The sequence below is a fragment of the Jaculus jaculus genome, chromosome 1, assembly GCF_020740685.1.
Source record: "Jaculus jaculus isolate mJacJac1 chromosome 1, mJacJac1.mat.Y.cur, whole genome shotgun sequence".
Classification (NCBI taxonomy): Eukaryota; Metazoa; Chordata; class Mammalia; order Rodentia; family Dipodidae; genus Jaculus; species Jaculus jaculus.
In genome coordinates, this window is record NC_059102.1 from 305,954,209 (window position 1) to 306,026,297 (window position 72,089).

At 39.1% G+C, this 72,089-nt stretch overlaps 1 non-coding gene across 1 annotated transcript; it reads right to left on the bottom strand.

Moving 5' to 3' along the window:
* Nucleotides 1–23,468: 23,468 nt before the first annotated feature.
* LOC123458398 lies at nucleotides 23,469–23,601 on the bottom strand. The gene has a single exon (XR_006635656.1). It is a non-coding gene; the product is annotated as a U8 small nucleolar RNA (small nucleolar RNA).
* Nucleotides 23,602–72,089: the final 48,488 nt, after the last annotated feature.

Sequence of the window (72,089 nt, forward strand, 5' to 3'; positions counted from 1 at the left end):
CATGGTGGTGTATGGTTGTTGCTGGAATACATTCTGAACCAGTTTGTGCTGCTGTTTAGAGTCACACCCTTATAGTGTTCTTTCTTTTCACTCTTCAGTTCTGCTTTTCACCTCTCTGTTACTCCTCTTCCTCTCTTAGATTGTTCTTCCTACTCCTTCTCCTGAAAGAGGGGTCTATACAATATATATTTTCTCCTGTATCCATGAGGAAAACAAGGTCTCCAGAAGATTTCTGAAACTGTATGTTAAACCCTATATATACTGTTTATGTTCCATCAAATATCCACCTGGAAAAGTTTAATTTATAAATTTGACACAGTAAGTGATTAATATCTGTAGCTATTAATATAAAGGAACAATTATAATAACAGTTAGTCCTAAGTCTCTCCAACCACTCATCCCATTACCCCCAAACCTCTGCCATTGCCCTAATTCAGTCACTTTCCTTTGCAGTTATTATGCCCATCTTATAACTATCCTTCTGTCTCCCTTTTTCTGTTGCTTTCCTTTCTTGTGCTCATCAACTTTCTAATGTTCACCTATTATGATGCAATCTTCACCTCAAACATTTTTGGGGGCATGAATATTTTTAATGGTCTCTCTTTGCATAGAGAATAAATTCAAGCTCCTTACTCAACCCTTCAAGTTCACATTGTAGCCTACACTTGACATCTTAACCCTATTTACTAGTACTTCCCCATGTCCTAATCCTATATTCCAAACAAATAAAACGAGCTGTTCTCTCCTTCTCACCCATTTAGACCTGATTGAAATGCTTCCCAAAGTGCCCCTGACTTTCTTAATGGAACCGAACTCCCGCATGTGTGGGAACATGAACAGTTTCTCTTGACACTCCCTGAGGGGCCTGAATGTTTTCTCTCCACTTTCTCTCAGCTCTTGTTTACCCAGTGGGCCCTCATCGGCTGCTGACTGAGGAGAAGCGCATCTATATCTGGTTTATCTTTGGTCCCTCGTAGTGCTTACCAGAAAGCCTTGCAGAGAGTTGAAACTAAATGAACATTTGTTTATTTAACTAATGAGAGCCACATGGGAGAGAAATGTACGTTAACTAGAAATACAGATATTTAGACGCAGGTCATTCGTTAGCACTTCTCTTACTCCGTGGTTAATGTTTTTCATGTGTGGCTTATTGCGGAGCCACTTCTTTCCCCCTTTGCTGTACTTCTCTTAATTCCAGTCACTTCTGGTGAAGGGATCTTGCTTTTGTCTGAGTGCATTGTAGGGAAGAAGTATACTTCTCGGAGGCCAGGTAAAAGCACAGCCTGAAAACCAGCGTTGTCGTGCTGGTGAATGATCGCATGGCATGCTCAGTTGCACTCTTCCAATGCTTATGCTCAGGTGGGAAGGGGAATATCACAGGGGATTTTACCCCAAAATAGTGTTTGCAATTTAGTTACTGTCAGAGATTGGCATAAATCTACATCCTCTTGTTATATTGTCTATTAATTGCAAATTCACAAATAATTTCAGATTTCAAAGGGGAAAAAAATCTCTGCAGTATAATCCAGCATTTAAAACTACAAAAAAAGTAATTAAATTAGTTGAATTGGGCCAGATTTAAGGGTAAGATGGCCCTTTATCATGAATGAAAGATAAACTTAGAGCTAACACTAACATTGGGTTATGTTTAACCATGATTTCATTATAACACTAAAAAATGGAAATCTGGTAAGTGAAGTTATTGGTTAGGGAAGCTTAGTTAGTCTAGAGGACTGAGAAGAGAAGCAGATTCCTCGCTGCCCCGGTCCAGTGCTCCTCACACTATTTTAAGAGCATATAGTTGAGTAAAACAGCTGCCTCAAATGGTTTCCCTCATTTTAAACTATGATGGTAAGAATAATTCCTGATCATATAATTTCTTGTGTGTACCAGGCTCTGAAATATATAACATACATACATAATCACTTTATAATTCTTCCTATAACTGCCTTTTGAGATGTTATTAATTCCATTTCACAGCTGTCAGTGCTGGGAATCCATCTCCCACCTCAGGAGTTCACAGTATAGTGCAGGAGAAAGAAGTTGTAAGTTTAATTTCACCTCCTGCCTCCAGGTTTATTAAGATGATTCCTGCTGATCAAAATTTCATTGCTGTAGGCAAGGGAGGACAAGCAAAAGCAGTGGCTTTCTTCCCATTCCTCACCCTTCCTTTTACTGCTTTTGACATATTTCATGAGCCCTATAGATTCTCTTTACCCTTTAGAAGGAGTTTTCATGTTCTTGATATTTACCATTTAGTATTTACCACACAAACACCGTAACCTGTCACAAGTTAGCAAATTTTGGAAATACATTTGTCACTAGACTCAGGATTTCATTCAGGCAGAGGATAGATGACACAGCGTCATTTCAGAAGACAGTTGGTGAAGACTAAGTATCAGGCGGACTCTCTAGTGTTTGTGGTTATTTTCTCTCCCTCACACTGGCATTCATCGTCCGGGATACCATTCAGATTTTCCCTCATCATGACACTAAAGCGGGCACAATCATATTCCCCAGTACCTTTCAGGGGAAATTGGGATTACTGATTGGGTTCCACCTCTGCAGTGTGCCAGGATAGGCACAGTTGGAATGGCTTTGTATGGCTGTTCTGTGTAGGATGCTAATGTCATGAAGGATGCATGTCAGGAATTTCAAATGTTGTCTAAAAACTTTATAACTATTCAAGCCTGTGTTTGCAGCATCCCTATTCCTACTATAGTCTGTCACTCCTCTACTTGTTATCTAGCAGAATGGTGAGATGGCTTGGGAGAAGTCCAAACAATAATGACTCTGATCACTGTCTTAAAAATTAATTTAGTGGCTTGAGAGATGGCTTAGTGGTTAAGCGCTTGCCTGTGAAGCCTAAGGACCCAGGTTTGAGGCTTGATTCCCCCGGGATCCATGTAACCCAGATACACAAGGGGGTGCACGCATCTGGAGTTCATTTGCAGTGGCTGGAGGCCCTGGAACACCCATTCTCTCTCTCTCTCCCTCTTTCTCTCTCTGTCAGCTTGTCACTCTCAAATAAATAAAATAAAAATAAACAAATCTAATTTCATAGCTGTTTGAATTTAGATACCTTACTTAATGTCTAAAAACCTTTATTTCTTTTAAATTAAGTAGGTATCACCTTGAACAATTTTTTTTGATGATTAAATTGGATAACAGGTGCCAACCAGAGCACATGTCACACAGCCCCATATCTTAATAAGTACTAGCAATTATTATTACATCATGATATCATCCTCCACCTGACAACTGAGACTATGTACAAAGACACGAGGTAGTATAAAACATGGGAACAGACAGAAAACAAAGATCTATCTAAGGGCAATGCCATAGCTATAGTTGCAGAAGGATATTATAACCCAGTTATCATGAGTCTTATCCTTAGTTGCCTACAAATCTTTGGTATATGAACAAAGCTTCAGTTGCCCACATTTCACAATCAAAATGTAGGCATTAAAACAAGGATAGGAGCTAGAAAGGTGGCCTAGAGGCTAAGAGCACTTCCTATACAAGTATGAGGACTTGAACTGGACTGAGACACTGCTCAAGTATTATTCCCAAGATCCACATGACTAGCTAGGTATGGGTACATGCCTCTGTAACCCCAGTTCCTTAAGAATCCTGGAACCTTGGGGAAAAACAGCAAGTTCTGGAATTAGTGAGATGCTCTTGCTCTGGCAGAGAGGTGATAAAGCAGAACACCCAATGTTCCACTCTGGCCAGTGCAGGTGAGTGCCTACACCACACACACAACACACCCTACCATACACAAACACACACACACCATATCACACATGCAAGCAGCAAACAAACAAACAAGCAAGAAACCAAAGATAAAAGGCACATTTGGCTATCTTTGCATCAGCCTGTTTTACGTATGGGCAGCTGAGAAATAGGAGACAGGGAGAAGAGTTAGAATGGATTCCTTCACTTACACTTTACTCTTTACAGGCATTGAAACTGACCAATCAGAGGATACTTTAGTCTGGGAAACTGACAGACAGTAGCTTATCCATGAGTACAAAGAATTGGAAATAAGTTTGCTCTTCAAAGATGAGTGTAGATAAACTTGAAAGAAAATGCAGTTTTAATACAATGACCTTAGTACCAAGTGGATAAAATGCACATCCTCTTTTGTTAGAATGCTATGCTCTTACCTGATGGAAGTACACTTACATGTCATTTAGTGCAATAAATATTTGATACTGCCAACCTAGGGCTCATGGTAGTGATTTTCAAGGCAAGCTTTGTCTTAAATGACTGTGTTCTCTGCTAGGGGAGAAATCTGTAACTAAATTTCTACATATTCCTTTCCATTTCTTACCAAGAACTTAAATATGAGCTAATTTGGTCTTCATAGTTATGTTATGTCATAAGTAACCAGTTGATATCATGAAAGTACCTTCTGTCTGGGCCATAATTAAATCACAGTAAGTCTATACTTCTGTTCCTCAGACTGCCTCTCCCCAGTGTTAGCAAGACTATGGGAAGGAAAGTAAACAATAGGCACTATAAAATACCTGGGTTTCTTTAGTAGCTATGTGTTTGAAGTGGGAAGTCAGAAATGGGGAAAAGAGGAAAACACACTACCTCTCCTGTCACTTATCAGTATGTTTTAACACCCCTCAAAAAACTATGGTTTTAATTTCTAAGACTGACACCCAGTTAATGTACTGAGCAAATATCAATTAGTTATAGCATATGAATGGTAGGGAAACAGTAATTACCAAAACAGGAAAAATTCTCTGCTCAACAAAAGTATACTATAAGATCAGAGGTTTAAGGTAGGGGTGGGGTGGGAGTTGAGGGGGAAAGGAAGGACTGGGCATGTAGGCTGTAATATATACTCTGTGTCTGATATTGATTGATATGGGAAAGCCCTGGAATTTTCTGCACAGAAGGGTGACATTATCTAACATATTAGTAGTTAGTATTGATTTAGTCTCTTTTTATAATTAAAAGTACTGTGGTTTAAAAGTAGAAGCAATTTCCCTAATATTTCCCATCTATTTCATGGAAAATCAGCACCTCAAGCTCCCTGCCTGGTTTCAAAGTCAACCTCTTTTACAATACTACTTTGACTTCATTCTGTGACGATAGTGTAAGTGTTTGCAATGGGTGAACCAGTGTATTTGTGTCTGTCTAAGAGAATATCTGAAATTCACAGAGAAATGCATGGATGTTCAAAAAGGTGACAACCTGGTAGGTACTAAGATAAGTCCTAAAGTAGCTTATTTCAAGCAGGAAAGAACCAAGTTATTCCTCTTACCCTGGACTGTACAATAGTGATGAGCATTTGCAAAACTCTTTATAGATAACAAATCATTTTCACATATAACTTAATCCTTGAGTAACTCCTGAAGGAATGTAGTTCAGAAAGGCCAACCAAGTCTCCCCTGTCATAATTACTAAGATATGAGGAAGGACAGATCTTTGATCTTTTATTTATTTGTAATGAGAGAGAGAGAGAGAGAGAGAAGAGAGAGACAGAGAGAATGGGCACACCAGGGACCCCAGCCACTACAAGTGAATTTCAGATGCATGTGCTTCTTTGTGCATATGGCTTTTCATGCATAATGGGGAACTGAACTCAGGCCATTAGGCTTTGCAGGAAACTACCTTTATTGCTGAGCTATTTCTCCAGCCCTGATTTCTTGAGTATGTCTAAACCACCCATCACTTCAGTATTCATTGAGGATGTCCTGCAAGTCAACATCATGAGAGACTGGGAACACACAGTAGAATACAACTTAGTTATAACTTCAAAGGCCTCCAGCCCATTGGGATTTATTTTTAAAAACAACAGAGTATTGTATTGCCATAGAATGTTGGAAGCTTTTATTCTCAGCACAGCCACAGTGTTCCCATAGGATATTTGTGAACGAGATCCTGCTTAATGGAACTACTAAGGCATCAATAGTTGGACTGACTCCTTACTATACTCCATTCTTCAATTTTAGTAGGTGTGTGTGTGTGTGTGTGTGTGTGTGTGTATGTGTGTGTGAAAATTAAAATAAAAATATGTTTCCATTGAAGCCAAAAGGAAATGGTGGCTGTATAGCAAGTTATGATTTCCATTTTCCCATAGTTACCTCAAGTAGTTACCTCCTTCTCTCATCATCAAGACACCAGGTCATTCTACTTCCCAAAGTTCCTCTCAGAAACTAGGAGTAGGCTCAAAGAAGGAAGCATATATTCTTGATGAGGTGAGAAAAGAAAGACACTTACATTCTGAAAGAACAGAAAAAAAAAATAAAAGGATAAACCCAGCATTTTATGGGTTCTAATATTTTTAAAAAATCTTGTAGAGAAAAATGATTTTCTTAAAAATCCTTTCTGAGCTGGGCGTGGTGGCACAGGCCTTCACTACCAGCACTTGAGAGGCAGAGGTAGGAGGATAGCTGTGAGTTCCAGGCTACCCTGAGACTAAATAGTTAATTCCAGGTCAGCCTGAGCCAGAGTGAGACCCTACCTAGAAACCCATCCCCCCCAAAAAAATCCTTTCTGAAAAGCAGCCAGACAGCACTGGTCAAGTATAGCTTGGAGGCAAGCTTCCATGACTATTTTGGGATGTTCATAAGGGTGCACCACAGGGAAAGCACAGCTGGGCAGGAGAAAGCCAAGAGTCTCATCAGCAAAGATCTCATTTTGACTGCTTTGCACAGAAACAAAGGTGTGGAGGCCCTTTGTTCTCCCTCAGGGATGTGTTGAATATTCAAAGCACTAATTTTGGAACACTGGTGCCTACAAGTTGGAAACAAGCTCTCTTAGAACTTGATTGGACTGGCAGAGAGCCTCTCTGGGCCTCCACATGATGCCATTCCAAGACCCCACAACACTTCAGCAGAAAATCAAAAGGACACAACGTCCAAACCAGAAAATAGCCCAATGGCCTGCACCCTCTGGGCTCCCAGATGCTTTTTTAACAGTGTACAGAGTTACTGCTAGCCATCTGTTGGACTCTCTAGTAAGGTAGAAATTTATCAATTACTTGTAAATTTTCTAAATTAGTGGATTATAGGTTTTTAAAGTATACCCTAATGACTTTCTGATATCTGTTGTAATGTCTCCCCTTTTAATTTCTAATTTTATTCATTTTGGTCTTTTAAAATTTTCCATTGTTTATTTCGCTAATGATTAGCAGATATTATTTATTGTTTTAAGCCCAATTTTGTTTCATTGAATTTTTTGCACATGTATGTGCATGATGTGTGTTCATGTGTGTGTAGGCACATGTATGTGTGTAGAAGTGTGTGTATGTTTGTGTGTGCATGTAGGCCAGAGGTGGGTATTGGATTTTCAATAGCTCTTCACTATATTCTTTGAAACAGCATCTTTCACTGAACCTACAGCTCACTGATTCAACTAGACTAGCTAGCTAATGAGTCCCAAGGATTCCTTGTCTCTTCTTACTCAACACTAGGGTAATAGGGATGAACTACTATGACCAGAAGTTTTGTTGGTTCTGAGGAGGGGTTCAAACTCAGGCCCTAATGTTTGTGTGGCAAACATTTTAGTAACTGAGCCACTTCCCTAATCCCTATTTTATTAATTCTTTATACTTAGATTTCCATATTATTAATTTCTGTCCTGGTATTATTTCTTTGTGTCTATTGCTTTTGAGCTTGGCTTGTCCTTATTTTCCTATGTCCCTAAGGTTTATTTTTATTAATTACGTGTCTCAGATTTTTAAAATATAGATACTTTAAAAGTTCCTTCTTGCCTCTTTCAATGAATCATTAATCATTCAATAGCATGTTGTTTAAACTACCTGGATTTTTTTTGTGTATGTGTGTTTTAGTGGTCCTGTTTGAGCTGATTTCTAGAGTTATTCCACTGTGGTTAGATAGAATATAAGACTTCAGTTTTCCTTTATTCTTTTTAGGCTTACTGTATGCTACTATATATATATATTGAGGTAGGGTCTCAATCTAGTCCAGGCTGTCCTGAACTCACTATGTAGTCTCAGGGTGGCCTTGAACTCACGGTGATCCACCTACCTCTGCCTCCCAAGTGCTGGGATTAAAGGCGTGCACCACCGCCCGGCTGCTACTGTATATTTTACAGAAAGTTCCATGATCTGCTGAGAAAAATAAATAATCCACAGTTCAGATGGAATGTTTTGTAGATATATACTTGGTCCATTTGATCTATATACTTTAACTCAAATGGCCATTTTTATGAAATTGATTGCACTCAGGTTTGGAAGGTGTAGGTTACTCAGTATGAGCTTCTTCATCTCGTCTGACTAGTTTTGGTTTGTTTATTTTATACCTACTAATTATCTAGTTTCGCTTTCTTAAATATCTTCTTTTTTGAGGGGAAACTTCAACATGGCAGAGCAAACATGGTAGGAGTAGAAAGCAGGCTCACATCGTCACGTATCAGCAGGAAGGCAAGAGACCGAGATCCTATGAACACACAGACGGCCTCGACTATTAATAAGCCTTAAAGACTGTACCTAGTGCCACATCCTCCAGCAGGACTACGCCTCCCAAAGGCTTCACTAGCTAGGAATTTAGTACAATGATGAGAGAGGTCACAGTGCTGATAGTAATCACTGTGGATCACCACCGTGGCGCCTCCAGCCCAGAGAGCACAGTGCAAGTGCAAGACAGGCAGTGACCTGTCCATGGACCTCGTGGGAGCAGAGCCAACTGCACCTGGAACTCGGTATCCTGCTGAGAGGGGCAGACAGGCACCCAGACGTCAGGGCATGAAGACGGTCATGGGTTCCAAGATGCAGCTGCCATGCGTGAGCCCTGCCCCTGCCACAGTGTTCACAGAGGCTAAGGATGGCAGCAACCTGAGCTACAGTCCCAGCAAGCGCCTTGGTTCCCCAAGTAAATGGCTCAGAGGTGCCACAGGGGCAGACTTGGGTGGCATGCGCGTGGAGCTCTTACCTGGCCGTGATAGGTGGCATCTGGGTGTTAGGGAAGTGGAAGAAGGGCCATCCTGCTTCTGGACTCCCCTGAAGAGAGAACCAGTGTCGCCTCTTCCCAGGATTCATCTGATAAAACGAGAAAAGCAAAGGTCAAGGGAGCCACCCCGCACAATGGCACAATGGACGCAAACAGCCAGAGGAAGAAAAAGTACAAGGGATGAATGAGGAAATGAAGTACGGGCTCCGCCGTTAGCATAAGGGGAGGGAAGATAGAAATTGGAGACCCGATAAATCCCCAATCTCAGAGCCTGCTCACGTAAATTCCCCGCTCTGGGACCCCTCACATTCCAATGGGAGCTTTTTCTTATAACAAAACCAGTTACCTACACTTTCTTCCCATCTCTGAGTTTTTCTTGAGGCTATAGATGACACTCCATATTCAAGAGTTGGCTGATTAAATTGACATTGAGTCTTAAGTACGGGAGAAATAAGTGTCAAGGGAGAGAGCTGGAAAGGAACATGACGGGTGAGTGTGGTTCCTCTGCCTGAAGATTGATTCCGGACTTGACTTTTGATATTCCTGGGCTTCCAGATGTCAGTCATAACCCCGAGTAATCCTTTGCAAGGCTGAGTCATAATTTCTGGTCCCATCAGTGGGAAGTTCTTTATATATCTAGTTCCCTGTGTTTGTCATACTCCTTCGGGGGTCAGGTTGCTGGCACTGGCCATGCTCCTAAGCTATCCTTATTATCTAACTCATGGTTGAAACTTGTGTCTGTGTCCTGGCTCCAAGTAGGTGTCCATGTTGTTGAGTTCTACATGGTTTTGATATGAAGCCTCTTCCTTGCAGTCTCGAAGTGTTCTATGAGCAGGGTGTCAGCAAACACACCTGTACCACTTACTCTAATTTTTCCACATGTGTGGTTACTGGAAGGTCTAGTGTGGCTGAGCCACAATCTCAGCAGGGGTCTTTTAATGAAATTTCACCATGGCTGTAGTTAAAAGTGCTGAGAGAGTTTCCTGGGTCCTCTCCTCTTTCCAAATGCAATTTTTTTTTTAAATTTATTTATTTGAGAGCGACAGACACAGAAAGAAAGACAGATAGAGGGAGAGAGAGAGAATGGGCGCGCCAGGGCTTCCAGCCTCTGCAAACGAACTCCAGACGCGTGCGCCTCCTTGTGCATCTGGCTAACGTGGGACCTGGGGAACCGAGCCTCGAACCGGGGTTCCTAGGCTTCACAGGCAAGCACTTAACCGCTAAGCCATCTCTCCAGCCCCCAAATGCAATTTTTATCGCCCTCCTACCTCCTTTTCTGCTTTTTAAAATGTCTGTTAGTGAAAGTGCAGTTGTACAGTTTTTCAGGACTTTCTCAACCTGTAGCTCTGGTGATTTTCTCTCACGCAGGGAGGAAAGCTGTCCAAACCATGCTAATCCATCAGGAATGGACACCGGACTTTTTCCTGTTCTGCTTTGTGAATTATCTTATTTTGCATTGCTTTTGATTTTGTTTTTTTGCCTTTACTGATAGCTGTTGTCCAAGTATCCCTCATTTATTCCCCAAACATTTTTAGCAGACCATGTCTGCATGCAGCTTACCATTTTCTGATTTCCAATTCTCCTTTAAATGAGTTCCTTTAAAATGAGTTAAATATTACCATTCAGGAATAAACTTTGATCACACATTTACTTTTGCTTTTAAGGAATTAATTGTTCAGATCAAGGAAATGAAGTTCTAATTACAGAAAGGTCAGAAGCTCATACTTTGGCCAACAAGACTAGGCTGAACTGCATAGGCATAAAAAGCAGACCTGCACATTCAGAAGAAATGGCTGAGCATGAACAGTATGAAACCACATAAAAAGAAGAAGGAAATAGTAGGAAAAAAAAAGCTTCTTTGTCTTCAGGTGTTTTTCTTAAAGTTTTGTTTCCTCATTTGGATGCAGTGCTGGTTAATGATGGATTGGCTGAAGCTCAGTTGGTGAGATTCCAATGTTCTCCATCTGAGACTGAGGTTTCACTGCTCTTTTTCCATATTGTAAGACTCCTGATTGAATTTATTTAGCTTTTAAAATTAGCATTGTTTTCATTTTTCATATTTACTTCACTTTGAAATAAAATATTTCTGTCTACCCTTTGTATAGTGTTTCCAAATGTTATATGTTATATAACCATAGTACAATTATCAAAACCAAAAAACAAAATGAGTACAATATTATTAACTAATCTCAGACGTACTTAATTCAAACTTCACTGGTTTCCTCACGAATACCCATTTTGGGCTCCAAAATTCACTGACTTGTCATGTTTTCTCAATTTCCTCCAAGCTGGGACTACTTCTCAGTCTTTCTTTCATGACCCTGAAATTTCAGCAAGTTCTTCAGTTTTGTTTGTCTGATGCTGTCTTCAAAAATTCAGAGCACTCGATTTTAGCAAGGATACCACAGAAATGGTTTGCTCCCTTTACAGCATAAAGTATGAACAAACTGGTTACTGATATGCATCCTGCTGGAAAAGGTGTTAACTTTCATCTGTGGCTAAAATAGTTACTTCTAAGTTTCTAAAGTGTGAAGCCACTATTTTTCTCCTTGTTAGGAATAAGCACCTTGTGGGAGATACTTTGAGAAAACTTAAAGATCTTATTCTTGTATATTTGGTCTAAAAATTTGTGTATATATAATTCTTTCCTACAATAATTATCCATGTGGTATTTGGGAAATAATGACTTTGTAGAGCCTTGATTCTTTTATATAATTCTTCCCTCTCCTTTCCCCTCCTGTTTTCTTCTCTTTCCTATTCCCCATCATGTTCCTTCCATTTTCCCTTTCTTCCTTTCTCTTTTATTTAGTCCTGTTGCCCCTTCCCTCTTCTCCATTCCTCTCCTTCTTCCTTCTTCCATCCTTACCTCTTTCTCTTTTTCCCTTCTTTCATTTTTTCTATTTTTCCCTTCATGATTGTTTTAGCTTGTCCCATATTAGACATTGGGAGCTCCTTTGAGTTAGCTCCTATATCTTTCCCACACAACTCTATATCATTTTTAAGCATTTCTCTTATTTATATTTTTCTAAATTACTGACCCAATGAAATATTCTAGACTCTTCTTGTACTTTGTCTATTCCAACTGTGCATTCCTCTACTCCTCCAAGTAACTCTGGTTTCCTTGTAGTGTTATTGAGAAACTCAAACCATGGTGCTTAGTTATATTCACTAATGCCACTGTGTTTAAGCCATCTCAGCAGAGAAGTAGGAGATGCATGCATACATATAAACATGTGCATGTACCTATTTTGAATAATTATCATCATCTGTTAAAGATCACAAGGTCACACTAATAGTTTCACTTCTATTTTAACAGCAGAATGTTCTATTTTTCCAGTTTTCTCCTTTCTCTGCTAAGGGGAGATTTTGCTATCCTTATGCACAAAGTATCTTCCTGTTCAATACTGCAAAATACATAAAGCTGTCTCAAAACTTTAAACCCATATCATATTCAAAACAAGTTTATTAACTCGAGGCTATGAATTCTGAATTCTCCTCACATTTAGCTTCTCAGTATATAGATGCTCCTTGACTTACAGTGCAGTTATAATCTCATTAACCCACCATAAATTGCAAATGTCATCAAGTCAAAATGCATTAAATACATCCAATCTTCTGAACATCGAAGTTCAGCCACACAATTCTCAGTAAAGGATCAATTACTGACTTTCATGATTGAACATCCACTCAAAATCACACAACTGTATTGTATCACAGTACCTTCTACCACTAGTACATCAAAATCAAAATTCAAGTACAGTTTCTACCGACAGAGTATAGCTGCATGTTGTAAAGCTATAATCTATCTTAAATTGAAAGATGATATAAGCAAATCCTATTTTCCAAAGTTATATACAACAATTGCCTTATTCCCTAATCCCTTCTATGTGGTTTGGCTATTTATTTATTTTATAGTTTGGTAGATACATTACTATTTGTGTTTACCTTTACTCTGAGGTTGATTCAATTATTTGGGACCATATTAATTTTCTGTTGCTGTGACAAAATACCTGAGATAAATCAATTCTTAAGAAGAAAAGTTTTGCTTTGGCTCGCAGTTTCAGAAGTTTCAGTCCTTGATCACTTGACAGCATAATGCATCCTAGCAGGAGTAAAGGCAGGAGAAGCCTGTTCACTTCATGGTGGCTTTCTCTCTCTCTCTCTCTTGCTCTCACTCTCGCTCTCGCTCTCTCCCCCCCCCCCCCACACAAACATGAGTGGAGCTTAGGGTCATAATATCACGTGCAAGGGCACAGCCCCTGTGACATAACTTCCTTTGATCAGGCTTCACCTCCCAATGGTTTCATCATCTCCTAATAAGGTCATAGTCTGGTGACCAAGCTTTTATTACATGGTCTTTTGGAAACCATCCAAGATCCACACTATAGTAGGATATATGTGAAGTATCATCATGGTTCTAAAAGCCAAATCAAACAAAAGTATATTCCCAGAAAAATTGAGCTGAAAGCTTACATTTAGTATTTATTTATTCATTTGTTTGGTTTTGTTCCCTGGTATTTCAACCAAATTAGTGCTTAACATTCTTTTTAAGTCATCATCCCAGATAGTTCATAGAATGAAACACTAGATATAGGTAAAGTTCAATATAAGGATATCCATGAAAATTTATATATGAACAGACATAATTTTCTCCTTCAAGTTCTTTTTTCCTCAACTGTTTCTACACCAGAAAATGTTTCCATGTTTCCACATCACATGTATCACAGCCAATGTCAGTACATAGATAAACAGATGGCACTAAGGAGTATGTAGAACTATTTGCCAAATCTTGATCCACCCAAGACCATGTATATATGAACATGAGGACACACGGTGACAATAGTGGCCAGTTGGGAGATCATTTCTCCTGGCTGACATTGTAGGCCCTCTTCAAAGTTTTTGGCCATGTTGAACATTCCCCCCATTTTCTGGCTTTACTAACACACTATGTATATGATATCTTTCTCCTTTTTCTTCCACTAATATTTTAAATTCTTGTTCTCCATCAGAAAATGTCTTCTACAATTTTCTGCCACAAATTCTGAGAAAAATATAAAAATAATGGAAGATCAAAGATCAAAACTTTGTCTTCTTAATAAATATCTATTCATATTCTTTCCTTTCCCTCCAAACTATGGCTGAAAATTTTCTAAAAATAACCAGAACAAGTGGTTCAAAACAAATAATATGCTATTTAGAGAGCAGCAAACTTCCACGATCTTGATCACAGACAAAGCTTTACTAAAAGTCAATGAGAAAATAAAAACAGGGAGACAAACTGTGCAAGTGGAAATCAACAGTCCATTCTTTCTCTAGAGTTAAACTTCCAAGTCTTCCAGGTAGGAAGTCTCAAAAATGCATGAAACTTATCTTTTAAGGAAATAAAGTCAGGGCTAGAGAAATGGTGCTAAGGTTAAGGTGTTTGCCTGCAAAGCCTAATGACCTGGGTTTGATTCCCCAGTACCCATGTAAAGCCAGATGCATAAAGTGGTACATTCAACTGGAGTTCATTTGCAGAGGCTAGAGGCCCTTTTTCACCCGTATTCTGTCTCCTTGCAAATCAATAAAAATACAATATTTAGAAAATAAGAATTACTTTAATATATCTCTAAGATTCTTGCAGTATTTTAAAGTTTGAACACTGTAAAATGTGTTATTTAATGTTACATTGATCTACTATGATGCGGAAAGGAAATTTCACCCAAGTTTTCTTTGTGATAATAATGTTATTTTCACAATGTCAATACATAAGTCATTTGCCTCCCACTCGCTGCCATCAATACCATAGTTGTTTAATTCTAAATCTGTACTTTCAGTCAAGTTACTAATTTTAACCAGTCTCTGTTTGGTTGGTACCCTGTTTCTGACATCTTGGTTAGTTTGATTTTTCTAGGGAGTATGCTTGAAGACAAGCTACATAGCTATGTTTTTAGACTTCTTATAATGTTGAAATCAGGTGTCTGTGACCAGGACTATGCTTTGTCTACCAATGACATACTGTGATTTTACTTTCATCCCCTGAAGGTTTTGGAGCCACTGCTCCTCCATCTTCTACAATTGACAGCTACAATGATCAAGACTGGCTGCAGATAGATTTCCCTTTGTAATTGAGTTTCATATCTGCCTTGCTTAGGACCTAGATCATTTGACACTCCCCTTCAAGTTCAATAATTTTAGTAAGATGTTTTCTCATCTTCACATTCTATACTAGTTTCTCCTGATACAGTTTGTCCTTAGGTCCAATCCATCTTGTTCACTTTGTGTTATCTCAGATCACTTTTCATTTCAGTCTTTCTGCAGTAACTCTTCTGTAAACTGAGATGTGCACTTGTACAACTCTGAAAATACAGGGGAGTTAACTTTGTCCAAGGAGGCACCTATAACCAGGGGGTCATAGGCAAGGCCCATGAATGAATGCTTCTCACTTCCCCCTTAAGCAGAAGATCCCACAGCAGCTCCCAACTTGGGATACCCCATTTCCTGGAGATACTTCCTACAAAATATGCCTTAACATAATACTTTGTCTCAAGTTCCGCTTTATGAAAGAAAACATTCCTAAAAATATCCTGGCATTATGAGTCGTTATCTTTTGTTTATGTTCCTCCAACCCTGAAATTTTTCTCTACTACAAATGTGTTGGGCACTTCCAGGCATAGGCTGGAGGCTTCCAGAGAGGGGCCTGAGTGTCCAGGCATGGCTATGGGCTCCCAGGCCACAGGAGGCCTCTCCCTCTCCGAGCCCAGCACACCTGAACTTAGGCTTTGCCCATAGCCCTGTGATCTTTGGCCAGTTGCCTAGTAAAGTCCTTATCAGCCAGCACCCTTAACAGAGTCCTGAGACCCCAGATCACCTAACATATCACCCCCCACCATTGCCTATGTGCTAGAATGAATGTCCCCATATGCTAGTAGAAATGAACTCCAATCCTCTTAGGGTCCTCTCCTCCACCCTCAGATGCTTATAAACCCATTTCACTTACAATAAACTTAGAGAGCTGTTCAACTATCTCCCAGGAGTGTTTCTCTCTCACTTTGTGCACTCACCCACCCAAGTTGCCTGGGCGCCTTCGGGGGGGCAGGGGGAACAATGGCCAGGCCCCAGAGGACACAGGAACCCATACAAATGTCTTCCTGTATTCACTTTTATTCCCATTGTATTTCCTTTTCTGAGGCTTCTCTACGTACTTCTCTGTGTATCAAACAGATTTTTACAGAAAGAAGGATAAGTTGGAGGAGGAATGCGGGAGCTTGGAGGAGAAAAGTGGGGGAGAGAGATCCTCAGGGGGAAAAAAAAACCTCTGGAGGTATCAAATTACCTGATACAAATATATGATAAAGCCATAACAAAACCAGCATGGTACTGGCATAAAAGAAAAGGAAACATACACCAATGGAACAGAACTGAAGTCTCAGACCTTAGATCAAGTAACTACAGCTACTTGATCTTTAACAAAGGTGCCAATAGTAAGACTGAAGAAAATAGTGCATCTTCAAAAATTGGTGTTGGTAAAATTGGATGATCATATGTAGAAAAATGAAACTAGACCCCCTCCATCTATCCATACACAAAAATCAAGTCCAAATGGATTAAGGACCTCAATATAAGACCTGAAACTCTTCTCCTACTGGAAGAAAAAAAAGGAACCACTCCATGATATAGGAGTGGGAAAAGACTTCCTGAACAAAAACCCAGTAACCCAGGAAATCAAACAATCACTCAACCAATGGGATGTCATGAAACTAAAAAGATTTTGCACAGACAAACATACCAGAATTAGAGTCAATACATTACCTACTGAATAGGAGGAAATCTTTGCCACCTACACCACTGACAGAAGCCTAATATCTAGAATCTCCAAAGAACTCAAAAAAACTAAATAATAAAAAAATGAAACAACTCACTCCAAAAATGGGTCAGGGAAGACAACAGGGAGTTCTCAGAGGAAGAATTACAAATAGCTAACACACACTTAAGACAATGATCAACATCCCTAACCATTAGGGAAATGCAAATTAAAACAACCATGAGAATCTATCTTACTCTAGCAAGGATGGAAATCATTAAAAAAATATAACAATGACAAATGTTGGTAAGGATGTGGGGAAAGAGGAACCCTCATCCTCATGGTTGGTGGTATTATAAACTTGTACAACCCCTATGGAAATCAATTTGGAGATTTCTGAAAAGGATGAACATAGAGCTAATAATAGACCCAGTTATTCCCTTATTGGGCATTTATCCTAAATGCTGTATGCATACAGAGATATTTGCTCAACCATGTCTATAGTTGGTCAATTCATTATAGCTAAGAATTGGAAGTAACCCAGGTACGCATCGTTAGATGAATGGATAACAAAGTTGTGGTACATTGACACAATGCTCATCAGTAAGAAAAAATGATAGAATGAAATTTGTAGAAAAAATGGGCAGTCTTGTAACAGATCACACTCAGCAAACTCACATAATCACATAAAGACAAACACCACTTGCTGTCACTCACCTGTGGTTCCTAACTTGGACCTGCTTGAATTGCTGACATACCTGATAGGCAACCCAAGGCCCAGACAATAAAATGGAAGGGTTTGGGGTGAGGGGAAGAGGAGAGGAGAGGAGGAAGACAAACACAAAACTAAATCCAAAATGAGCTGTTACCATAGAAACTATCATACTTGGAGATAGCCTAAAAGGTATAACCCTCAAAAGGAGTAAGGGGGCAAGCATCTGAAAAGCAGGTCCCTGGAGAGGGTGGGATGAAGCCTAAGCTTAAAAGAATTTTTTTTATGTCTCTGGCCTGCAACTCCCAGTACCAGAAATCAGCTGCTACCCACATTGAGCTGTTGATCAGAGAGACCTGCAAGGTCCTCAAATCAAGACAGATTTCTGTCAAAGCACTTGGTTACCCACCTGAGGCAAAATCCTTGGTTACCCACCAAGGCTGTGTGCCACTACTGCACTGACATGTACAGTCTGTCAAGGTGTTTGCTTCTGAGTAACTTAGACCTCTGATTGCTTAGACCGCTGTTGACTACTTTCTCCCAGTAGCTCATGTAGCACTTTCCAGCACTGGACTGGCTGTCTTGGGACTGGGTATTTTTTCTGAATTCCAGCCAGGTCTCTCCGTGCTTTGTGTCAGCAGCATATGGTGTCTCCAGCAATAGGGTCTTACCTTTTGGTTAAGAGATCTGCTCAGTGCAAAGGAATCCATATCTGAAATTGGGAACCAGAGCAGAATCCTATGGAGACAAAGATTATGTTTTCCAGTGGAAGGCCTCACTAGTCTTTGGCTAAAAGAGGGGTTACATACATCAAATTCTCCCACAGTTAATACTTCTCCTAATTAAACTATGCTAATCTCACTGTCCACTGGAGAATCTGTTTTTTCTAAAGGTAACAAGACCAGAGGAGATAAACTACCCCTCACACTTCAGCGAAGCCACAGCTAAAACCACAGAGGAATTGGAAAGATGAGAAAGAGTGCTGCTTCCATGATGAACCTGATAATCAGCACCAGAGGTAGGGACCAGGCCCTGAGGATACTCAATACCTACTAAAGCAGAGATCCAGAGTCTCCTAAGAGCTTATCTCTGAAGTAGACTTAAAACTCGCCCACCACAGCTCAGGGGATTTTGCAGAAGAGGGGCCAGAAAGATTTTGTAAGAGCCATATGGTGAGACATCATGCCCAGAAGTATTCCCTCTCCCCCAAAATAACTGACTGCTGCTCCCACAATGCATAACCCACAACCCCAAAAGGAATACCTGCAACCCCACTGAGGAGGGTCCCCAACAGAATGGGGGCAGGAACAAGGGAAAAGAGGTACCAACACACGATGTATCCATATGAAATATGTTGTTAAGAATATTACTAATACTAATAAAACATTTTAAAACTTGTTGAAAACACCATATTGAAACCTAATTCACTAGTCTAGTTTTGCTCTTTTTCTTAGATTATATACTCTTGGATTCCTTGTTTTCCCTAACTTCTTTTTCAAATTTCATATGCTCACAATTTATGTAGGTGTGATTAATTTCATAATGTATGCATTCCACCTGGCTTTCGCTTTTGCCATGTTCTTAGGCCCTGCTGATTGTTTTATCCATGTTCATTCTCTGCATTACCTTGTTTCTATGAATTGACCATTTAAAATGGATCAGTAATTCTTTGGAGAGTGGGACTAAGGGTGGAGAAGATAAAGGAAGTAGTTTGTGTGCTAGAGTCCATATTATTTTTCTTTCTTAGGGGTCATTTTAGCTCAGGTTTCAACATTCAGAATGGTTCACTGAAAGCTCCTATGTCCTGCCTGTGTGAAATAGCCATGGTATCTAATTTTCCCCACTTACACATTAAAAATAAAAATCTCCCTGGCAGTGTTTCAGCCAAGAGGGTGTATTATAGATAGTATATACCTCTCAGGTTATTTTGGCATCAAAAGTAACAATCCTTAATTTTCTAGGGCTGAGAAGCTGAGATTTTCTTGAATTGACTAGTGTCATAGAGGACTTTCTGCTTGCCACATTATAGTCCCTAAGCAGTTCTATCGGTTACCTATGGACTTGTTACAAGTGCAAATTTTCATGCCCTTCCTGCCCAATGCTGAATGAGAAAGGTGGAAGTCAGAAATCTGGGCCTTAAGAAAACTTACTCATGACATTGAAATGGATCAAAGTTTGAGAGCCATTTTTTTTCTTTTTACAAGTATTTCTCTTCCAAATCAAGGACCAAGATTTGTGTCAATCCTCAGCTTCCTGCTTCATTTTGATCCAAGGTCCATAAAATTTGGGATTTAGGATGGTACATTAGGGTGATAGCTCTTTGACCTAGGAAGATGGAAGGAGATATTTTTCCTTCTAGCTACCTGGGAAATGATGGGTCCAGACCTCAGGCCACAGTTCCATCTTACCCCAAATCTGCATCTCATTAGCTGATGACCTCAGACAAGCCACTTAACCTCTCCTGGCTCCTCTGGGCCATGTAAATGCCACATCACTGAGCAACAAAAGTGCCCCCTGTGTTTCCTCATTAGCTGAAGTTGAAGTGCCTTGAGTGAAAAGGTTTCTGTTTCCCCTCCTGTGAGATGTCATCATTGGGGAGTGCTCTCTGTCATAGCTTTGAAGCTCAAACTATTGCTGTCTTAATTTATGAAAATTCATCCATGTTCAGGAACAGTGACAATTTTCTCCAGGTCACGGTAATTAGGTCAAATTTCAAGTCTTCTTCCAAAGCAATGCAGCAAGGAAAAGCCTGCTTTCCATTTGGCTTTTGCTCTGCTTCTCTGAGTGTTAGAAAGTGCAGGAGGAATGCATCTGAACCCTGCTGTCACAGGGCAAGAAGGGGTGCAAGACACTCTGAAACCTGCATGCTGTTTCTACCTTAGCAGTACTTATCCCATTTTCAGCTGAGGTCATCACACTTCTACTTCTTTGACCAAATGTCTGCTGTAAACACTCTTGTGTAGTTTGTGGTGAATAATGTGCGTTGGAAGTGTGCACAAACAGAACATTCTTGCCTCATTATTTCAGGAGACTCCTGCTCCAATATTCAAATGGGTTTATCCAGTCCTCTTGTTCTTCCACTTCTTCTTCCTCATTGTCATCGTCCTCCTCCTTCTCTTCCTTCTTCTTCTTCTTTTTTTGTTTTTTTTTGGTGGTTGACTAATTATTTAGGAAAGAACTCAGTGAAGTGTATCTGTTGGCCAAACTATGACTGTGTGACCAGTTTGTAATCAGGCTTAGAAACAGAGAGTAAACATTAGGAAAATTAGACAGTAATGTGATGGTGACATTGATTTTTCAAAACGTTCTATTCTTTACCTGGTTTCTGAAGTTTAAATTTTTAATGGCATCTTTACTTTATAAGGCAAAAAATCTCTATGAAAACACAATTCAATATTCATATTTTATGCTGAGATATAATAATATAATATCCATGCACCTGTAAATGAACTGCTGAGACCAATGTGAATGTGTGAATGTGATTAAGCTTAGAAGATGACTTGCATGTTGCCCAGGTTATTTTCTTATGCTGGAAAAGACTGGTTATATAATTTTGAGGGTGTAATACAGTGAAAATGTATATTTGTTATTCAAAATCATTCATATTTTTAAAATGTCAGGGGCAATATATCTAACCAAGAATCATGTAGAAAGGACTCTTTTCTAAGTACATAGCCCTTTGCAAATACACAGGTCACAAACCCATGAAGCTGGGCCTACTTGTGTTCTAGGACCCATTTTAATATGATATTTTAAAGCTGATTATTTGTGAACTGCAAATTTATCAAAATCTGAGCAAATATAAGTATGTATACTGACAACCTTCTGTATTTATATCCAATTTAAATTTAAATCAAACCTGTTTCAATTTAGTTTAGCAGTACTAGTTAAAATAAGAAAGCAAATTTATCTTTCTTATTTTTAACTCTCAATGAAGACCGTTCAAATTCCACCGGGTTCTTTGTAGAGAGAAATCACTTCTCTTCTAAATGTGGCAGTGGCAATACAACTGATGACATTGGAAGATTTTTTTTTTTTTTAAGATTGAACATCCAAATAATTTACATTCGTTTAACATAGAGCAGTGGTCCTCAAGGACTGAGTTTCATGTCGTAGTCATAAATGAGGTCCAAGTGTGTCATTACAGATGGTCTGCACCTGCTCTTGAGTTCACTACTGCCCAGCTTTAGGTGGCAGAGTGGCCTGAATGGTTGGTTCTAAGCTGTTCTGCAGACTCAAGAAAGATGGAAATAAAGTTTCTAAGAGTTAAAAGAGCAAAAAAAAGAAGGAACAAATAATTAGATATTATAAGCTATTACAATTTTAGACATGTGAAAGTAAGTTAAAAATATAACGTTTTATTAAATTTAAAAATAAAGCATTTTTGAAGAAATAATGCCAATTTTTTAAGCTTCTTGAGCATATACAATGTTGAAATACTATCCCTCTATATATGAAGGTCTGCAGGTATATGTTTAAGTGTTTCTCCAACTTGTAAGTACATATTCACAGCACTATGTCTTGATTGTTTTCTTATAAAGTGATGCTTCATGTTGCTAAGAAATAGACAACAGATCCCATGTAGGGTTTTTGACCATTTAAATTTCTATAGCTAATTTATGTCTGCAATAACACACTTCAATCTTACTTAATACATTAGCTTAGGAGTATATAGCAGCTTAGAAACTGTGATGAATCTACAACTAAGAAGAGATGTGAATACACCTTTCCAGGGGTGTCATAGTTCAAAATGTTCAGAAACTTGCCACATAAAACAAATATAGCTGGCAAGTGAGTGCATCTTGCAAATGCACCGATTTGCCTACAAAGTGATTTTTACATGTGCAAGGTAATCAGACTGGTTTAAAGGAAAGATTTTGTAGTCAAGTTCATTCATGACGACCACCACTAATTCACAATTATCCAAAAGTAGAGAAGTTACATGGTCCAGAAAGGTGGTTAGGAATGTGAGTTCTGTGTAGGAGAATGTGTTAGTGGCAGCACCTCATTGACAAAGCCATTCTGGAAGTCACATAATACTGTGGTGCTTGCTGGGCATGGTGGCACACCCCTTTAATCCCAGCATTTAGGAGGCAGAAGTTGGAGGATCTCTGTGAGTTTGAGGCACCCTGAGAGTACATAGTGAATTCCAGGTTAGATTGGGATAAGAGCAAGACCCTACCTCAAAAAAAAAAAAAATGTGGTGCTTACACCAAAACACAACTAATATCCTAGCTCCTGATAAAATTCCACTGTGGGAAGAGTAACTGAATGAATGTGTGATTAGTGACAAAGTAAAAATTATTACATACTTTAAGATGGATGTGTAAAATTTGAGATTATTCTCTCCATTATTGTGTTAGGTTTCCATCATGTGTGAAAATCCTAAGAGAAACAATTTAAAGGAGAAAGAACTTACTGATTTATTTATTTTTGATGTTAGGGTGTCTGTGTGTGCTCATGTGTGGCTGCAGGCACGTATGTGCCATGGCACATGTTTGGAGGTCAGAGAACAGCCTCTGGTTCCAGTCCTCATTTTACATCTTATTTAAAGCAAGGTCTCTTCTGTTCACCACTAAGTTTGCCGTATCTAGCCAATAAGCTTCTGGGGAATTCTATCTTCTCCTCTCATTTTTCCATAGAAAGACTGGGCTTTACAGGAGCTTGTGCTACAGCATTTGGCACTATGTGACTTCTGGGGATCTGAACTCTCCTCTGGTATTTTGGCCCATGGCTTACTGGTTTCATTGTTTCTGACTAGGGTGAGGAAGAACATCATGGCCAATCTGCTTACCTTATAAGGGCTAGGAAAGAGGGAGAGACAGAGAGAGAGAGTCAGGCAGTGGTATAGGGAGAAAGGTATATCTTATCTCTCCAGAGCATGTATCCAGTGACCTACTTCCTAGGCCCCATCTCCTGTTTTCCACCTCTTCCCAAAACAGATCCCCAAGTTGGGGACAAACTCTTCAGCAAATGAAATGGCAGGAGACATTTAACATTCAAACCATAATAAACCAACATGACAAATATGGGCCAGATCATCAACTGTGTAACAATCAGGATATCACAAAGCCTGACTGCTCAGAGATGTTACTAGTGCAGCACATAAACTCCAGTCATGTTCTTTCTGCCCTTCAATGGCCTCAACAGGTCAGAATTATCCCACCTGAGGATATAAACAGCTCATATTTTATTCTGAGATACAACAGTTGTCCTGGGGTAAACTTCTATATGAAAAAAAGCTTGTGCTTCTGCAATATATATAATAATTTTCTTTCTTTCTTTCATTTTCTTCCTTCCTTCCTTTCTTATTCTTTCTTTCCTTCTTTTTTTTCTTTCTTTCCTTCATTTCATTTCATTTGAGAGTCAGAGAGAGAAAGAGGTAGATAGAGACAGAGAGAAATAATGGGCACAGCAGGGCCTTCAGCCACTGTAATCACACTCTAGACTTTGTACATCTGGCTTATGTGGGTCCTGGGGAATCAAACCTTGGTGCTTTGCCTTCACAGGCAAATGTCTTAACTGCTAAGCCATCTCTCCAGCCCTCTTGCTTTCTTTTGAAGAAGATGAATTTAAAAATGAAATTTTCTATACAATTTCTGATGATCCCAATACATCAGTGCAAAGAAAGAATTAAATGCATTTTCAGTGGCATATAATTACACTGATTTTAACTTGCATATCTCCATAATGTTATCTACCTGGTGGCTTACAATTTGATGAAATTTTGGGTTTTATTTTCTAATGAAAGAAGAATTATTTATTGAGGATGATACAGGAATTTGAGGTCTCAGATTGACAGAACCATTCTTGGTTGGGCTTTCACCCAGGTAGTTGGACAGTCATGGTCACACAAAACTTTTACTGAGTCCGTAGAATCCAGGTTCTTGTCTTATGAATTCAATGTATGAAGTCCACAGACCATAGAGGGTGAAATTTGGAAAGATTTTATCAGAGAGTTTAAGAAAAGGAAAGAATATAGTTTACACAGCGTAGTGGGTCCCCAGAAATAGGAAACCCCCATTAAGGAAAATAAAGCAGAAAGTATCCAGGTAGGAGGGGTCCCCAGTAGGGAAAATTCACCTGGTGACTGTAACGGGAGTCTTTCATGGGAAACTCATGAGATGGGGGCTGAGTTGACTAATTGTTTAGTTAAACATTCCAGGTATCTAGAAATAGGGTAGTTTCCAGAAAAACGAGCAAAAGAGAAGCTCTTTCGGGAAAGAAGAAATTAGAAGAGAGCAGACCTTTCTATCATTTCTGGTCTCCAGCCAGGTGGAGGCTTCTAGTACTCCTTTAGGGAAAATGAGGTAAAGGACTGGATTCCCCTTTACAAGCTTCAGGAGATTTCTTGCCTTTTGCTATTTTCATTTTCTTCAGGAATGCTGCTAACCCTTAACTGTCTCAATGGCTCTGGAATTTTTTTTTTTTCTGTGAAAGATAATTTAAACTAGAAGTTTTGTGATAATTTATTGGAACTGAGTACAGATGATTGAATTTTGAAAATTCAACAATGCTTGCTTTATTTTTGGAAGAGATAAAATTCATTGTATCTTCTCCCAGTTTTTTTGTTCACCAAAGTTTTGTGGGTCTGGTTTCCCTCTATGTTGGGTGTTATAAGGATAAAATAAATAATTTAGATATACATTATATTACAAAACTAATAATTGTCATACACCCAGTTTTGATTAGATAATCTAAATGAAAAGCAAGCCCATTTATCATATCAAGACATTAAATATTGATTTACAAAGAATACATTAAGAAACAAGAATGTTGAGCCAGGTGTAGAGGCGCATGCCTTTAATCCCAGCTCTCTGGAGGCAGAGGTAGGACGATCGCTACAAGAGTTCAAGGCCACCCTGAGACTACATAGTGAATTCCAGGTTAGCCTGGGCTAGAGTGAAACCCTACCTCAAAAAAAACAAACAAACAAACAAAAAAAAAGAATGTAACATTTGAGCAGACAATGATTAGTTTAGTCATAATTTATTGTTCAGCTGTAATTATTGAAAATGGCCAAAAATAAGTGCAATAATTTTCTGTTATTCATATGTGTGTGCATGCATCTAGTAGTATTATTCTTTTATTATGCATAATTATTCCTGGTTTAATAAACTACTGAAAAGCAATAGAAGACTATTGAATCTAATACAAAATCTAGATTTTAAATTTTTATTTTTAATTAATTGTTTAGTTAAACATGCAAAATAATAGTTCTTCTTATTACACTTGTATACATATTCTCATTATATCATGCTCATTTTTAGTTCCTCCACTGCCCTTCCTTTTCTTGTTTTTTAAAATTTTTTAAATTTATTTAGAGAGACATATATTAAGAACAGAGAATGGGCTTACCAAATCCTCTAGCCACTGCAAATGAACTCCAGATGTATGGTCCACCTTGTGCATCTGGTTTAAGTAGGCACTGGGGAATTGAACCTGGGTCCTTAGCCTTTGCAGGCAAGTGCCTTAACCACTAAACCATCTCTTCAATCTCTGCCCTTCCTTTTCTATCTCTTTCCCCATTCTTATTTGTCCCATTACTCCCTGCCAATAGCATCTCTTCTGCTTACATGTAATATATATTAAATATATATTTTTAAATATATATTTAAATCTAGATTCCAAATATGGGATGCAAATTTTGTCTTTACATTTCTCCCTGTTACCCCTCCTTCTGCACTTCTACCTCCACAACATCCCTCCCCTACATTCATGACATGAAATATATGCACATGGAATGCATATGTATATATTTAAATACAAAAATCTGTGTATGAGAGACTATATATGATATCTTTCTTTCTGAGCTTGCTTATTGAACCTAACATGATGATTCCTAGTTAAATCAAATTTCTTACAAATAACAAAATTTCACACTTCTTTATGGCTAACTTAAATTCCATTGTCTAAGTATATTCTTTATTTTCTTTACCCACTCATCTGTTCATTGGCATCTAGGCTGGTTTCATATGTTGGCCACTGTACATTGCTATTAAATCTGGCTGTGCAAGTATCTCTTTATTAAGACCTAGAATCCTTCAAATGTACTTAATTCTATCGATATGTACACTTGAATTGTTAGAATTGTAGGTTTTATGTTAGGCATATTTTACCATGATTAAAAGAAAAACATTAAAGAAAGACTTAGTACTGAATTATAGCAGTCCTCCTTTATTCATAAGCAAGTATCCCAACACGATGCTTGAAACCACAGACACCATATATACCATGCTTTCTTTCCTTGCACATGCATTCCATTGAGAATGACTAATTCATATATTAAGCACAGTCACAGATCAACAGTGATAATGTACTATGTATAGATCTTAGCAATCTCAACATATAAGAGGTTTTACTCTCCTAATTGAAGTGATAACTTTAATCTTTTCATTTAAGAAGGGCTTGTCAAAGCTTCCCTTTGGCATGTCTGAAATGCCTGTATCAACAGTTTTGCACTTGGGGTCGTGATTAGGTACAACCACCAAGGTGACCACTGAGTTATTAACAGGCAGGATGAATATATGGGGTGGATGCTGTGTCACACCTTGGATGGCTTGAAATCTTATCACACTGTTAAGGATGGCACACAGCACTTACAAATTCTTTCTGGATATTTTCATTTAACTTTTTTTTTTTTTACTATTTTTATTTCTTTATTTATTTGACAGAGATGGGGGGAAAGGGAGAGACAAAGAGAATGGGGGAGCCAGGGCCTCCTGCCACTGCAGACAAACTCCAGACTCATGCATCCCCTTGTGCATCTGGCTAATGTGGGTCCTGGAGAATCAAACCTGGGTCCTTTGGCTTTGCAGGCAAACACTTTAACTGCTAAACTATCCCTCCAGCTTTCATTTAACATTTTTGTACTGAGACTGATTGTGTGCTGCTGCAAAATGATGAAACTGAAACTCCATATAAGGAAGCACCACTATATAATGAAAATAGAACGTAAAATATGTGGAGTACAGCTCAAGTAATGTTTGAAGGAAACTAAACAAGCCTTTTCAAAGTATAAATATAACTTGAGAAGTTTGTCATAGAGTACAAAACAAACTCCAAAATAGAAAATGGAGGATATAATTAAAAACAAATAGAATAGGGCAATTAAGAAAGGAAGAGTAGGGTTGGAGAGATGGCCCAGGGATTAGGGCACTTGCCTGCAAGGCCTAACCACCCAGATTTGGTTTGCTAGTACCCATGTACAGCTGATGCACAAAGTGATGCATGTATCTGGAGTCCATTTGCAGAGGCAGAAGGCCCCAGTATACCCATTTCTCTCTCTGTCTATTTTTCTCCTTGCAAATAATTAAATAAAAGTATGTTAAAAGAAAAAATAATCTCAATTTAAATCTGAAAAATATCACAAGATAGATGAAACTCATAGGACTCATCAACATTAAAGATAAAGGATAGCAATAAGCAAAATATGAGATTAAAATGTGAACAAAGTAAGGCATAATGGAATATTTATATACATAATGATTTTGATCTATTCACTAACAAATTTGAAACAAATGGAGACCCTACAATATTCTTATACAATGTTGAGAACTTTACAGACTATTTGTATGTAAGTATAGCTATTTTGAAGGTAACCAAAGAACTCATCCAAGTTCTAGGCTCATATAATATTTTGGGTGAATTCTACCATACTTTTTTGTGACAGGATCTCACTATGCAGCTCAGAATGGCCTGGAACTTATGATCCATCTAGCTCAGTCACCTAAGAGCTAGAATTACAGGAATGGGCCAACCTCTTTGTACTTACTAAGAAATCCAATTTTATCTTGTTTAGAATGTGCTCTCATGTAGAAATAGAGATGAAAGGGCATAATCATTTTTGTATTTCATTTCTACTTAGGAACATGAATGCAAAAATTCTAAACAGATGGTTAAAAATCATAATCAACAGTGTATATAATATATAGAATAATAAAATATTTTATATTATAATGACATACTATTTAAATATATATATATAAAATATATATACTATGCAATTATACATATGTACATACATATATAAATATATAGTTGAGTCAGGTCTCATATTGCAGTCCATGCTGGCCTGTACTCATTACATAGCCAAGGCTTTCCCTGAATTTATAGCACGCCTTCTGTGTCATCCATCTCAGTGCTGGGGTTATACATGAGCTACCACACCTGGCTTCAACCGTATATTTTTAAAAATACTAAGTGCAATCGGTAAGATATTTCCTTATAATGAAGACACGATTTTCATCATAAAAGTCTACAAAATCATACCAAATCTTTGACTTTTAAAGATAGCTAGGTTTCTTAATATCAGTACACATTAGTGATTTGTTTTTCAAATTAACCTATTAGAACTATTAAAGATCTTTTTTAAAATATTTTTTTAATATTTTTTTTTATTTTTTATTTATTTGAGAGTGACAGACACAGAGAGAAAGACAGATAGAGGGAGAGAGAGAGAATGGGCGCGCCAGGGTTTCCAGCCTCTGCAAACGAACTCCAGACACATGCGCCCCCTTGTGCATCTGGCTAACGTGGGACCTGGGGAACCAAGCCTCGAACCGGGGTCCTTAGGCTTCACAGGCAAGTGCTTAACCACTAAGCCATCTCTCCAGCCCTATTAAAGATCTTCTTCAGCTTGATAATATTTGAATTAAGCTAGTAGTCCAATTCTTTTAAGATCTATAAAAACATTAGCCTGATTGCATTTGAACTTTATGTCTAGACAAAGGATCTGGAACCACAAATCAAACATACCACTTTAGTATTTTCTCATAATGGTGATATATTCATATGTGTGTGTATGTGTTTATCCATATGGAAGGAGAGGGGAAAGGATTATAAGGCATTGACACATGCAATTTGTAGGTTTAAAAGTGTCAATATATGCCATCAACAAGTAGCTGTCCTGGGGGAGCATCCAGGAGACCTGATGGTTTAGTCACACTCTAAATGTCAGCTATGTGAACACTCGGGAAGAGCTAACACTGCAGTTCAAGTATAAAAACAGAAAAGAAAAGCCTTTGTCCTAGCTCAAAACACCAGACATTTTGTTCTATTCAGACCTTGCACTGATTGAATGAGGTGCACCCCCATTGGGAAAGGTGATCTATCCGCTTGGCCCACTTTGCTGATGTAAATACTAATTTCATCCACAGACACCTTCACAGATGCTTGGAATAATGGTTAACAAGTTGCCTGGGCATCCTAAAGCCTAGTTAAGTTGATATAAACATTGCCCATCATGCTAAGCAATGTGAAAGTGTGCCCATGCTGAGCATGAGAAAGCAAGCTCTTTTGTTATTTAGGCACTAATGTCTGCCTCATCAAGGTTATCCAGGAAAGCCTCCTGTATCCTCTGCCATCACTGTGGGGACATGGTGATGCTGTTTTGCTAGGATGGCCCCATATTGTGGTTGGGCATGTTTCCTGGCCTGGTTGCTATACTTCTGCCATGGCTCCCCATCCTTTCCAGGGACTCTGAATTTCCAAGCATCTTTCATAATCATAGGAGTGGTTTTGTCCTTCTCAACTTATTATCCTCACTAATTCAGGCTCATAAATGCCACTTGTGGGTCATCACGACTTTTCATTTTATAGATACATATTAATGCCAGTTACTATACCAACTGATAAAGTTAGGGTGCCAAAATGACAGTACTTCTGCTTTTGTGGGTAGCTGGGTTCTCTTGGGTGGAAATCAGATGGGGGTCTGTGATAATTTCTATTAATTGTCAACTTAATAAGACATAGAGTCACCTGTGAGGAATTACCTAGATAAGGTTAGCCTCAAGACATGCCTGTGAGGGATTATTTTGATTGTGATAACTGAGGTGAGAAGACCCACCTTAATTGGACAGTATCATTCCATGAGCTGTGGTCTAGGCAAGGGATCCAAGGCACTGTACTCAATGGAAGATCGTTTTAAAGAAGCAGACATTCATGTTCCCATCCCACCACTCCACACCCATGTTTTTGTTTATATAGCTGTTGCTCATTGAGATTCTAATCCTACATTAGTTATCTTCTCATTGCTGTCACAAAATGATCTGACAAAAATCAGTTCAAAGGAGGAAGGGTTTATTTCAATTTGTAGCTCTATGTTACAGTCCATCATGGTGGCAGGAGCTTCAAGCTGAGCTGGTCACAGTCAGTCCACAGTGGGAAGCAGGGAGCAATAGGCATCTGTACTCTTCTTTTCACCACCCACCCCACTCCAGAGCTGCACAGAGTAATCCTGTGGAGCAATGTCAGAAACCCTAAGGGCTTCTTCACCAAGCTTCCTCCATGGACTGTATTTATCAGCTGCTATTCCAGAATGAAGACATTCTACTGAATGAAGTCTGGGATGTATTTTGGATCCAGACCTGATATATTTTCATCTGTGAAAGCAATTTCTTCTTCTGTCACAGGCAGGGGAGATGCAAAAAAAAAAAAAAATCCTACAAGTAAATGTCATTCCTTAGCCAAGTAAAATCTTCAGGCCACTTGAGGTTCATATGTCAAGCTATGCACACTTCCCTAGAGATGAAGTTATATTTTGTTTGAAATGTGTAATTTAGGACCTACACCTGAAAACATGACCAACAGGCTTCTCTTCCATAAGCTAACACTTCTTTCAAAGATGACATATTTCATATTCTCCAGAGGACAATGTGAAGCAGGCTACAGACGTGAGTTAGAGTTCTGATGGGAAATGGGGTGTGAAAAGCCAGCACACAGCAGGTTTTTATTTTAAGGCAGTTATATGTGCTTTAGAAGAAAGTGACCCAGGGAATCATCCTCCAATGTCTTAAATACTTTCAAGACAAAAGCATACATGGAGAGGAGTTACTTATATTATCTGTGTGTAAAACACTGGAGATAAGAAAACTAAGAAATGTTCCAGGGAAGGTCATTCTCAGTGTAATAGTAATGGGGCTAGCTCTCTCCAGAGCTAGATTCATGTGTATACAATCTATTTTATATGTTGGTCATAGGTATTAGGCACTTGATGCAGGAGCAACACTTATATTTTATAATCCAGACTTAAGGAAGAAAACCACATAGCAGTGTTATTATCTTCCATAATGGTCGATCTGCCGTTCATCTGGATGACCCCAAAGCATTTTAGTTGGTGTTCATTCAGGGTATAGTTGCAAGAAGTCAAAAAATAAAAATAAACATTGTGGTTATTAAGCATACACTAAGTAAGCTTTAATTGCTCACATAACAAGTAAACCTGAGTTAGGACACCCCTGAGGTCAACCAGATTCAGCACTCAGAGATGTCACAGAAACCCAGACTCATCTGTCCTTCCTCTCTTCTGTCCCCAGACAGTGATACTTCTTTTTGACTCCAAATGGGCAAAACATAGCACAAAATATGGATGATAATATTTAGAGGCAGAAATGACATAGCTCTTTGTTGTGTTCTTTTTAAAGTTATAATTGCCCTGGGATAGACTGTTATCAAATGTTTTTGGTCAGCGTTTTATGTGATCATTTCAAAGTGAGTTCTTAGAAATGGGAATAGGGCCAGGCATGGTGGCATACAGCTTTAATCCCAGCACTCAGGAGGCAGAGGCAGAGGCAGGAGGATTGCTGTGAGTTTGAGGCCACCCCATGACAACATAGTGAATTCCAGAATTCTAGACCAGCTTGGGCTACAGTGAGACCCTGCCTGAAAAAGAAGATGAAGAGGAGGAGGAGAAGGAGGAGGAGGAGGAGGAAGGAGAAGGAGAAGAAGGAGAAGAAGAAGAGAAGAAAGGAAAGAAGGGGAATAGGACTCTTAAACTAGTGGAGATTCTCTTTGGAAGTTGGGTGACCTCAGCTTTTCTAAAATACAGGCTCATCAAATGCCTGAAAAAAAATTACCTTTTTAAAGAAACTTAAAAAAAAATAATTTATTTGAGGGATAGAAAGAGAGTATGGACACACCCGGACCTGTTGTCACTGCAAACAAACTCCAGACATATAAGCCACTGGCCTTACATGGGTACTAGGGAATCTAACCCAGGCTGGCAGGCTTCACAGGCAAGTGTCTTCAACCACTGAACCATCACCCCAGCCCAAGTAGCATTAGATGACAACTCAATAATAGCCTTTGACACAGAATTCACACCAAGAAAATATCAGTGAGGTTTCTGGAAGTTCCTGGGAAATTTTTGTGTGTTTCCAAGAGAGCTATAAGAAAGGACTAGTTTTCTTTTTCTGAGCATCACTGTATCAAAGTGGAACTTGGATGAACTTCCCCCACCTGGCACACAAGGGGTTACTATTACAGCATAGAATAGGAGCCCCTAACTTTCTACATCAGAAAGCCCCAAACCTTCTTCAGAACTCAACCTAGTTTGAGTTGTTACATTTAGCCAGAGACTTCTAAACTACCTATTGGCTTGCCAGAAGAGGGTCGTACATGATTAGTTCCAGAACACAAGCTAGACTGCCATGCTTGACAACTAACCTGGAGGTGAAGACCAGATGGAAATGACACTTTCAAAAAGCTCAACAGTTGTGAGCTCAAGATATGACTCATGATTAAGTGCACTTCCGGTGCAGTCATGAGTGCCTGAAGGGGCCTGGCATCATTAGAGTTTGAATCTCCAGAATCCATGCACACAGGTAGGAATGGCCACACATGTCTATAATTCCGGTCCTGTGGGGAGTACAAGACAATGAAGGTGGAATCTGAGAAAAGTTTACTTATTTAAATATAGTAAAAAATAAAATTATAAAAGTTGACCATGGTGGCTCATGCCTGTCATCCCAGCATTGGGAGACTTGATGGTTGCCTCAAGTTCGAGGTCAGTCTAGGCTACATCATGAGTTCTAGGCCAACTTGGGTTACAGTATGAGACACTGCTTCAAAATACCAATGAAATAAAATAACAATGGTAGAAAAATGTGTTTAAATGCTAATGGTAAAAGAACATGAAAAAAGAGGAAAGGTTGCAAATAGAGTATGAGTGAAAATTTTCAACAGAATAAAGTCTATCCCTAAGAAGACAGAAGGTAAGAAAAGGTGAGAACTGAGATGGATGGAGTCACCCCTCGTGGAGTGAAGGAAAAATAACTCCCTTTTCTCACATTAGGCATGGAAAAGAAGATGCTGACAGCTTCGTGGTATAAAGATAAGATGTTAGGGATGTTCTTTGATTATTCCAATGTTTCTGTAAAGTAGCATGCGGCAAGAAGATGAAGGTGATGAAATGCAGGATGGGAATTCTCAGAGATGCTTAAAAGATATTAGAGCCTATGCTTCTGCTACTTATGTTGGGCTGAAGTCAGCTTCCTGGAATCTCATATACTAACTAGAATGATCCCCATAGCAGAAGTAGCTCTCATGATAGTTTAAAAATAGATGTTAGGGGGCTGGCATGATGGCTCAGCGGATAAAGCACTTGCTGCAGAATGCCTGAATTTGGATCTCCACAATGTACATAAACCCCATCCTGTTGTGCCTATGGCAAGAAATCAAGTGGAGACTGGAGAATCACCAAAAAGCTCACAGGCCAGATAACCTGGTGGATGCAGCGATGAACAAGACACCCTGCCTCAAACAAGGTGAAAGGTGTGGACCAACACCTGAAGCTGTCCTCTGGCATCCGCATGCACACACAGTATGCTAGCACATGCGGGCCCTCACGCACACACGTGCACACAAACAATGCCAGATAGAATTCTCGGCCTGAGCCTCATGTAATATAAGGTTGTAAACATCAGAGGGGCTTCCTGAATCCTGGGATGCTTCTTCTGTCAGAGCTATATTATCCATTATGGTGCCTCTTCTGGAGATGGAGTTCAGAGCTGCGATAGCCATTAATGGCTATTGATAATTGAACAGTTGAGAGCATGACACTTACTTTCTCATTTCTGGGACAGCATACCTGACAGAAATCAGGCCAAAGGAAAGAAAGGGTTTATTTTGGCTTACCATCTCAAGGGGAAGTTTCTTCACAGCTGGCAAAGCATGGCAGAGCAGAGGCTGGTATCACGTCTGGTCATGTCAGGTGAGAGAAAGCAACAAGAATGAGCTAACTATGCCCAGTAGGGCTGTACTAAAAAACCTCAAATCTTACCTCCAATGCCATATCAAAGCTCCCCTAGCTGGAGACCAACTCTTCAAAACTCCTGAGACTATGGGGGGAATTTTATTCAAACTACCACAGTAAGTATCTTGTGTGTGTGTGTGTGTGTGTGTTAATATGTGTGGTATATGTTAGTGCATATCTGTGTATTCATACAGATGCATATATAAACATGTGGAGGCCAGAGGATGACATCTGTGTCTTCCTTGATCACTCTCCCCTTTATTTACTGGGGCAGGGTTCATTACTTGAACCCACAGATCATTGATTTGATTAGTCAAGCTAGCTAGCTTACTCTAGGGATTACTTTCTATCTGCTTCCTGAGTGCTGAGATGACAGAAAGACTGTCACCTCCGCCCAGCATTTACATGGGTGCTGGTATTCTAAACTCTCATCCTCATACTTTTGCAGAAGAACATCCACTGACTCGTCTTTCCAGCCACAGCATCTTCTTTCTTTCTGTTTTTGTTTTTGTTTTTGCTTTTTTGAAATAGTGTCATGGTAGCCCAGTCTAACCTGGAATTTACTATGTAGTCTCAGGGTAGCTTCAAACTCACAGAAATCCTCCTACCTCTGCCTCCCAAGTGCTGGGACTAAAGATGTGTGTCACCATGCCTGGCCCTAACATCTTCTTTTAAAAGTCCCATTGACTTTCTATCAAACCTCTTGTCTGAACTTTAATAACTGAATGTTTGGAAATCATTATGTAGCTGCCTTGACTTGTTTAATGTGATGGCCCCCAAAATTTCATCTAGCTGACATAGGATTTATGTCTCAATAACACAATAACCCTTAGTGAGCAGCATGGTTTCAGAATGATTTATTTCTGATCTGCCATTGGAGAATGATTTACACCCAGTGAGGCACAGAGTTACAGAGACTCCACTAAGATGCCCCACATTCTGTTGCTGGTCTGCTTTTCCACTGGCTTGGGTGGAGGAATGGTAATATCCATGCTCTGACATATTTCCTTGATAGGTTTTCATTAGAAAAATTAATTAGAAGTCTAAGCTAGCTTGCTTCTAGCTTCAAAATGTTTCCAACCACTCTTGTTCTCATTAGTTATTTCTGCACATTTATTTATTTTATTATATATTTATTTACATATTATATATTATTATATATATTGTAATATATATTATATAATTATATTATATATTATTATATATATTATATATTTATATATATATATTTATTTATTATATTATATATTTATTCCACATTGGTCTTGGACAGGACCAGGATGAAGGCCACCCCGGGAACTCAGCAGCAGAAAAGATGCTTTAACTTTTGTATCGCTAATCTAGCTTTACTGAGTACAACTAACTTGTAGATTGTCTCTATGTCAAGGTCCTGGCATGATTTTCTCATGCCTATGCTGATTCAACAAATCAACAAGCATGTGCCCATGATGCTATAGAGATAACATTTAGGAATGAATGTGTCTGTCAAGATGCAGAGGCAGAGAAGTTCTCTGTGATTCAGAGAGCAATTTCCAGACTGGGCTTGCCAGGGTCTGCACCCTGGGTGTACGTCGGTCTACTCTGCAACCCTGGCCTATTGCCTCATCCCTTGTGTCTCAGTGTTCTATCTATAAATGATGCAATACAGGATATCTAATTTATGAGATATTCAGAGAAAATCTGACTCAAAGAAGCTCCAGAAAAATTATCAGTGAGGTAATTAAAAGAGAGGCAGGGGCTGAGAAAGGAGTAAAGATGAGAAATTAAAAGCAGCTTGATTAGCAAACGAAGAATTGGACTGGGCTTAAATTCCAACTCTGATTCTCCGCATCCATGGAACTGATAATAGGCATGTCATGCTGCTGATATGAGAAAGATATAAGAAATCATTCATGAGACTGGGGACTAAGTTGGTCCATGGAGTGCTTCCCTTGAAAGCATGAGAACCTGAGTTTGATCCCCTAAAATAAGAAGGGGTAGTGTGGTGGTACATGCCTTATTTCCAGTACTTGAAGAGTGGAGACAGGCAGATCCCTGGAGCTGATGGGCCCATTAGTCTAGCCTGTCTGTTAGTCCCACATCAAGGAGAAACCTTGTCTGCAAAAGGTCAGGGGTACCCAAGGAAGAGCATCTAAAGTTTCCCTCTGGCCTCCACATGCATGTACACACACGTGAACCTGTACACACAAACATGCACATACACAAAAGAAGAAATTATGACATCACTTACTGGCAGATACTAAATGTATGCAATTTTCTTCCCCTTCTTGACAAGCCCAAATGAAACAGTGGATACTCAAAAATCTCGGTTGCCAAAGTGTCAGGCCATGAGCGCAGTATCTGTTCCATAAATTCAAGGCCGTCTTGCATATATTTGTGAAGCAGCCTTAGGTCTCCTCTGGCATCACCCTCTTTTCCTCTCAGCGTTCTTTCTCAATCCAGGAGCAATGACTTCCTGCCTCCACAAAGCAGTGTCTGTTGAATAGTCTCAAGTAAGTAGTAATTCTTAGGTATTAAGTAATAATGACAAAAGGTTATGAAAACCAAGGTGCTAGAATAAGGAGCCAAAATCCAAAGGGCGGGGTAAGAAACTCATGGAGTCTCTTGGACACTGTAATTCAAGTGATTACATTTTAATACGACTTTTTGGATTCAGAGTTGTCCTAACCTTTTACTTTTTCCCATGTAATCTGGCTGGATAGCTTGAGGGCTCTGTAGTCTGCACGCTCCTTCCTTTTCTGGCCCATGACAATTCTCACACACTTGCTCTTCTCTCATGGCCTCACTAGCCCTAGTCCCTCATGAGTAGATTCTGTTCTTCACTACTTAGGTCTCCAATCCATTTGGGGACTCTCATGCCTTGAGCAGACAGGAGGACTAGATGTGGGTCAGAGTTCTTTCCTTCCCCCTTTCCGTTCACCACATACTCATTAAATGCCCACACAGATTCTAGTTACAGTGTAAACTTTCAAGATTCTCAGTACTTTCCATTTCTACGTAAGAGCAATGTCCACAGGTTTCTGAACTTAAATTTCATTCAAGTATTTGTTTTCAAACCCATAAGGAAATAGAAAGTAAAACCCACACTGTTTTCAAAGAATGTCTCAAAGTTTCCTAGTGATTCTCTTCCAGCAATATCCCATCCTTTGTATCTGAGGGAATGCAAATAAGATTATATTTGATTTACCTTAAGCAAAATTTTTGAAGGCAAGAAAAGTGGATTAATAAAAAGATCCACCATACTCCTTTCCCCTCTTGATGGAGAGAGGAGTTTCAAAGGGGAAAGGGTGGGGAGGGAGGGAGTTACCATGGGTTATTGTCTACAGTGATGGAAGCTGTCAATTAAAAAAATAAAAATAAAATAAATAAAAAGATCCAGCATTACAATATTCATTCAGTTCAGCCTGTAACTAGCTACTTGACACATCCTGGAATGTTGCTGGATGATGTCCGGGTTACGTTCAGAATGAACCGTACTTCCTGAGGGATCAGACCTTTGGCATGTATGCCTAGTACTGGGTTACACCGGATTGTATGCAAATTACCTGTTTAGATCATCCATCTCTCTTCACTAGGCATTGAGCTATTCCAAGGCAGGAATGTGACTGAAGTATTTTTGTGGTTCTCAAATCTATTGTCCTCTGTTCTATCCTCTCAAGTCAGTTTAAATGCAAATTTCATTTCCCAGAACCTACCTAAAGCATTATTAAACAGCAGAAACTTTTCCTGGCATTTAAATCATGAATGCTCCATCAAACCTTTAAATGTCCTCCATCAGATATGGGTTTTCTTAAAATCTTCCTGTCTGCCTTGGCAATCATGTCATTTACAGGTCTTTCCAGGCTCAAAGTTCTCCCCAAAGAGCAAACACCTTTTTCCTGAACAAAGACATTGTCTGCTTTGCAAACCATGTGCCCATAGGAGCCACTTCTCACCTCACAGGAAGGATTTCCTTTTTCCTGCATCAGCTCCAATGAGGTAAAGGCCTGCCTATTTCCTTCTTTCCAAACCTTTAATTCCCTCTCATTGTGCTAGCCTCTTTTTTTGGTTTTGTTTTTGATATTTTTACTATTTTTTTTATTAATTGGTTTTGTACTAAGTGAATACAGTCAATTCGGTACCATTGTTAGGCTCATCCATATCCTACCTCCTCCCCCTGGCCCCTCCTTGTTCAGGTATATGGGCCATGCAGTATGGAGTTAGCCCACAATTATGGGTGGGATAAATGTCTCTGCATATCATGACCCAACATGCAGCTCTGACATTCTTTCCACCCACTCTTCCCCCAAATTTACCTGAGCCAGGTTGGGTTCATTTTTGGTCTGCTTCAGTGATAAGGTGTTGGGGGTCTCTGGGTCTCTGGATCTCTGATTTGGAAGGAGTTGATTTTTCTCTGTGTTGATCTCCTTCACCCTTGTGCTGGTACCTGGTTCACCAAGAAAACAGCACCCTTACTTGTTTCGCCAATTTTTCTTAGTTTCAGCTGGGGCCCTTTTGAGGTATGATGGGGTGGCTCTCTCCTTAGGATCTACATCTATCTGAAAAAGAGAAGCAGATTCTCCAACAGAGAGTAAGTTAGCACCAGACAAATGAGATAACCCTTACTTTTTTATAGAGAATTTAATAGGTGTAGGCCCTCTTGTAGCCCATGATTGGTGGTAGCTTGTTAATGGAGAGTGGGCTTATGTTTGGATATGGTTCTGACTTGTTTACCAGCTCCAGCTATGGGTTCCGTACCACTGAGGGATCAGTTAGCCAAATCAAGAGCAGCTGGTTTCCCACCATGACTGTGTGCCACTTTGTACTTGTGTGGACATCACGACAGGTTATTTGCTGCTAAGTAGATTAGACCATGAGTTGCTTGGACAGATATTGGTCATTTTCCCCCAGTCGCCCATGTAGCACCTTCTAACACTAGACATGCTGACTGTCTAGGGACTGACTCTATTCCAGCTTCCAGCCATACCATTCCATTTTGTGTGTCAACCACATAAGGTGTCTTCAGCAGTAGGGTCTTACCACTAACCTTTGGTGGGTCATCAAGAACTCTGACAGAAATCAGTCTTTCTTTTAGGAAACCTTGTAGGTCTCTCTGATCAAAAGCTCACTGTGGATGATAGCCATATGCTGGTACTGGGAGATACAGGTCAGTGCCCACTAAGAAAAGGAAGAAAAAAGATAACTAATATAAAATAGTTAGAAGATTGAGAGAGAGAGAGAGAGATGCTGTAGAAGATTAAGGAAGTCTTCATCATACTCTCTCCAGTGTCTTGTGGCTCAGGTGTTCGCTCTCAGGGCCTGGTGAAGGTTCAGCCATTTGGTCTGCCTTTTAGGATGTAGAATTTTATGGTACCATTGCCATTTGGGTCTAGATTTGTGTTTCCCACCACCCCCCCCCCCCCGTTATCCTCCCTTCCCTCCCCACCCATCCTATTGTCTAGATCATGAGATGCTTTCTGGGTATGTAAGGCATCTTGGGTAGATTCAGGTTAGGTGCTTTAGATGAGTGAGACTATGTGGTGAATTTTTTTTCTGTGATTGAGTAAGTTCACTGATCATTCTCTGTGTTAGCCTCTTTCTTGCCCTCAAGCCCACCCTCACTGTTGCTAAACTGGGGTGCAGTCAGGACACCAATGAGATTTGCTGTTGCTAGATTTGATTTGTTATCCCTAAAATCATCAGGCACATAAAAGTACATTGAATATATATGTGGAATCAAATCACAGTTAGAACACAAGCTTTCTTAATAAAAAACAAGTACAAAACATTCCAAGATGAATGTCAAAATAACATTAGTGACAACAAAGGTCAAAGTGGTCTTCTAATTGGGGATGACATTTTTGCCATGGAAAGTTTTTTTTTTTTTAATAGCTTATTTATTTATTTAAGAGAGAGAGGCAAATAGTGAAAGAAAGAGAGGGTGAGAAGGAGAATGGGACTCCAGGGCCTCTAGCCACTGTAAACAAACTCCAGACTCATGGTTTACCTTGTGCATCTGGCTCACATTTGTATTAGGGAATCAAAACCTGGGGTCCTTAGGCTTCATAAGCAGGTGCTTTAACTGCTAAGCCATCTCTCCGGCTCCAGAAGTAAATGAATATTAAGTGACCTATGTCAATAGGAAATAATGTGTCTTGAAAAATTTTCTATCGCATCAACATAATTCTTATTAAAAGTTTTCTTTGCATGTGTATGTATGCCTGTTCATATGTGTGTGGGCACACGTGTTGTACAGGTACATGTGCACATGTGCTATGTATGATATGTGTGGAGGCCAGAGGTGGAGGTTAAGTGTCTTCCTTAATTGTTGTCCACCTTTTTTTTTTTTTTTTTTTTTTTTTCCAGTCTGGGTCTCACTGAATGTGGAGCTCACAGATCTGACTAGACTAGTTAGCCAACATGCCCCATGCCGGGGTGACAGGTGCTGGCTGGCTGCTACATGGCTGTCAACAATCTGAATTCAGGTCTTAATGCCTGTGTAGTAAACACTTTACCAGCTGAGCCATCTCCCCAGCCTTTAAATCTCTTTTTAGTCATGTGAGCACTTTATCTTTTTATAAAATATCAGTAAAAACATTTGGTTTACAGCTCTCAAATTGTTAGTAAAATTGAGTTTAGAGCAATTGAAACATGGAAGTAGATTATTGCCCACTCGCATTAAGTTTGAATTACAAAATGCCTTTATGGAGAAATATATTTTTCCTATTTCCTATTGCTCAGCAGCTTCTAACTAGGGCAATAAAGTTTTGTTCCATGCAGAAACATGAGTAAAATGTCTGTGTGAAAATATAAATGTTTATAATCAAAACATGAACTACTGTATTGCAAATAGGGTTCCTGAGTTTGGGAAATTTCCTCTCATATTTAAGCCTCATTTTTTAAAAATAATTTTTATTTATTTATATTCACAAGCAGAGAGAGAGAGAGAGAGAGAATGAGAGAAAGGGAGAGAGACTGTCTGCACTAGGGCTTCCTGCCATTGCAAATGAATTCCAGACTTCACGTGTCTTTACATGGGCTCTAAGGAACCAATCTCAGGCCATGAGGCTTTGAAACAAGTGTCTTTAACTACTGAGCCAGCTTTCTAGTCCATAAACATCATTATTTCTTTCATTTTATTTATTTTCCTTCTTTATTTATTTGAGACAGAAGGAGAGAGAGAGGAGCAGATAGAGAGAGAATGGCTGCACCAGGGCCTCTAGCCAGTGCAAACAAACTTTAGACTCATGCATCACCTTGTGTATCTGCCTTACGTACTGAGGTGGTTTGATTCAGGTGTCCCTCATAAACTTAGGTGGCCTGAATGCTAGATCCCAGCTGATGGCAATTTGGGGACTAAAGCCTCCTGGGGGCAGTGTATTGTTGGGGTGTGCTTATGGGTGTTACAGCCAGCTTCTTCTTGCCAGTGTTTGGCACACTCTTTTCTTGGTATTGTCCACCTGATGTTTGCCAGGAGGTGATGTCCACCCATTGTTCATGTCATCATTTTCCCCTCCCATCATGGAGCTTCCCCTAAGATAAAGTAAACCCTATTTTCCCAGTGGGTGTTTTCTGCTGGCAATGTGAACCTGATTGTAACACGTGTGTACTGGAGAATTGAATCTGGGTCCTTTGGCTTTGCAGGCAAGCACCTTAGCCACTAACCAGCCCAAACATAATTATTTATTTTTTAATATTTTATTTATTTATTTATTTATTAAAGATAGATAGAGATAGGGAGAGAAAAAGAGAGAAAAATGGGCACACCAGGGCCTCTAGCCACTACAAATGAACTCCAGACACATGTGCCACAATGTGCATCTGGCTATGTGAGTACTGGGGAATTATTCTGGATCCTTAGTCTTCATAGGTAAGCACCTTAACCAGTAAGCAATCTCTCCTGCCCCATCATTATTTATTAATAGAAAATTTATAGTCATGTAGTAAGCTGTTTATAATCAATCTAAGGTAAATTTCACTTTTACTTCTGTGTCAATGATTGCTTTCTCATATCTCCACTCAAAATCAGTTATTTCTTCCTTCTGGTTCAGTGTAGTTGTTTATGTAGCATTACTTTTCCTCCTGCCACATCTCTGTACCATTGCCTCTGCTTCCCCAGATACCCACACACCCAGACGTACACATACCTCAGGGAAGAGAATATAGAAGAGCCACTTTTGTAGGTGGTCAAGGCTCATAAAGGAATGAGTAAAATTTCATTTACCTGGAAATACCTACACCCCGTGCATCATCCTCTCACTTACAAATTCCAAGTTTAAATCAAACCAAATCTCAGGCTGTCTGGATTCCAAATCTTCTCCTTCCCCTTCCCCTTCTCCTTCTCCTCCTCCTCCAACTTGTTCTTCTACTTCTTTTGATAAATCTTGTACTCTTGGGTCAAAGAAAAGTAAGCCTTTCATTTTGTAAAGGGACTCAAGGCTTCTTGGACATCGAATGTCTTTTACAAAGTACCATTTTGTTGAGTGCAAAAGAATAAGAAACAGCTGGGTTACATTTCCTTTGAAATGCACACTTAGTTAAAATTAAAGACCCAAAAATTTAAGAAGTACTAGAGAAAAACACTTTTTGGTTTTGCCAAGATCCAAACCATTTAAGAAAAGGAAGGGATAAGACCGAGGAAAGAATAGTCCTAAATGTACTTGCCAACCCAGCCCCCACCCCCCTTCTGTGGCACTGAACTTCATTAGGTCCACAATGAAATGGCACAAGAAGCAGGATTGGTTTGAGCAGGTTCTGGAACCAGTTATGGGTCTGGTAAGCATGAAGTGCTCTAACAAGCATTTCCCTGATCCCTTCTACCCTGAGAATAGCTGCAGTTATCGTTTGTTTTATTACCAGTTTCTTCCTGATAGAGAGAAGATTTCTAAACGGAGATATTGGATTTAAGTTAAAAAAAAAAAAACAACCTACATTCTAGTTGTTTAAGTCCCTGGAAACTTGTTTGTACTACAAATAGGAAATAAATAATAAAAATGTTTCCAAGGAATGAGAACTTGCTAGCTCCCGCCAACTTGCTTTCATCACACAACAGAAAAACACAAAGTCAATCTTGCCCATGAATTATAGGTAAAATAAGCCCATATGTAGTGGTGTTGACTCCAATTCAATTTAACAAACTGTTCAGCACCTACACTGCTTGACTCATCGAACATGTTGCTGTAAGAAGAACTTAAGAAGGCAGCTAGGAGCTCAGAAATGGCTGGAAGGAAGAAGAGGGGGAACTAAAACCAAAAGACAAAATAAAATCAAAATTAACCCATTTATTAACACAGAAATTGGTTTATTTAATTCAAGAATTCTCAAGATACAAAACTTCATGGAATCATATTAAATCTGTATTAAAAGCCTTGTATACAATGTATCACGTTTTATTCTAAGTAGGCAGTGTTTCAGAATGGCTGAATTTGAAGTGATTGTGTTTTATTTGACAATCTCCTTTTAAAATTTCCAGAACTAATCTAGCTAGCAAAGAAAACATTATCTTGGAATCATACATGTGTGAAGCAGAAAGTTACCTGCCTCATAGCAGTGCTGACAACATTGATAAAAGTTAATCTGAACTTGAATTTTTCATGTTTTGTGATTTCCTTTCTTACTTGTCTACTATGCTTCTGTATTTATCCACTGGGTATAGGAAAGCAGATCAGATATGTCAATTAACACTAAAGTGATATTAGTTTTTGTATTCCTGAAAGTCTTTTTTTTTTTTTCAAGGTAAGGTTTCATTCTAATTTAGGCTGACCTGGAAATCACTATGTAGTCTCAGGGTGGCCTTGAACTCGTGGTGATCCTCCTACCTCTAATTCCTGAATGCTAGAATTAAAGGCATGCACCACCATGCTCAACTATCTTTGATTCTTTTTTAACAAAACTTTTTTTCTATATTTTATTTATTTATGAGAAGGCAAGGAGTGAATGGGCATGCCAGGGCATCCAGCCACTGCAGACAAACTCCAGACATATGTGCCCCCTAGTACATCTGGTTTATGTGCGTACTGGGAAGCAAACCTAGGTCTTTGGGCTTTGCAGGGTAAGGATCTTCACCACTAAGCCATCTCTCCAACCCTGAATGGGTTTTTTTTTGTTTGTTTGTTTTGTTTTTTTTGAGACCGGATTTTACTCTGTAACCCAGGTTGGCTTCAAGCTCACTCTTCCTGTCTTTGCCTTCCAAGTTCTAGGATTGCAGGTATGTGCCACAAAGCCAGGCTCTTGTACATACATTTACATAGGTTATACTCTTGTGCCCCTCACCCAGACCCCACTTCCCATCCACTCGCCTTTACAAGGGTTATTGGTGTTCACTATAGGGTAATTATGGCTTCTGTCAGTCTTGAAGGGCTGTGCCTCAGGATATTTATGCCCACCCAGTGACTCCTACAATCTTTTCTTACTCTCTTCCACAATAGTCTCTGATCCTTGGTGGGCATTAGCAGCTTGCTTTTAGTGTTGAGTTCCCTGTGGCCTCTGTGTATCTGTTAGGAGTCTGTTTCGAAACTCACCTGCATGTTTGCTGTGATTTGCCTGGAGGCGGTTGTCAGCCTAGCATTGGTAATTTCTTCTGGAATCAGGTAAATGTGTTAGAGGTGGTGTATCAAAGCAGTTGGCTGTCTTTCCTTGTCAAACTAATGGATCTTGGGTCTTCCCAGTATTCTCTGTCATCTGTAAAATAAAATATGCTTGGCTTATACTTTTTTTTTTATTTTTTTTATTTTTAGAGCGACAGACACAGAGAGAAAGACAGATAGAGGGAGAGAGAGAGAATGGGCGCACCAGGGCTTCCAGTCTCTGCAAACGAGCTCCAGGCGCATGCGCCCCCTTGTGCATCTGGCTAACGTGGGACCTGGGGAACCGAGCCTCGAACCGGGGTCCTTAGGCTTCACAGGCAAGCGCTTAACCACTAAGCCATCTCTCCAGCCCTTGGCTTATATTTTTAAAGAAGTTACTTGTGAGAGGATTTAAAGAATCTTGAAGGATTATTTCCCTTCAAGATTTGGAAGTCAGAAAGGTAGGAGTTACAAAGAGAAGGGTCCAGGGTGGCAAAAGATAGATAGCATGGCTGGAGAGATGGCTTAGCATTTAAGGTATTTGCCTGCAAAGCCAAAGGCCCAGCTTTGATTCTCCAGGACCTATCTAAGCCAGATGCACAAGGTGGCACATGTGTCTGGAATTCATTTACATTGGTTGAAGGCCCTGGTACACCCGTTCTTTTTCTCTGTCTGCCTCTCTCTCTCTCCCTCTCTTCCCCCCCCCCAGAAATAAAATAAAATAAAAATTCAGAAAATGTTTAAAAAAATAGATAGCAGTCTGTCAGCATCAGGTACTCAATTGTCTGAAGAAGATAGAAAAAGTAGGAGTTGAAGAGAAGACAGAAAACTAATGAGTTTCCAAAAGCAGGGTCCAGAAGAAATGCTACAGTGCACAGTGGGACAGCTCATAGGCTTCCTAGTCGGATCCATGACTAGGGCCCTTGGGCAGAGCCTAAGGCAGAATTGGGCTCAGAAACAAGAGCACCAGGTTCTCAGAGCTACATCATGTTTGTGAAGCCATCACAGAACAGAGAACCTAGAACAAATGAAGAAATTCTTTCAACCAACTCTGGAACCTATTAACTCTTTAGTTTCAATCATGAAACCAGTGTCAAAAAGAAGAGCAAAGGTGAAACACTGACAAGAAGCCATGTCTGGAGCTGTCAGGCATGTGTCTGTGTAATAGTAACAGAAATTGACCAAGGATGAAAGGGAGGCTGTGCCTGATGGGCAGAGGTAGCATCTGTCTCATGGACACTGAACTTTGGGGGCTGTGGTGGTTTGATTCAGGTGTCCCCCATAAACTTAGGTGTTGTGAATGCTAGCTTCCCAGCTGATGGATATTTGGGAATTAATGCCTCCTGGAGGGAGTGTATTGTTGGGGGCGGGCTTACCGGCTTTATAGCCAGTTTCCCCATGCCAGTGTTTGGCACACCCTCCTGTTGCTATTGTCCACCTTATGTTGGCCAGGGAGTGAGGTCCACCCTCTGCTTATGCCTTCTTTTCCCCCTGCCATTGTGGAGCTTCCCCTCGAGCCTGTAAGCCAAAATAAACCTCTTTTTCCCAGAAGCTGCTCTTGGTTGTGTGATTTCTACTAGCAATGCGAACCGGACTGCAACAGGGGCATTCATGAATATTAACTTATATAGTATTCCTTTTCTTCCTTTCAGCAAAGGTTTCTGCTTTCCAGCTCCCAGAAGGGCAATGGATAACCAAAACCTCAACTTCAAAAGTTTATACAGAGGGATTTACCTATTTCCTAAAGGAGGGCAACTCAGCATCCCAATAGGATAAAATTTTCTTTTATTTTTGTCCAAGTATGAAACTTGATAATAAAGTCATAGAAAATAAATTCCTGGGTAAATTTAGGATGGTGAAAGCATTAAGATTAGTACTATCTTAAAACCTCAGAAACACTGGAGATAATTATCTATTTATTTGTAGAGAGAATGAGTCAGCATGCCAGGGTCTCTTGCAAGCACACTCACTCTTGCAAGCGCGTGCCACTTTGTGTATCTGGCTTTATGTGGGTACTGGGGAATTGAACACAGGACAACACAGGGCTGTAGGCTTTGCAAGCAAGCATCTTTAACAGCTGTGCTAGTTCCTCAGCCCAAGGGGCTTATTTCTTTAAGGGAAGATTAGTGTGAACTCATGTGCTTAGAAACTGCCTATGTGTTGGTAGAACATGACTATTCTCATAACCTGCCTTATCCAGTTTTTGCACCATTAAGCTAAAAATATCATTCTGGATTACATATATTCTTAGACTTAGTCTTCATATCCAACCCCAACCTCCATGTTTCCTTCCTGTTTGGCTTGCTTATTAATGGCTTGCCTCTCACTATCTAGTCACAGCCCAGTAACATCCCAGCCACATGTCTGACCTCACTGCAGAGCTGCCTTGAGTCCAGTTTGTCTCTCTGTTCTTTGACTGGACTGAACAATGCTTGGCACTTTAAAACATGCTTAAAAGCTATAATAAATTGAATTCAAATCATGGCTGTCTGTTAACAGGAAATAAAACCAGAACCTTAACATTGTCCTGTATTTGTTATATTTCAAGGCCTTAAGGACAATACCTTGGGTAAGAAGACCGAAAACTAAGGGTGGGGGTTGAAACTCACACCAGTTATACCAAATGTGTCCTGTGAGAGAAAGTGTGCCTCCACTTGGTGTTAGAAAACAATTCTGACAGCAATTCTATGTGTTATGAAATTGTTATTGAAATGTATATGAAATGTATTGTTATGAAATGAAATTGATAGGTTAAGAAAAGATAGAAAAGAACAGTTTTTGCAAATGTTATTAGATCACAAACAAATTTAAACATCATTTGAAAAAATAGATTTCTGTGGTGCAGCCATTCTGTATGGAACTGCGTGAATGAGATATTGCTGGATTTGATTCTCTTTTTCACAGGACACAAACAATTTCAGACTTTTGGGGAAACCCTGCAGGCATCTCCAGTGATGCTGAGCATAGCCACAAGGTCCTTATCCTGTAGGCTGGAATATTAAAAGCCTCTTAATGGCAAATACAGTGTTCAGCAGCCGAATCCTAAGACAGCCTCTTGCATGAAGGCAAGGTGCTATTGCTTCCTCTCCTGCTCAATCATAATGTTCCAAGAAGAAACTGTTTTCCACTTTTCTTATTAAGGCTCTTGGGAGCCTTCCTTTCCAGCGGATCCTTCACCTTCTCTCCTATCCCGCACACCCGATCAACAGGAGCGTGCCACCTTAAGAAGTAAATAAAGAAGGACATGTGTGCACTGTAAGGACAAGCCTGTCAACATGAAGCAGTTGAATCCAGACCATTAAACATCCTTTTCTGGCTGCCTGTTTTGCAAAGGGCAGGAAGGGGCCATGGTTCTTCCAAGACTGATCTTCTTACAGTACCACAGTGCTATACTAGGCTGGTGCTCTCTCCCTCTACTCACCCCTACTCTCTCACATGCCCAGACGTGACAGATTGATAAAACAATTCAGTCCTAGCTTCTTCCAGGTCATAAGAAAATTGGCTCCAACTCATCTCCCATCCCAAAGGGAGATTTCCCATCCTGGGTTTACAGAGAACATAGCTGATTACAGGTGGCAAGACTGCAGGGTGACACATGTTTGAGAGCATGACTTTAGAAGTAAAAGTACTCACAGAATAGGACATTTAAACAATTGATTTTAAAGTGAGATATTTGTTTTCCATTCACACAATCTCAGAAAATGGGCACTTTGGAAAATTTGGCATTGTCCCTGGCTCACACCTGAGAGATCTGAAAGTCAAGAGACAGCTGCTTTCTTGCCAATGGGCAGCGGGACTATGGGGCCATGGCGGTGAAATACAGTTTGACTGTCAAGCAGGAGGAGCATCACTTACATGGGCCACCAGAGAGATGACATTTCATAATACCAAGTAAACTCATTTGGTACCAGCTAGGAGAAAGGTATGAGGATGGGCTCTAATCCTGTCACAGGTGTTGAGGGAATAAGAGGTGAGACCGAGGTGAACCACACAACTGGCCACTACAGGTGGACCTCAGGTACCCATGAAAACTTTTATGTGGCTCACTGGTCTTAGTCATTTTAGGAACATGTACTGATCTGAAATTTTAAAAACATCTTCAAGTCTTCTCCTTATCTAGTGTCTTAACATGTGTTCAAGTTGTTTCCAGACTTTTTGAAGGTTGACTGTGAACCCTTGTTTTCACTCCTATGCTATTTCTCCCTTGAGGTGAAGAACTCCTGTCTTAACCTCATCCATTCCACACAGGTGCCTGACTGTCTCTGCTGTTGACAAGCTCCTCCTGAACCCTGGTCTTGGAGCCCCACACACCTTAGTCCATTTCCCAGCCAGGATTCCTTCTTCCTGGTGTCTGGACAGTAATCTTTTCTTTTTTTAAAATTTGTATTAACATTTTCCATGATTATTAAAAAATCCCATGGTAATTCCCTCCCTCCCCCCCACACTTTCCCCTTTGAAATTCCATTCTCTGTCATATTACCTCCCCATCTCAATCATTGTACTTACATATCTACAATATCAACCTATTACTTACCCTCCTCCCTTCCTTTCTCTTCCCTTTATATCTCCTTTTTAACTTACTGGCCTCTGCTACTAAGTATTTTCCTTCTCATGCAGAAGCCCAATCATCTGTAGCTAGGATCCACATATGAGGGAGAACATGTGGCACTTGGCTTTCTGGGCCTGGGTTACCTCACTTAGTATAATCTTTTCCAGATCCATCAATTTTTCTGCAAATTTCATAACTTCATTTTCTTTACCACTGAGTAGAACTCCATTGTATAAATGTGCCACATCTTCATTATCCACTCATCAGTTGAGGGACATCTAGGCTGGTCCCATTTCCCAGCTACTATAAACTGAGCAGCAATAAACATGGTTGAGCACTTACTTCTAAGGAAATGAGATGATTCCTTCGGATATATGCCTAGGAGTGCTATAGCTGGGTCATATGGTAGATCAATCTTTAGCTGTTTTAGAAACCTCCGCACTGATTTCCACAATGGCTGGACCAGATTGTGTTCCCACCAGCAGTGCAGAAGGGTTCCTTTTTTTCCACATCCCTGTCAACATTTATGATCACTTGTTTTCATGATGGTGGCCAATCTGACAGGAGTGAGATGGAATCTCAATGTAGTTTTAATCTGCATTTCCCTGATGACTAGTGACGTAGAACATTTTTTTAGATGCTTATATACCATTCGTATCTCTTCCTTTGGGAATGCTCCATTTAGCTCCATAGCCCATTTTTTGATTGGCTTGTTTGATTCCTTATTATGTAACTTTTTGAGTTCTTTGTATATACTAGATATTAATCCTCTATCAGATATATAGCTGGCGAAGATTTTTTTCCCATTCTGTAGGTTGCCTCTTTGCTTTTTTCACTGTGTCCTTTGCAGTGCAAAATCTTTGTAATTTCATGAGGTCCCAGTGATTAATCTGTGGTTTTATTGCCTGAGCAATTGGGGTTATATTCAGAAAGTCTTTGCCAAGACCAATATGTTGAAGGGTTTCCCCTACTTTTTCCTCTAGCAGTTTCAGAGTTTCAGGTCTGATGGTAAGGTCTTTAATCCATTTGGACTTAATTCTTGTGCATGGCAAGAGAGAAGAATCTATTTTCATCCTTCTGCAGATATATATCCAGTTTTCCCAACACCATTTGCTGAAGAGGCTGTCTTTTCTCCAATGAGTATTTTTGGTGTTTTTATCAAATATCAGGTGGCTATAGCTACTTGGGCTTACATCTGGGTTCTCTATTCTGTTCCACTGATCTACATGTCTGTTTTTGTACCAGTACCATGCTGTTTTTGTTACTATGGCACCGTAGTATAGGTTAAAATCAGGTATGGTGATACCACCAGCCTTATTTTTGCTGCTCAGTATTATTTTAAATATTCAAGATTAATCACTTAAATAGACCTATAATAAACATGGAGATCCGAACAGTTATCAATAATCTCCCAACTAAAAAAAGCCCAGGCCCAGATGGATTCACTGCTGAGTTTTACCAAACCTTCAAGGAAGAGCTAACACCATTGCTTCTTAAGCTTTTCCAGGAAATAGGAAACGAAGGAATTCTACCAAACTCCTTCTATGAGGCCAGCATCACCCTGATACCAAAACCAGGCAAAGATAGAACAAAAAAAAGAAAATTACAGACCAATCTCCCTCATGAACATAGATGCAAAAATTCTTAACAAAATGTTGGCAAACAGAATACAAGACTATATAAAAAAGATCATTCACCCTGACCAAGTAGGATTTATCCCAGAGATGTAGGGATGGTTCAATATATGCAAATCTATAAATGTAATACATTATATAAATGGGTTGAAGGACAAAAATCACATGATCATCTCATTAGATGCAGAGAAAGCATTCGACAAAATCCAACATCCCTTCATGATAAAAGTCCTACAGAGACTGGGAATAGAAGGAACATATCTCAATATAATAAAAGCTATTTATGACAAGCCTACAACAAACATATTACTAAATGGGGAAAAACTGGAAGCTTTTCCACTAAAATCAGGAACAAGACAAGGGTGTCCACTGTCCCCACTTTTATTTAATATAGTTTTGGAAGTCTTAGCCATAGCAATAAGGCAAGAGACACACATAAAAAGGATACAAATTGGAAAGGAAGAGATCAAGTTATCATTATTTGCAGATGACATGATTCTATACATAAAGGACCCTAAAGACTCTACTAGCAAACTGTTAGAGCTGATAAAAACATATAGCCAGTTAGCAGGATACAAAATAAATATACAGAAATTAGTAGCCTTCATATATGCTAACAACAAACACACAGAGGATGTAATCAAAGAATCACTCCCATTCACAATTGCATCCAAAAAAATAAAGTCCCTTGGAATAAACCTAACCAAGGAAGTAAAGGATCTCTACAATGAGAACTTTAAAACACTCAAGCGAGAAATTGCAGAAGACACTAGAAAGTGGAGAAACATCCTTTGTTCCTGGATTGGAAGAATCAATATTGTGAAAATGGTAATTTTAACCTAAAGCTATCTACACATTTAATGCAATCCCTATCAAAATTTCAAAGGTATTCTTCATGGAAATAGAAAACAAATCCAAAAATTCATTTAGAAATCTTTTCTTCATTGTTATCTCATCTTTAGATTTGATCTATTGCTTTGTAGCCCCTTGAGTACACAACTCTTTCTTACACAGCCCTCTACAATGCCTTCTCCAGCCTCTGAAGAACCTCTATTTCCCATGCAACATCTTGGTATCCATGTCCAGAGAACACGCCTTTGAAAAATTTTGCTTTAGCTTCAGGACTTACTCTCTATTTTAAAAATGTATATGGGAGAAATAACACTTAAATAACTGTCTTTCATTTGCATTTCTGAGTTTAAAAGGTTCTGAGACATTTGTTTTGAGAAGATGTTTTCAGGATGTGTTTGAGAATGGAGTATATTGGGGAGAATAAATTGCTAAAAGAGGAAAAGGAGCTTTAGAAGGTAGAGTGTAAAATTATTAATTTTTTTCTATTCCATTTTGTTGTTACCCACACTAAAAGTGTCTAAAACTTAAGACAGAAACAGCTTTCCTGTCAGAAAACTCTGCATATTGCTGAGTGTTTGGGGGACAGTGTGGCATGCTGCCATGGGCTTGACATTGACTATCACGAACTAAGACCTGTGTGTTTATAGCACCAATGTGTGTCTGATGAGCCAGAAACTAAACCACTGTTTTCTTGAGACATAGAATGGATGCAGCATATCCCAAGGTTGCAGTTCTCCCAGGGTCGGTAACAGACTTAGGTCAGTGCTATGATCAAACCAGACAGCATAGTTCTTTCTTCCCCAGTAGAAATTTGAATTTATAAAATATATTCACATCTCATCATTTCAGGATTTATGCCTGCAAGTCCACTATCATTAAAGACTTATGTCCATACATTCCCCTTTCCATGGTAGGGATTACAAACTCATAACGATAGTAAATTATTCTCTTCTGTGCTGTATACTACGATTACACTGTGGAATTTTCTAGACTGTGTTGTAAGGCACTGCAGCACTAATGAAGTGTTATTTATACTACACACTGATTTTATGCTTTGTTTTTCTTGAAGTTTCTCCTTGTTCCATCTCTTTTGATTTATCATACACTTAGCAGACCTAAGTATGAAAACCATTTTCTGTCATTCTTCAAACATTAAATGAACAAGACTTTTTATGAAGTGTAATTTTCAATAACAACGAAATAGTAGAAGCCCTTCCAGAATCCCTCGTTCCATTCCTGTCTTCAATTTTTCTTTTCCTCTCTCTCTTCTCCCCTTATTACTCTCTCTTTTCTCTCTTTGTCTTTTCTTCTTTCTCCTTTTTTCATTCATCTTCTTCTTCTTCCTTTTCTTTTCTCCTCCTTCCTTCTTTCCTTCCCCCTCCTCCTCCTTCTCTATTTTCTGTCTCCTCACTCTTCCTCCCAACATCCCTATTTCCTTCTCTCTCTCTTTTCCCCAAAATGCCATACCTCAGATATATGGAAGCAAAGGGCCAGGTAGCAAGGATCAAAATAATTTCTGCTACCTGATTTACACAACACTAAGAATAAAAACAGACATGTATATAGCAGGCTGTGTATACAACTAAGGCAAATGACCTTACTTAATTCAGGCTGTTGAGAGAGCTAGAGCCACAAAAAGTAATCAAAAACTTTCCAGAAGGATTAGAGAGATGGCTTAGCAGTTAAGGCATTTGCCTGCAAAGCCAAAGGACCCAGATTCAATTCCACAGGAAGGTGGTGCATGTATCTGGAGTTCATTTGCAATAACTAGAGGCCCTGTATGCCCATTCTTTCTCTATTTCTCTCTTATCTGCCCTACTGTCTCTCTCAAATTAAACAAATAAATAAATAAATATTTTTAAATAACTTTCCAGAAGATGACAATGTTTCTTCAATATTGGTCTCTTTATACCTGTCCATAAGGTAAATTGCTATTATTCTCTTCAAATGACTGAAGAGAGTATATTTTCTAAGCAATCAATTTGGATTTGAGTAATCACTGTCATGTTTGGACTGTGTGATTTAAAGACTTCCTGAGTGTCTAGGAAGTGGAAATATGCAAAAAAAAAAAAAAGTGCTACTCAAGAATACAAGACAGGGCTGGAGAGAAGGTTTAACGGTTAAGCGCTTGCCTGTGAAGCCTAAAGACCCCGGGTTCAAGGCTTGATTCCCTAGGACCCACGTTAGCCAGATGCACAAGGGGGCGCACGCGTCTGGAGTTCGTTTGCAGTGGCTGGAAGCCGTGGTGCACCCATTCTTTCTCTCTCTCTGTCCGCCTCTTTCTCTCTCTCTCTGTCGCTCTCAAATAAATAAATAAAAATAAACAAAAAAGGTGATCCTGCATAAAAAAGAATAAAATACAAAATATGTAAGAGGAATATCATAATTTACATAAAACAGTGCTCCATACATCTTTCTCCCTTCCCCTCTTGTCTCTATTTCCCTCCTAACCACCTTTTCCACTGGCCATTTTAGAACATTACAGACGAAGCTGGTTCAAGTACCTCTTGCAGACAGACTTTCTTGTCTTCCCATTAGGCATCACCATCACCCATTTACAATGGATAACTTTCTTTCTGCTTATTAAAGGGAGTAAAGTGGATCATTGTCAAGCTCAGCTAATAAGCAATCCCAATGTTTTGGAAAGGGATTTATATTTAGACAAAAAGGTATGCCTTAAAGCTAGTTGTTAGCACAGGCAGTGTGAAGACTAGGGGAGGGAGTTTTCTCTAAAGAAAGATTTGCAGAGACTTCCCTCCTCTTCTTAAGTGAATGTGGCCTGTCTGAAGCTGCTGCAGCTACCTGTGTTTCCGAAGCATGTAATATCACCAGCATATGCGACAGAATTGAATGGTGGAAATCCCTGAACACATTCCTGTGCAGCTCAACAACCCTCCTTCAGATTCTCAGCTTTCCATTCTCTACAGTGGGCATCAGTAAACCGCCAAAGGGTTCCACAGACCCAAGTTCAAGTCCCAGTTCTGATTGTGCATCAGACTGGACAAGTTATCTACACCCACAAGTCTCAGATTCCTCATTTGTACACTAGACACAGTATTCAGCCTGCCCTTTTATACTATTGTGAGGACTTGACAGACTCATGCAGAATAATGCTTGATAGTAAATCTTCTTCAGTTAAAATGATTTTAAACATCAATTCAGATGCTAACAACCATGATTAATCCTCTTAGTATCAGCAGAGCTTTCTGTGGAAAATTTTGATAAAATCCTCACTGGTCTCTAATATTAAACTCTGCTACTCTGTTTGTCTACCCTGAAGCTATGGACCCCCAGGAGGATGGTTACCCCATTATACACACTCACACATCAAAGGAAATATGAAAGGGCCTCATGTTCATGTGATCCAGTAAGGAATTTGTGGTTTGGCTTGAAAATGTGAAGCCTGAAGAGGCTTTTTAATTTGGGGAGGGGTAGAGGAACTGGAACTCTTAATTTCCTCTTGGAATAACTCTTTCTGACACAGCATCCTAAAGTCTCCTCTTTTGGCTCTACCTGTAACTAGCCCTAGTATTTCTAGAATGGATTGTAAGTCAGGATCCCCAACATTAGTAAGTACAGATTCTTTTTATTTTGTTGTTGTTTTTTATTTCTTATTCTCAAGTACTAGATAAAGCTAGTCCTTTTTCTTCAACCATCGTCAGAGTTGTTTGTTAGTTCCTTTCTCATTGGTGGTCTTCTTTCTTTCTTTCTTTCTTTCTTTCTTTCTTTCTTTCTTTCTTTCTTCTTTCTTTCTTTCTTTCCTTTTTTTTTCTTACACTTGAACTTCTTGGTTCTCTCCCAGCCCCCCAACCCTCTTTCTGCTCATTTTGTAGTATCTCAGAAACCCATCAGTCTGCACGGAAATATCACAAATTTGAAACTTGAATCTTTCTTTTCTACATTTACCCTGGTAAGTTAGTTGAGTTCAGGCACAACCAAACAGAATAGGTCATGCCAACAACTCCATTTCTTAGGGTTAAAAAGTATATATATATATTGCTTTTGGTTGCAAGAAAAGTCAGGAAATTTTCCAATAAAAAAAAATTCTTTAAAAGAATGATTAATGAATGTTTGTCAATTTTTATTCTTGGCTATCTAATTAGAACATCCTCTCTGGGCTTAGAAACCTGATGGTGTAGGCTTAAATAGCTGGCTAGGTGCCTGGTCTCCATGGTACCTTGCTCACAAGGGAATAACCAGGCCTTCAGCACAGCACTGCCACAAAGAAGCCGAGTCTCCTTAGAATCTGCTTTGGTGGCTGCCATGGCAGAGTCCACAATGTGGTCGCTTACTAACCAGGCTTTGCTGCTGCTCACTTGGCTCCTCTTCTCAGGCTCACCCTACCATTCTATCCATCTGACTGTTACCCTTCCCCATCTGTTCCTAAGGGCCTAAGTTAGCCAATTCTATTTCCGTTTCTTTTGTCTGCATTCAACGAATATTTTAAAAAAAATCAACAACCAAAACCTCTCAGTGACATAGTTCACTCTCTATTTCATTATGGCATGGAAATGGCAGGGCTTTTCCAGTGAGGGTGGGGGGCATGGGATTAAATTTTCCCATTTATGTGTTGGCAATCATAGGAACTTACGTCAATATCCCAGAGACACAGCTTGCGCACCTGAAGCAAAGGGAAAATAATATCAAGTTCACCGTGTTTTTGAAGGGATGAAACTTCTCGTGTAAATGCTTAGCTTTTATAACATTAAAGTTTGGTTTCCTGTTTCTTCTAGATATTTACAATTTAACTGGAAAAGTATGCAACACAGCCTTATTCAGAATAGATAACACTTCATGCCCTGTAGTCTCACGTGTGTTCTCAACAGACTACTATGTTCATGAACACACTAGGCTTTGTAGCATCCTTGCGAAGTAGATGGTAATACTCAAAACTTAGAGGTAAGGAAGCTAAAAATTCTAGAGTGGTCATTATTGACAAATGAGAGGGATGCAATTCAAACCCAAGTGCTCTTATTTTACAGCCTCTGATGCTAACCAACTTACCTATATGAAAAGATGGTTTAATAAGAAAATAGTGATGCAGTCAATACAGCTTGCTGTGCTCCTAGGATAGAGCAGTGTCTCAGAGAAGCAAGGAAAGGCTTCAGAGGAGGAGAAGGAGGCCACATTTCTATGATGACAGGTTACAACAGTATCAGAAATCCCATTTAGCATAATGTGGTCACAAGTTCTGTCTTCTTTCAATTCCTGTCCATCACCTCTGGCCTAGTTAAGTCTCATTTATTTTGAAAACTTGTCCAGGCATCATACCCTTCAGGAAGGCATCTCTGCCTCCCTTGCCTGCATCAGAGAACCCCTTCTTTAGGTCCTCACAGTTGGCACATCCTGTCACGGATCCTATCAGTACTGGCTCCTTTGTTGCATATAATTATTAGCGTGTTGATCCTGTGAACACAAGGCAATGCCTGTATTTTTTTATCGTTCTACATAAGGCATCCAACACAGTACCTGGCACATGGTAAATAATCAGTGCTTATTGAATGAATGCAGAATGAAGGCCCCAGCAGAGAAAACCACAGACAACTCTGGCTGAAGCAAGCATGTTTAGAGTACAGCATTTTCCAGGGCCAAAGCTTTAACAGCGTCAAAATATCCTGGCCCCTTCCAGAACTTGATTGCAAAAATACCAGTGATCAAAGATTATCAATATAATTAAATTAGAAGAAAGGCCAGAGAAAAATTCTAATTAAATTATAATAGAGGAGTTTTATAAAAAAAGATGTAAAAATGAATTTTTGTAAATATTTCCAATCTGAAATAAAAAAGACTTCAGCCTGCTCATAACTGGTCAGTTTGAACAGCTGGGAATTATAAGCTTAGCCTAGGGGCTTAAGCATGTGCATGCATGTGTGTGTGCGTGTGTGTGTGTGATTGTGAGTGCACACACATGTGAAGTTGTATATGCGTATGTGTACTCTTCAGTCAAATTTTGTGATTATTAATTTTGTGGACATTCAGAATTCCATATGCACTGCTGTTTTGTCCTGAGATATTCTCTCAAATGTCTCACACTCAGAAATAATATTGGCATTTTTTCCACATAACATTTTGATTACACTGGCTCCAGCAAGTCTGGGTTTGTTCTCTATCTGCATGCTTGTTGAAGAAAAAGCATTTTGGTCATGACAGATCAATATATGCACCTGAAAATTGTTTGAATAATCTAAGTGTTAGGACATGTGCCAAGAAGAAGGATATAGGAAGAGTTATAGGAGTTGAGATATGGCAGGACAGAGTGAAGCAGAAATATTAGGGAATTCTTCATGGGTAAGGGAATAGAAACCACGAGTGCTTTTCAGGGTCAATTTCCGTGGAACAAAGAACAATTGGCCGAATGTTGTGAAGCAGGGAAAAGTGGGTTGGGATCACTTTTGAAAAGTATGGCAATCACCAATAGAATGTAAGAAGAGGAATAGTATTTTTATGACCCAGAATATCTGAGTGGGTACTGAACCCAGGGATTATTTTCATTAACTAATGATAAAATGAATCTTTTTCATGATCAGTTTGTTAATTAACACTTGTGTGTGTTCATGCGTCCACCACTGCTATTAGGATTCAGAATTGCTCCATCACCCCAAAAAGTTATACCCACTGATAGTCATACCCGCTGACAATCATTAGTGTGATGTCACCATAGCACTCTGTCTTTAAGAATATCATATCAGTACAGTCATGCAGTATGTATTTTTAAAAATGTTTTATTTCATTTTATTTTATTTATCTGAGAGATAGAGAGAGAATGGGCATGCTAGGGCCTCTAGCCACTGCAAATGACCTCCAGACTCATGCGCCCCTTGTGCATCTGGCTGACATGGGCTTTGGGGAATCAAACAGGGGTCCTTAGGCTTCACAGGCAAACACCTTAACCACTATGCCATTTCCCCAGCCCCAGTATGTAAAATTTTAACACTGGATCTTTTCAGTCTTCATAATTCCTGTGAGATTTGGTCAACTACTCAATCAATAGTTCATTCCTTTACATCAATTAAGTAATATGCACTGCATAGAGGAATGACAGCTTTTTTTATCCATTCTGCCATTAAAGGAAGATTAAGTCGTCTCCAGCTTTTTGATACGTATACATATTACAAACATATCACATGTTACAAACACTCATGTACATTTTAAAATTTACTTATTAATATGCACACGCACATGTGTGCAAGCAGGAGTATGTGCACAGCACACCAGGACTTCTTGCCACTGCAAATGAATGTCAGTCTGGATTTTTTGTGGGTGGCTGAAAAACTGAATATTGGCTCTCAGGCTTTGAAAGCAAGCACCTTTAACAATGAACTGTCTCCTCAGATCCCCATGTACAAATTTTGGGGTGCACATGTTTTTGTTTCCCTGAAGTAAACACATGGAACTGTGGCAGTAAGGTGAAAGCATGTACTTCTCTTTATAATTACAGATACTCTGCTTTCCATAGTGGGTGGGTCATTTTGTACTCCCAACAGCAGCATTTCTGAGTTTCAGTTGCTGTGCATAATTTTCAACTGTATAAAAGCATCTTATAATATAAACTTGCATTTATCTAGTGACTCAAGGTGAACAATTTTTCATGTGATTATTTGCTATCAATGCATCTTCTTTGGTGAAAAAAAATCAATTGCCTCTTTCTAATACTAGCTACACTCTCCCATTAATTTATATTTTGACTCCTCTGAAAAATACAGTTGTATTCATTGTTTGAGCCTTAATTTTAGTGTGATTCCCTCCAACTTTCCTCTTTAGTTGTCCCAGAAACTTTTCATTTTCATATATTTCAGAATGAAGTTGTAAATTTCTATTAAAAATCTTTTGGAGGGCTGGAGAGATGGCTTACCAGTTAAGGTGCTTTCCCGTGAAGGTTAAGAACTCATGTTCTACTCTTCAGATCTCAAACTGCAGTGGATCGAGGCCCTGGTGTGCCAATTCTCTATCTCCTTCTCTTGCAGAAAACAGGCCAGTCTATTGAACTTGTCTCAAAAAATAATCTTTGGAAATTTTACTGAAATTCCACTGAATTCTGGATAAGTAGGGGGAAATTAAATGCTACTTATTAGTGTTAACTGACTACTTTGTATGTGTGTTCATACAAGTATGTGCCTCTTACTGTGTGGGGGATGCATTCATGTGTGGAATTGAGCGCAGGCTAGAAGACGATTTACCATACTTTTCCTCAGGTGCCATCCACCTTTTCTGAGGCAGAATCTCTTATTGACTTAGAGCTCACCCATTAGGTAAGGTGAACTAGTAAATAAACTCTAGAAATCCTATCTGCCTCACTGGGAACACAAGTATATGCTACCATGTCTAGCATTTTTATGTGGATTTAAGGAGTCTAACTCAGGTTTCATTCTTATCAGACAAGCACTTTATTACTAAATGATCTATCTCCCTACCCCTTGATTGTATCTTTCAAACAAATCTTTATCTTCGAATTTTGTTTTCAATAAAAATGTTCACCATTCATCTTTACCCAGAGACCAAGTGGATGGTGTCACTGTTATGGTTGGTCCTTGAGAAGATAAATTACCAGATAATTACCCATAGGAGATCAAGAGCACAGACCTGAAACATTGTAAGAAAGATACAATTTAATCTCTTTAGCCTATTCTGTCATACAAATCAGAGAGGTCATGGATTAGGTTTGATACAGCAGTCTTTAGGTGAAACCACTAATGTTCACATAAAACCAAATAACCTAAAAACTTAAAAGCAGAGTTAGGTGAGGCTACTGTAAGAAGTGAGGTTGAGACTCAAGGCTAGACCACATGTTTATGGTTGGAAATTGAATTTTCACCCATATGAGTTTTACTTATCTTGTGAATCAATTTTGAAAAACAATTCTTTGGACAGTAAATACAGATATGGTTGGCTATTCTTTGACATTGCCAAGAAAATTTGTTTAAATCTTGGAAGATATTTCTTTTAATTTTCATAGGGAAGCTATCATTTAGTTATATGGAATATATAATACATATTGTGCTAGGGAGGCAACCCAGAGCCTTACATACACCAGGTAAGCTCTTCACCGCTGAGCTGCATTCTTAGGCCTTGGCTTTTTGAGACAGTCTTGTTATGTAGCCTATGTTGTCCTTGACCTTGTGATCCTCTTGCCTCAGCCTCATTAAGTGCTTGGATTACCAACATGTACTACCATGTCTGGCTAAAGCTATATTTGAGTTGAAAAGCTTTTTTTAAAGCATATATCAAGATGGTTTTGTGATATAAAAGATAACCCCCAAAATATAGCTTATTCCCTGATAGAAGATAATCAGATTTTTATCTAACCAAAAAAATCATTCTATTTCATTACACATCATATAAACATTTAGATTCTCTAATGATATTTGAATTATTCGTAAGTATTAGCTTGCTAAGTCTACCATAACAGCATACCACATTCTGGGTGGCTTACATAATAGAAATTTATTTCTCACAGATCATGGCATAGTAGTTTATCAGCAACATGGTAGCAAGGTTTATTTATCCTAAAGCCTCTCTCCTTGACAGGTAAATGGCTGTCTTCTTATATGTCTGTATGTGGTCTTTTCCTCTGGTGCATACTCTAGGCCTCTCTATATGTCTCAGTAGGGAAACTAATCAATTGGGCTATGACATATTATACTGACCTCATTTTATCTTAAGCACTTTATTAAATATCTTATATCTGAATATGTTTATGTTTTGAGGTACTAAATGTTTCAACTTTAACATATTAATTTTGGGTGACTAAAATTCTATCCATAATACGAATGTCATAAACTTATTACCTCATAATTAGTGAACTGAATAAAGTCTTACATACTCTTCATATGCATTAAAAATCTCTATTTTAAGGGCTGGAGAGATGGCTTAGTGATTGGGTGCTTGCCTGTGAAGCCTAAGGACCCTGGTAAATAAATAGAAATAAACAAAAAAAATTTTAATCTCTATTTTTAGGCTGGAGAGATGGGTTAGTGGTGGTTAAGGTGCTTGCCTGCAAAGTCAAAGGACCCAGGTTTGATACTCCAGGACCCATGTAAGCCAGATGCCCAAAGTAGTACATGTATCTGTAGTTCGTTTGCTGTGGCTGGAGACCCTGGTATGCCCATTATCTCTGTTTCTCTCTCTCTCTCTCTCTCTCTCTCTCTCTCTCTCTCTCTCTCTCTCACACACACACACACACACACACATACACACACAAATAAATATTAAAAAATTGAAAAGAAAAAATGTCCCAATTTTAGCCAGGCATGATGGTACATGCCTTTACTGGCTCCTTTCCTGAAAATGAGTTTTCTCTTCATTTCCCTAGGCAAAGATACATATTGAAGTCACCTGTTCACTTCAATATCATCAACTTCCTAAACACCCATGTAAATAAGTATCTTGTAGTTTGCCAATCATTTTTAGATTCCCACTTAAACTTTTGCCCACATTCAACTTAGTATAACAAAATTTTTTTTTAATTTTTATTAACATTTTCCATGATTACAAAATATATCCCATGGTAATTCCCTCCCTCCCCACCCCCACACTTTCCCATTTGAAATTCCATTAACATAATTCTTAAAACACCTGAAAATGGACTATATTTGCAGCAAGAAGACTAAGGCACAGTACCTTTAAGCCACTTACCCAAGGGATTCCTAATTCCTAGATTTAAATTCATACCTTGTAACTCCAAATATAGTTTTCTTTTCCATCAAACTAGTTGCAAATGCTTAGGAATCATCTAAAGTGACCACCTGCCAGCCTGACCAGCAGTGCTGGTGGAGCCAGTCCATCCACACTCTGCTGTGCCTGCTGACTGCAGTAAAGGTGCAGCAGGATCTGAGTGCAAGTCTACTTAAGCACACTGTCAGTCAGGATTGACAGCAAAGATATGAAGGCCAAAGACATTGTAGCCTCAGAAAACCCAGTTGGAACTCCACCTCTGCCACTTAAAATATGTCTTAAATTCTCTCAGCCTGTTTCCTCTGAACCAATTACAGGTATAACTTCTCCATAGGATGGTTAAGAGGAAGAAAGAAGTTGGCATGTCCAGTTTTTAATCCTCTTCCTAAAATGTAACACTTCCTTAGTAAATAGAAATTGTTTATTGGTTTATTAAATGATGGCATATTTGGGATATATTATATAATGTGTTAATTGTATATTTGAGCATATTAGGCAAATCATCTCTGGTATATTTTATTTTTATGAACAGGAACATATACCATGGGTAAGAAGTTTCTGTAGCTGACATGGTCTTCACCATTAGTATTATGATTAATTTTGTAAACAGTGCACAGGTCTCACTACACTGGACTGCACAGCAGGGTTAAAGATAGAGATACGGAGTTGGAGAGATGGCTTAGCAGTTGAGGCACTTGCCTGCGAAGCATAAGGACCCTTGTTTGGTTTCCCATGTTAGCCAGAGGCACAGAGGTGAAGCAAGCGCAAGATCGCACATGTCCACTAGGTGGTGGAAGTGTCTGGAGTTTGCAGTTATTGAGGCCCTGGCACACTAATTCTCTCTTTCTCTCTCTCTCTCTGTCTAAAACAGAGAAACAAAAGTAATGAGATATGTTTTTAATGTAATCACCAGCATCCCCATTCCCTTTTCTGCTAAGAAGGAAAATAAAAACCATCAGCCTTTCCCTTGTAATCAGTAAATAGGTTTGCTATAAGCTATACTTTCCTCAGATACATTTTTTCTTCTATTTTTTGAAATAAAGCAACAGATTAAGAAACAAATACTACTTTTCCCAATAGTTGTATGAGAACAATGATATTATGATGAAGTTATGTTTCTCAATATTCATTTGTATACCTCTAGTGAATTGTATTATGTTTGCTCTGTGTAGATGTTTGCCCTAAGTACGTGTGCATGCATACACATATGTACATATTATATATACATATAATACATATATAATATTAGATAAGTGATAGATAATAGATAGATAGATAGATAGATAGATAGATAGATAGATAGATAGATAGATAGACAGATAAGAGACACTACTAAGGGTACAAATAAATTCTGCCTGGGACATATTAAGATAGAAGTAGTGACAGTTTTGAGTGAAGCTCATAACAGCAGAAGGTTGTTCAACAGGTCCAGACTACTCTCCCACTTGGACCATATGATCCAACAGATCCATTGGCACTTGAGTTGTCAGTGGTACTTAAAGTAATGGACGAATGCTGTTTGAAGCCTTTGGCAGACTCCCATAGGTGAGTCACAACAGATACCCTTGAGAATTTTGAGCAAGTCCCTGTCATCATCTTCAGATAATTATTCTCCCTCTTGAGAGACAGATTTTGCCTGCCTGCCACAGGGCTTAGTGGAAACTGAATGCTTGAGGATGAGCCAAATTATCCTGTGACCTGAGCTGTCCATTATGAGCTGGGTGTAATCTGACTCACCAAGCCATAACGTTGGACATGCATAGCAGCAGTCATCATCAAATGGAAGTGGTATATATGCGATAGGACTCAAGCAGGTCCTGAAGACAAAAGAAAATTACAAGAAGAAGATGTGCGAATGCCTATGACCCTACTCCTGCTAAAATGCCTTCTGTCCCTAAGCATTCATCTATGGCATCATGGGGTGTCTTGTGCTCAGTTGACATAAGAGGAGAAGGCTAGGGCATGGTTCACAGTTAGATCTGCATGCTATTCAGCCACCATCCAGAAATGGACTGACACAGCATTACAGCCCCTTTCTGGGAAAACCCTGAAGGACAATGCTGAAGGGAAATATTCACAATGGGAAGAACTTCAGGCAGTGCATGGGTTGTGAGTTTTGCTTAGAGGACGAAATGGTCACATGTGTGATTATATACTGATTCATGGGCTGTGGCCAATGGTTTGGCTGGATGATCTGGGACTTTGAAAGATCACAATTGGAGTATTTGTGAGAAAGACATTTGGGGAAAGGAAATAGTGATAGATCTCTCCAAATATGCAAAAAAATACCATAATTATATGTGTGTTCCATTTGCATCATGCCTATGGTACTTGCCAACGAGTACTTTTTACCTGGCTGCCCTTGCTACCCATGAAACATGCATCTGTCTTGTTTCACCTATCTTTCATGGGCATAGAAACCAAGTTTCATTAGGGATCCAATGTGGAAAGAAGACCAGCAGCTCTCCAGTAATGATCCAGGCCTTCTGTGCCAGATTGGGATTGATGAGGCATCCAGCCTTGAGAACTAAGAAACTACCAAGTTACCCAAGACTCGCACCTAGAGACAGATGTTGTTGGACTGCCCAACTCATAACCTGTAAGCTAATCCAATAAATCCCCTTTATAACAAAAATTCATTCGTTATATAGGTTTTGTTCCTTTATAGAATCCTGACTGATACATATATCGTCTTAGAAGTCTATGAATGATTCAAAAATGAAATTAAGAATACTTGAAGTGATTCATACTAATAAATATAATGGGAATAAACACAATAGAAATAAATGAAGATGCACCAAAAACTCATGGAGCTTGTAAGAATAAAGAATGTAATTAAAATGGTGATAAAAACTATAAAAATATACTGTGTGGAAAGCAAACAGAAACTAGATGCTCTGTTACATCTTCTTAAAATTAATTTTTATGTCAGCATATAGCCTAATGAGTTTTAAAAAGGCATTTCATACATATATACCATTATGCCCTGAGATTCATGTTCCTCCTAGAAAGACTGAAAGAATCTATGAAGGCTTGGGTCTTGGAACTTTAAAAGTGGGGGGGGTAACATCAAGGTGAAGATAAATTCTGCTTGGGACCCATTCAGACAGAAGAAACAATGGAATATATTCCCAGGGTATAAAAACCTAGAATTAGCCGGGCGTGGTGGCACAAACCTTTAATCCCAGCACTCGGGAGGCAGAGGTAGGAGGATCACTGTGAGTTCAAGGCCACCATGAGACTACAGAGTTAATTCCAGGTCAGCCTGGACCAGAGTGAGACAATACCTCGAAAAACCAAAAAAAAAAAAAAAAACTAGAATTATTGGAAAACTAATAAAAATGGGGATGGCTCATTTTAATAAATAGGATGATTAAATAAGAAGAATTTAAAAAGTACAAAGAAACAAAATGAGAAGTGAGAATTCTTTAAGAACACATAAATGCACTTAATAGAAGAATAATTTTTATTTAAATACAATATGTGGTAGTTTGAATGTGATAGCATAAGCATATGGCCCCATAGATTCAGTCCTTTTAAAAATATTTTTGTTTATTTGCAAGAAGTGAGAGAGAATAAGAACTCCTGCCATGCAAACGAGCTCCACATGCACATGCACCACTTTGTGCATCTGGCTTTATGTGGATACTGGGGAATCCAACCCAGGATTTCAGGCTTTAAAAATAAGCATCTCTCCAGCCCTCCATCTTTGTTGAGGAAACTTACTTGAGTCTCTAGCAGGCACATTCCTGCAAGAGGGGGCAAGTCATTGGGGGCAGAGCTGAGTCCAGCCTTAAGATGTGTTTATGGGGGGAGGATCTCCATTCCAGGCCAAAGGTGCATGGAGAGAGCAGCTTGAGTTCTGTCTGTTCTCGTGTGGTATTGGCTGTTGGTCTCTATCTGCTTGGATCTATGAAAGGGAACCAGTTTCTTCTGCCTTTGATGGAGCTCTCCTTGGATCCTTAAGCCTGAAATAAGCTGGTTTCTTCCATAACTGTGTCTGTGGGATGTTTGTCCTAGCAACATGGAGCTGACTACAACAGTAGATGGGAACTACAGCTGTATAAGGCAGGGATGTCAAACTAACCATCAAACTGTGACCTACCATTTGTTGCCAGATCCTTCCTTTACCCTAGTCTTAGAAAATTAGTGTCATATTACTTGCCAATTTTCATCAAGAATGTCATGTGTTCATTTTACTACTCATGAAATGTTAATTCTTTAATGTCTACGTTTGTATTGCATTCATCATTATGTGCTCCGAAGTTTGTAGCTACAAGTCATGCACATATGAACAAACAATAAATTTTTGTTGACTCAGATGGACCGACTATTTTAAAATTGTTCACCCATATTTGCATTGTCAATAATTTTCTTTACTGATAATGTACTACAGAAAACAGAATAGGGAGTTCTCAGAGGAAGAGTTACAAATGGCTATCTCCTATCTTTCTACATTTCCTAAAGTATTTGTTGCTTTTTGTGTAAATAGTTTGGTATAATACTAACATATGCTTTTTTTTTTAACCTGATATGCATGGCTAAAGTTGCAAACAGAGTTTTTTTTAACCTTACTCTTTAGCTGAAAATATTTGATAATGACAACATTATGATGAAACATGAGGTTGCTATATAGATTCTAGATAGATGTGCATGGGCAGTATCAAAACAGACTAAGAACCCAACCTTCTAATGATTCCAAGATGAGGTAAGGAAAATATCATCTTAAGCCAGGCAATATCTGTAACTTAAGATTCTTACATACAAGGGATTGAGAAAATAGTTAACCATGCTGAAACTAAGGGGATGAAAAAAATGTGAGTTACTCAAAAGAGCTTTCGTGGCTAGCACTCAGGGGGAAAAAAAACAATAATTGAAGGAAGGCACAGAGATCTGCCTGTTGCTACTTGGGAGTGACACCTGACAGCTCTAAAACTAGTGTAATGAAATTCAGAGACACAGGTACCACAATATAACCCCCAAACACAAAACAGTCCCAAACCCTCCGAAGCTATTCTTACTTGAGGAAAGTTGACTGTATCCACCCATATTCATTCCTGCTTCATGCCTCCATTGAGGATCCTCCAGGGTTGAGTCAGGGAAGAGTTCACTCCTTCTTCTACAGATGTGGTTTCAATTGTAAAGGAAATTATGCAGTTACTTCACTTTCTTTTAACCTTAGCAACACCCAGAGATTCATGTACAAATCAGATCAACACACTCTTCACTATATAGGAGTGGGGAAAGACTTCCTAAACAAAACCCCAAGTATCCCAGGAAATTGAATAATCACTCAACAAATGGGATCTCATGAAGTTAAAATGCTTTGGCAAAAACACACCATAAACAGAGCCAATAGGTTACCCACTTAATGGGAGAAAATCTTTACAAGCTATACCACTGACAAAAGCCTAATATCTAGAATCTATAAAGAGCTCAAAAAACTAAACATTAAAAAATCAAACAAACCACTCCAAAAGTTGGGCACAAACAGAATAGGGAGTTCTCAGAGGAAGAGTTACAAATGGCTAACACACACTTAAGAAAATGTTCAAGATCCCTAACCATTAGGGAAAATGCAAATTAAAACAACCATGAGATTCCATCTTACTCCAGTAAGGATGGCAATCATTAAAAAAATATAACAATGACAAATGTTGATAAGGTCGTGAGGAAGGAGGAACCCTCATCCACTGTTGGTGGGAATGTAAACTTGTACAACCACTATGGAAACGAATTTGGAGATTACTAAAAAAGATGAACATAGAGCTACCAACAGACCCAGTTATTCCCTTACTGGGCATTTATCCTAAATGTTCCATGCATCAATACAGAGACATTTACTCAACCATATTTATAGCTGCTCAATTCATTATAGCTTAAAACTGGAATCAACCCAGATTTCTATCATTGGATGAAGGGATAATGAAGTTGTGGTACATTTATACCATGTAATTCTACTCATCAGTAAGAAAAAATGATACAATGATATTTATAGAAAAATGGACAGACTTGGAACAGATCATATTTAGCAAACTCATACAATCACAGGAAGACAAACATCCTATGGTATCACTTATTTGAGATTCCTAACTGGGACCTGCTCAAGTTACTGTCATACTTGATAGGCAACTCAAGGCCCAGATAATAGAGATGGAAGGGTTTGAAGGGGATGGGAAGGGAATGGGAAGGGGGTGAACAAACACAAATTTAAACCCAGAATGAGCTGATACCATAGAAACCTTTATCCTTGGAGATAGCCTAAATGATATAACCCTTAAAAGGAGTAAGGAGGGGAGCACCTCAAAAATAGGGACCTGGAGTGGATGGGATGAAGCCTTAGCTTGAAAGAATTTTTTTTTTTTCTGTCTTTTACCTGTAACTCCAGTACCAGAGACTGGCTGCTAACCACATTGAGCTGTTTATCAGAGAGAACTGTGAGGTCCCCAAATCAAGACAGCTTTCTGTCAAAGCACTTGATTCCCTGCCTGAAGCAAAAGATAAGATCCTATTTCTGAAGATACCATATGCTGCTGACATAGAGCATGGAACAACCTGGCTATAATTTAGAAAAAAAATCCAGTCCCTAGATAGTTAGCCTGTTTAGTGCTGAAAAGCACTACATGAGCTACTGGGAGAAAGTGGCCAACAATGGTCTGACAACCAGATGTCTAAGCTACTCAGAAGAAAACACTTTGACAGTATGTACATGCCAATGCAATAGTGGCACACTGCCTCAGTGGGTAACCAATAGCTTTTTAGTTGGCTAAGATCTCTGCTCAGTGCAAAGGAACCCATATCTGGAATTGGGAACCAGATAAGAATCCTATAGAAACATAGATTTATGTTCTCCAGTATCAAGCTCTCACTGGTGTTTGACTAAAAGAGGAGTTACATATATCATGTTCTCCCTAAATTAATAATTGTTATCCCATTTAAACTATGCTGACTTTACTCTCTGTTGGGAATCTGTTCTTCTTTTTCAGAATGTAGTGAGACCAGAGGAAATAAACCACCCCTCACACATCAGCCAAGCCACAGCTGAAACCATAGAGGAATGGGGAGACGAGCATGAGCACTGCTTCCATTCTGGTCCTGGTAATCAGCACCAGAGTGTAGGTGAGTGACCCTGAGGTTACTCAACATCTTCCAAAGCAGAGATCCAGAGGCTCCTAAAAGATTATCCCTGAAGTAGTCTTGAAACTCACCCACCAAAGCTCAGGGAATATTGTAGAAGAGGGGGCAGGAAAGATTGTAAGAACCACAGGTTGAGACATCATGCCCCCCCCTCCCAGAAATAACTTACTGCTGCTCCCACAATGCATAAACTACAACCCCATGGGGAATTCCTGCAACCCTACTGAGGAGTGTAGCCAACAGAACAGGGGCAGGGGTGAGGGAAAAGAGGGTACCAATACATGTTATATCCATATGAAACATCTTATTGATAATAGTAATAATAACAATACTAATCATTTAAAATCAGGGCAACAATAAATGCAGATTTCACAGTAATATGCCCAACAGTCAATGATGTATTAGATATACACCATCTCCATATGCTATTTTCACTTGTGTTAGCCTTAACTGTTCCCATTTCTCCACACCAGGAGCAGTCTTTCCCAACATAAAATAAATAACACTGTCAGAAAGTTTATCCTAATAATTAGTTTGAATTTATTGCTCTCAAAACACTAAATCTTTCTCCTTCAGAGACACTGGAAACTTGAAAACATTTGAGCATCATTACCCACATCCTTCCTGAACTATGGTGTAATGGGCCAGAGTTGAATTTCTCATTATGAAAATCATTCCTGTTTCTCTATATATTTTCTGTCACTTGAGTTTCTGTTGCAATGTGGACCCCCCAATATTTAAACTATTGATAGAGTACTTCATTAGGATCCCCTATTCCTTTCTTAAAGCTCATAAATACTCTTACTGATATATCAAATGTTGGCCTAATTTTCCATTTAATGTAATCTCTGGATGCTTTCCATAACACAAACTTCTTGATTGAGAACAGCTTAAAATGGAGATTTGCTATACTGTTTTGATTTAGAAAATAAACTCACAATACATCCATATACCTCATTTTTTTTTCAATTCTGTTGTATTCATTCATGTAGTAAAGTTTATATCTATATGAGTATTCAGCTTTAAGATACTCCTAATGTTCTTCCCTGGCAAATGCAATCAACACACATACTTTGGTTTTGTTTTTTAACCCTATTTTCAGGCTGTGTTGATAGACCTAGCTAAGTTGATTGTCCTCCTCAAGTAAGGTGAAACTGTACTGAATGAGACAGACATATGACAAAATTTGTTAATATCCTTGGGATTCTACAAGTGGCTTTTCTGACTTAAATCTCATTCTTTATTGATTACAACTCACTCAGCATATGGGCAGTGTGCCCCACTCTGTCATTGTCTCTTGGTTTTGCTTGGCTTGGTAGATACTCTCACATCGTGTGACCCATAGAGGCACTAATTTAAAAATTACAGTCAGAGATGACCCAGGGGGATTGAATTCTGTAGCAGTGACGATAGTCATTAGCTTAGATCTCAGTTTGTTTCTCTTGGAACTTATCTTGTTCTAAATATTCTGACCAAAAACTTAAAAACAAAGAAAAAATATGCTTTGTGGCCTTCTGTGCTTACCCACAGATAATTTTTTAAAGTGTAAGTTGAATAATAACTACCAGGCCAACAGCGGAATGCAATCTAAACACTTCAAGGAAAATAAAATTCGAGTTTGACCAGCTTGTTATTTGAGACTGTGAGAACCTAGACTGTGCCAAATGGGGGACTCTTACTAAACCTCACCACATACCTGACATCAGAATAAGTCACTCAGAAAGAGTTTAGCCAACACCATGACTTTCTTTAAACATTCCCCTACCCCCAGTGTCCTTTAGTGGAAGTTTAAATTTCACATCTTCAGGCTAAAATGAAATTCCTTAAATCTTTCCTTGCATGACTTGTTTTGAAATAGAATAAGCTTTCTCCTTGATTGACCAAAATAATTATGCCTGTGTGCAGGTTCCAAGATTTGAATTGGGAATAAATCTTAGCAGGATAAAAAAGTCTGGCACTGTTTTTTCTGGGTAGAAAGAAGTGGGGGAAGGGCATATTCTCATAGAAAATTTAAAGAGAACCCAGTGCTTTGGATGCTGAATATAGAAGCACTATCTGAAATATGCCATTACCACTCACTTAAAATCACAGACGCTTGGGCAATATCTGAGAATTCCTGTGTCCCAGCTAGTACAGACACTTAATTTCCTTTGTACTCTTTTTTTATTTCAAGATTTTTTTTTAAGTTTCTCTTACGGAAAATATTAGCTTTCTAATATTAGCTTTCTTTGACATAAGGCAA